The sequence below is a fragment of the Triticum urartu genome, chromosome 1A, assembly GCF_056163025.1.
Source record: "Triticum urartu cultivar PI428250 chromosome 1A, HENAU_Tu73, whole genome shotgun sequence".
NCBI classification, from domain to species: Eukaryota; Viridiplantae; Streptophyta; class Magnoliopsida; order Poales; family Poaceae; genus Triticum; species Triticum urartu.
The window spans coordinates 178146359-178218447 of NC_141873.1; positions in this window are offsets into that span (position 1 = coordinate 178146359).

Below are 72089 nucleotides of genomic sequence, written 5' to 3' on the forward strand. Positions count from 1 at the left end.
TCGATATACCTGCGGGGGCGGGAAGAGCTGACGCCGACTGGATTCGGGAACCCGTTGTCACGCATGCTCGTCGAGTGCTCACTGGAGATTCTCCAGTCGAGTGCGCTCGGCCAAGTTTGCCAAGCGCGCGTCCTCCAAGGCGCGAGCCTCGGGGGTTTCTCCAATGATAGGAGTGTGCAGTGCATCCACGTTCCGGCGGCGAAGTTCTTCTCTCTGCAGCGACATGAGAGGCCCGGGAAGATACTCCTCATGGAGATGCGATGGGTCGCCTCCACCCGCGCCTCCGTCGGTGCGGGGAAAAACGGGAGGACTGGGTGGTCCATCGACCATCAGAACCTCCGCCACCGGATCGCTGTTGTCGCACTCGGATGCGGTATCTGTGGAGCCAATCGACAGGTCGAACAGGCCATAGAGGGATTCGTCGGGCTCGATTGCCGCGACTTGAAGGGTGGCGGACTGATGTGCCACCGCCTGTCTCACCCACCGCCGAAGTCTCGACCGACCGGAGCGCTTGCGCCAGCGGGAAACGGGGAGGGAGGACAACACAGGAGCCGACCGGTAGGGGGTCGACGGTTGCCGAAGGAGAACACCGCGGACATACGTGCTAAAGTGCGTTGCCCCGCGAACAGGGAGTGCGTCCACGTCAAGCGGAGCCTCCTGGAGCCAAGCAGAGTCGTCGACGATGAATGTGAGCGCGTCGAGACGGATCTCGCGGCCCTCCACCGGAACTCCTCCGAAAACCATGATGATTCGGGTCGGAAAAGGTCGCAACTCCTCCAACAAACGCTAAAACACCTGCCCCACGGTGGGCGCCAACTGTCGTGGTTCTAAGTCTGACAGTGAAGTAGGGGGGTAAGTATCGAGAGGCAAGATCTTAGCTATGGAGAAGTTGTAAGAACACAAGGTTTACGAGTTCAGGCCCTTCTCGGAGGAAGTAATAGCCCTACGTCTCGGAGCCCGGAGGCGGTCGACTGGATTATGAGAGTATCAATTACAGGCGTGCGAACCCTTGTCTCATAGGAGGGGGGTGGCTTATATAGAGTGCGCCAGGACCCCGGCCAGCCCACGTTACAAAGGGTTCAATGTACATTAAGGCAGGGCGTTACTGGTAACACTAGTAATAAAGTGCTATGATGACCATACAAGCTACTTAATGATCGGCCGTTAGCATGCGGAGTGACTTTAGGTCTCCTGGTCGTCGAGTGGTTGGATCTTGGTCGAGTGATTGCTTCTTGGTTGAGTGTCTTCGAGTCTGTCGAGTGGAACACCTCCAAGTCGATTGAAAGGTGATTTGTTCTAGAGATGTCCTTGGGTAGGGTAGTTAGGACAGGTCCATGACCCTACCCTAGGTACATAGCTTCATCAGAGATCGTTTTCCCCTAATTACGGGATTCTCATCAATACGGTCGTGGGTAACCCAACCATGTCTAGGACTCCTAGATTATAGGCAAGTCCCAAACGGCCACGGAGAGGACGCTTGATATTCACCCTCTTTATAAAGGGACAAGGCTTTTACTTTTTTCCCTCCCGTGCTCAATCGAATCCTTCCCCCGCCTCGAGTTCTAACACCCAAAGCCCAGGTCAGGTGCTTCGGACCTTCAACTATGTCCGGATCCAACCTTCAAGGTCAGTGGATGCCTTCCTCCGTTACGGAGGAGGACATCAAGAAGTTGAGAGAGGCCAGATATCTGACCGTTGAGATTTCGAATCGCCTGCCTGCCCGAGGGCAAGTCATCCCTACTCCCAAACCCAACGAGAGCGCCGTGTTCATCTCCCACTTCCTCCAAGGTCTAGGCCTCGCTCTGGATCCCTCCGTTAGGGGTTTGATGTTCTATTACGAGCTAGACTTCCACGACCTAGCCGCGGACTCCTTTCTCCACATCTCGGCATTTATTGTCATGTGTGAGGCCTTCCTCCGCATTACCCCTCACTTCGGCCTGTGGCTCAAGACCTTTGACGTGAAGCCGAAGATGGTCGAGGGGCAACATGTAGCGTGCGGAGGCGCATTAATAAGCAAGATCGCTGGAGCTCCATGGCCAAAGGGTTCCTTTCCAGAGGTGTCCAGATTATGGATTAGCAGAGGGCTGAGCTGGGGTCCCGCCAAGGACGCGCATATACTGCAGAGCCGCATTCAAGATCTCTTCGAAGGAGATTTCAGTATGATTATGGTGGTGCAAGTCAAGCTGGTTCGTCGAGTCCAGCCTTGCAAACGCCGGCCCCTCCGCATGTGGGAGTTCAACCCAGAAGGACCGCACACTATTCAGAATTTCCTCGGCCTGACGCACGAGGAGATGTATAAATCATTCTTCTGACCCCAAATAGAGTGTCCGGATACTACTGAGGACGTGGGCCTGAGCAGCAACCGCACCGCCGACCAAGTAAGTAATCCTCTAGCCGAACACACCGTCTTTCATTTATCATGACATCATTATGTGAAATCGCTCTTTGACCAGGACTGGCTAACAAAGGCGAAGATGATTCGGTGTTCGGCCCCCCTTCCTGAGGGTTTGAACAATCCGGTACTGGAAAAGATGCTCAAGCTAGCACCCTTCCCAGAGCCCTCAAAGGAAGATAAAGGGGGGAATAAAGAGGGCGAAAGCGGGCCTCCACCGCTACCTATTCCGATCGAGGGAATGGGCGCCTCCATGAGGGAGGATAACCAAGGGGAGGAATCTGACATTCTCTCACCCGGGGAAGGAAGAGGACTACCTCTGAAGATCTGGAAACCAAGGTTTCCAAACGGGAGAAGGAATCTCCACCAGAGGGTCCTGCCCTGGAGGGTGCTCTTGCCGCACAAAGTCCGCACGGGGATCTGCCCTCTAATGAGCTGTAAGTAATCAAAAAGTACTTTAATAGTGAAGATATAGTACCTTACCTCTGAGGAAAATAACCGAAGCATTTATCTTGTAGTTCGGATCTTAGCCCTTCTTAGCAGAGCTCGTCTTCGGGGGATCTTCTTCCGGAGATGATGGAGAGCAAAATGCCTCCCCCGGACTCCCCCGCTCAAGAAGCGGGCAACCTTGAAGTGTCGTCACGGAGGGCCTCTCCAGATCCGGTGAGGCCAGAAGATAATCCTATAGTCACCCGAAGTCCCCAGCGTCCGGCTCTTGAAGAGAGCAAACAAAAGAGTCCAACACCGTTTGGTATGCGGTCGGACGTACTGAGGGAGGTGTTGGAGCGAGTGGCCATCTCAGAAGAACACCATACGTTGATGGGTAGGGTGATGGAAAGAATTTCGTCCGCCGAAAGCGGATTGCATGAAGCTTTTATGAGTCTACTAACGGGCTTTGAGGTACGTGAAATGATATGATTTTTGATAGTACCGCACATTTTTAGGTGTGCCCTATGTAGATAGTAGCCCCTAAGACTCTGGTTATCATCGAGAATGGCGGCGAACAGAGGATCATAGTCCCAGGTAATAACCAAACCGCCTTTATGTGCAGGTGGTGGAAGCTCTGGTGGCTAGCCGGACTAATGAGTTTGCCGAACTAAAGAGGCAACTGGATGCGGCAGATGCCGACATCAAGCTTGTTAACAAGCGGCTTGACGAGGCACAGGGTAGGTAATGTTTTCTGGTGAATGTCACATAGTAAGAGCCGCATGATGCCAATATCTTTAATATGTTCTGACTGCAGATGGAGCTGCCACCGTGGAGACCCTTCGGGCGGAACTTGCTTGAGCCAAAGAACAAGCAAGGAGTAGTAATGCGGCTGCTTTGAAGGCGGCCGAAGAGTTGAGAGCCGAGAAGGCTACGCATTGTGAGAGCAAAGATAAAATGGCCAAGATGGCTGTAAAGTTAAAAGACACTGCCGACCGTTGCCAGTTCTTTGAAGAAGAAAACCGAGTGAAGGCGACGGACCTTTAAAAGGCCACGATGGTGACCAAAGACATCCGCTCTGCTATGAGAGCGAAGAAGGAGGAGCTGCGTGAAGCTGGGGATATTACGACTGGGAAGCCCTTTATGCTGCGGAGGAAGTTCGGAGATCCGCGGTATGCCCCTCTCGATCGGCTGTGGAGTTCGGCAGACGCATATATGGACTTGGCAGCGAGCGCTATCGATGCGGCCGAATACTTCCGAGATCAAACAGACCGTGAAGTGGACAGGCTGTTTTGGTCGCAATTTAACGTTCCAGAGCGTCCGCTTCCATTGACTGATCAGCTAGCCGAATGAGCCGAACTAAATAGGTTGTCCGGACTCGCCATGAGGTCCGTCGTAGATCATTTGTGGCCGGAAAAACCGAAGCCGAACAGCTATTTCAGCTTAGTGCAGCAGTTCCTTGGAGCGGTGCCGCGCATCAATGCGATGAAAAGGTCGGCGTGTATAGAAGGCTCGGGGATGGCCCTTTCCCGTGTCAAAGCATACTGGGCGGAGATGGATGCTACCACTGTTGTGGCGCAGGGTTCGGCCATAGGCCGATTGGCTGCCGAGCACTATTTCGAAGTAGTTCTCGAGGGTGCTCATTTGATAGAGGCCCAGTGCTCGAAGAATATTATGTTTGAGTGACATGTATTCCCATTGTGAACACAATGTTTTTATGAAATTTATTAAGGCTGTATTTATACTTTTGCCAGGAAGTAATATGATGCCTCATGTGCGGCCGTTTATGTATATATGTATATAACCTGAAAGATTGCAGTCATCGGCTTCAACCCCATGCATATAATGCAGAGGAGTTCGCAGAAGACGCGTGTTCACACTTAACCCAATGTCTTGGTCCTATTAAGGAGGTGATAGCGCAGCGAACGAGGCAACCGGACTATAATGCTTTAACAGTTTCACTTAGCCATAGGAGTTTGACGGTGGGGCTACTATATAGGCCCTGGTGGCTCCGCACTCTCCCGAATTTGGGGTGCGTACATGCCTGGCCGGGAAATGGCCCTTCATTAAGGCGGAGGAATTCTAACATTCTGATAGGTCATCGAGTGGTTGACCAGTCTCACGCTATATCATGACAGTTAGTTTTCGGCTTTCTCTACTGAGGTGCTCGTCTAGATGAACCGTGGCACAATCGCAGTAGTTCTCCTGGTGCCGCATTAGCCGATAGAGCGGAACGTAAGGCAGCAAAACACAGGAGCCGGGAAAACCCAACATTTGACCAAAGACATGATTCCGAGCTGATGCATATAAGGCCAAACTCGCGACGCCGAACACTCCCTATGTTATTCGGTCTTTATGGTATAAACCGGGCCTAAACAGTGCCCTTTGTAAGAAGCCCCTGGTGTCCATGTACGTGCATTATTATGACGTGGCCACATGCCAAGACGCCAGCATCCTTCTCAAAAGTACTGAGAATCCGAGGGATGTGTATCAACAAGAGACAGTAAGAAAGGTTTACGTCGGGTCTTAATCTAAAAAGAATCCTTGGAACGGGTCCCTGCTGCACGTCTGTGCCTATGTCTCCGTTGTGCCGTATCCTGGACAGGTGTAGTATGATGGTCATCTGTAAAAGAGAGGAACTTAGGTGAAAAGTTTTCGTGCAAAAAGGTAGGTTTAAAGAAACCATGTATAATTCAAGATGAGTAAAAATTGCCACTTGTCTACGCGCGTTGAGCCCCTTGTGTTTGTATTAGGGGTGTGGCCATCAAACCTGTATGAATTACATATAGCTACGTCAGAATCGTCTAACCGTGTCCGCAGTCTTGACGACCTATCGAATGCTTTAGTTGGTGAGGCCGTTTTAGTGTGCGGCTGCCAAGGCAACCGCACTCTCTTCGGCGCGCAGGGATCGCTCCGTATTTCCATTTTCTGTAATGATGCCACATGGACCGGGCATCTTAAGCATGAGGGAAGCGTAATGCGGTATTGCGTTAAAGCGAGCGAAAGCTTCGCGTCCAAGTAGTGCTTCATAGCCACTTTGGAACGGAGCAATGTGGAAGGTTAAATTTTCGCTACGGAAGTTATCGGGGAAGCTGAATATAACTTCTAGTAGCAGGGAGCCTGTGCAATGAGCCCCTGGGCCTGGCGTTACTCCTTTAAAGGTAGTATTGCTATGGCAAATTTTCGTTGGGTCTATCCCCATTTTGCGGGCTGTGTCCTGATATATCAGGTTTAGACTGCTGCCACCGTCCATCAGGACTCGTGTGAAGACGTATCCATCAATTATTGGGTCTAATACCAAGGCAGCCCATCCTGCACACCGGATACTTGCTGAGTAATCCTGATGGTCGAAAGTGATCGGTTGAGACAACCAGTGGCAGGACTCCGTGGTGATAGGCCCTTGTGCATGTTTCTTTGGGAGTGCCGCTTTGTTTCTCCCGTTGATCACGTGTAACACATTTACTGTTTTGACTTCTGTTGGAAATTTCTTTTGTTCCCCAGTGTCTTGCTTGAGAGGCTCATCCTCGTCTTCGCTTGGTGTATCCTCCCCCTTGTGTACGGCGTTGAGCTTGCCGGACTGCTTGAAGACCCAACATTCTCTGTGGGTATGATTAGCGGGTTTACCAGGGGTGCTATGGATCTGACATATTTGGTCCAAAATTTTGTTTAAGTTGGACAGTTCGTCACTGCTTCTTTTAGAGGGCGGCTTTTGCTGACCTGGCCAAGAGCTTCTGAATCCGGCGTTTACTGCCGTGCTCTTCGGGCTGTCTTCTTTATTCTGGCGCTTATTATTTTTGCTTCGTCGTGATTTCCCATTTCCATCTCTAACTTCGGATGTATTTGGGTCGCTGGTGCTGCATCTGGCTAGCCAGCTGTCCTCACCCGCGCAAAAGCGGGTCATGAGGCTTGTTAATGCTGCCATTGTTCTCGGCTTTTCTTGGCCGAGGTGTCTGGCAAGCCATTCGTCGCGGACGCTATGCTTAAAAGATGCCAAGGCTTCGGCGTCCGGACAGTCGACTATTTGGTTCTTTTTAGTAAGAAACCTGTTCCAAAGCTTTCGGGTTGACTCTCCAGGCTGTTGAGTTATATGACTCAAATCGTCTGCGTCTAGAGGTCGGACATAAGTCCCTTGAAAATTTGCCGGAAAAGCGTCTTCGAGCTCTTCCCAGCTTCCAATGGAGTTTTCAGGGAGGCTTTTAAGCCAGTGCCGAGCTGGCCCTTTGAGTCTGAGGGGTAAATACTTAATGGCGTGGAGATCATCTCCTTGAGCCATTTGGATATGGAGCATATAGTCCTCAATCCCGACCCAGTGTCTATTGTTCCGTCGTATGCCTCTATGTTTACGGGTTTGAATCCCTTTGGAAATTCATGGTCCAGCACCTCGTCGGTGAAACATAGGGGGTGTGCGGCACCCCTTTATCTGGGTGTACCGTGGTGTTCAGATGTTTGTTGTGTTGCATCGTATGCTGGAGCGCGCTTGCATGGTCCATAGATGGATCTGGCTGCGCCATCCTTTTGATGCGAGCCCTCGCGTGGATCACGTATTGGCTTATGTGCGGCGTTGTTTGCCGCTCTATGTTGGCCGTGAGGTCGTCTATCCAGCCAGATGGCCGTTTTAATTTTTGGTTGCGTGGGATCTAAAGCCTCCTCATCAAATTCAGGTAGCAACTTCTGCTTCGGGTAGCTCTTGGTGGGGCGATTACCGCCGTACTTTGCTGCTGTGTTAAGTACTTTACTCCATCTGATTCTGAGTGTGTCTTGCGCAGCCTTGAGCCTTTGCTTCTGCTTTTTTAGACTCCTCGCGGTGGCAACGAGCCTTTGATGGGCATTCTGTTGCTCTGGGTGTCTGTCTGGTGTGATGTCGTCCGGACTATTATCTTTGACAGAGTCGGGTTGTTCGGTTTGATTCTCCGTGTTGCCGTGGTCCGGCAATGGTTCACCCTGCTCTAACGCTGGGTCTATATGATTGTTGTTTCTACTGAGGCGGGATTTGGGGCGGCACTTACGCCGCTGCTTTGACTGCTTCTCGAGGGGACAACCCTCATTGAGTCCTTCCGTTCCTCGTCGTCGTTTTCTTTTGGTGTGTCCACCATGTATACGTCATGTGATGAAGTGGACGTGCAGTGCCATGTGGGCAGTGGTTCCTGTTTGTCTCCTGCATCTTTGTCCATACCGTGGATGTCTTCGGAGTCGGAGTCGAGCATGTCGGTTAATTCATCGACAGTGGCTACTAAGTGGGTGGTGGGTGGATGGCGAATTTCTTCGTCATCCGCATCCCAATCCTGCCGGACATAGTTCGGCCAGGACTCTCCTGACAAGGAGAGAGACTTTAATGAATTCAGTATGTCGCCGAAGGGCGAATGCTGAAAGATATCCGCGGAGGTAAACTCCATGATCGGCGCCCAACCGGATTCGCTAGGAATGGGCGCAGGCGGTTCGGAGTCCGTGGCCGGAGAAGTATCTGGCAGTTTAACAACATGGCTCTCATGAAGGGTAAGGTTGATATTCGGCTCGATCGCCGTTGGGGATACGGCCTCTGTGGCGGGGTCTATCCACCCGTCCATGGGAGGCTCAACTGGCTCGGAATTAAGGGTCAGAGTGGCTGCCGGTGCGATCTCCTGAGCACTGTCCGATGGTAGAGCTAAATCGTACTCATCGTGACTGTGTGGCGCACAAGGCAGGGGCCCGAATCCGTCGAAGATCAAGTCTTCGCGGATATCGGCAGTGTAGTTTAAGCTTCCAATCTTGATCTGATGACCAGGGGCGTAACTTTTGATCTGCTCCAGATGGCCAAGCGAGTTGGCACGCAGTGCGAAGCCACCGAACACAAAGATTTGTCCGGGAAGAAAAGTCTCACCCTGGACTGCATCGCTATCGATGATCGTAGGAGCCATCAAGCCTAACGGCGATGACACAGAGGAACTCTCAATGAAAGCACCAATGTCGGTGTCAAAACCGGCGGATCTTGGGTAGGGGATCCCGAACTATGCATCTAAGGTAGATGGTAACAGGAGGCAGGGGACACGATGTTTTACCCAGGTTCGGGCCCTCTTGATGGAGGTAAAACCCTACGTCCTGCTTGATTTATTCTTGATGATATGAGTATTACAAGAGTTGACCTACCATGAGATCGGAGAGGCTAAACCCTGGAAGCTAGCCTATGGTATGATTGTATGTTGTCCTATGAACTAAAACCCTCTGGTTTATATAGACACCGGAAAGGGCTAGGGTTACACAAGGTCGGTTACAAAGGAGGAGATATACATATCCGTATTGCCTAGCTTGCCTTCCACGCCAAGTAGAGTCCCATCCGGACACGAGACGAAGTCTTCAATCTCGTATTTTCATAGTCCAATAGTCCGGCCAAAGGATATAGTCTGGCTGTTCGGAGACCCCCTAATCCAGGACTCCCTCATCTACCAATTTGTAGAAAAACCCATAATTAGGATCTTAAAACCAACCACATCCCTCCCTGACCTCACCAAAACAGTCCAAGGAATATATTCTAATTGAAACATAATATATCTCTAGTGACATATGTATATCAAAATTAGAGTGTTTTGTACCAAGTTTGTGAATAAGTATTATTCTAATTATGATTCGTTGCAACGGACATGAACATTGCTAGTATTTCCAACCATGCATTTCTTTTCCTAGTATTCCATAGTTTCGAGTTTTCCATCAAGATATTAGTCACTCATTGTTGATATTTACTTTCAATCATGTACACATATGCACTATGTAACTAGCCTTGCTTATTGGCTTCCAAAGCTTAACTTTCACTCCTACTTACAATATGTAGAGTATTTAACAAAAAACTACCACTTTCAACCAGCCCTAGGAGTAATATATTTTACAAAAAATAGCAAAAACATACCCAAAATTTCTTAATCCACGCCAAAAACTACCTAGTACTCCTACCGATTAGGTTCGTTTAAACCCATTTATGACAGGGTTGGCCCACATGTCCGTACTGACGAGGCAGCTTAAACCAACACATTTTGTTTGACCGTTGACACGAGGGACCCACATCTGACATTCTATCCTGTTATTCCCCCTCAAATCATTATTTTTCCTGAACATTACTTCAAACAGTACTGATGCGTGTTCGTCGGTGGCGCTGGTGATGAGCGAGTTGGCCGCCGTTCCGCCGGACGGGCCGGACGCTGCGCTGGCCTCCGCACGGGTTGGCAGGCTGGCCCGAGCGTGACTCACGAGCGAGCAAACCGCCGCGCTGGCCTTCGCTCGAGCCAGATGGCTAGCCTTAGCGCAGCGCGCACAAGCAAGCCGCCGCGCTGCCTTGCCAATCTAGCTAGCAAACCTTGCAGACAAGCAGTCGGATGGAGCTATCTTGGCTAGCTAGCGGCCGTGAGCGCCGGACAGAGCTAGCATCTGGGCTGCCACAACACGGGCTCCGCACCGCCGACGGTTTTGACCTCTCCTTCTGCCGGTGGCGGTAGCTGCGTCCCATGGCCGAGGATGACTAGGCGGACGAGCCGAAGGTAGGAGGTCACTCGAGGATTTTTGTTGGTAAGAGCATGTACAATGGTTGATAAGGTAGTCTTATCTTAAGTCTGCCACGTATGCAAGTGGTAGTAGTTTCTTGGCATTTTAGTGGTTTATTGCATTATTAGAGCAAGTACAATAGAGATGAGTCAGCGGGCTATACGAAATAAACTACTACTACATGTTGGCTATAAGATGGGCTGTAGATGACATGGCACTGGCTTATAGCCAGCAGCTGGCTATACTATTAACCATGCTCTTAGGGGTTTCTTGTAAGGTACAATGTACGTACTACTAGCGACAAAAGGCGATTCTAGGTTGCGTTGTACTCCAACGAGTACTACTAGTGGTTGCAGGAGTGTATACCTCGTTTTGTGGGTTCGATCCCGGCCGAACGCACGGCGGCCTTTTTTTTTAAATAGTACTACTACACTTCGCTGCAAGCCAATATTTTACACGGGTAGTTTGAGTTTTGAAGTCAAACGGACGTGCGGCCCCACAATCTGGGTGCACTGGACAGCCTAGTCACGTGAACGGGTTTTCCTTCCAATCATCCCGTGGCTCGCGTGCTCGCCCTAGCCGCACCTCGCTTGCAGCTTCCAGCTAGTAGCATATTTAAACTAGCGCCTCCCAATTAAGCCCGAGGAGCCGAAAAAGCCTGGCGGGGCATTGGGAACTGTGCAATATGGCTTTGTACGTAAAGTGCTCTACTACTACTCTGTAGCTTGTGGCGTTGCTTGCATGGACTTCACTCCATTATCGGCTCTACTATAAAAGAAATTCCTATTGCCGTGTTTTTTTTAAACGGAGGCAAAAGCTTTGCTTCATCTCATTCATAAAGAAGGAACTACTAACAAAGTTCGACGAGATCCATTACACCTCCACAAATGGAAGCGAAAAGCCTAGTGTCGCTGTATCAAATAACTCAAATGTTCTGCCCCCGCAGTAACCGTCGCTGATAAACAGGCTGCTAGTGTGTGCGTGAGAGGAGCGGCTGAGTAGGCCAGCTACGTGAGAGGAGCGGCTGAATAGAGCACCGAGAGTACCCACTAGGCCACTACGCAGGTGTACTTCCCCTGCATTGATAGTACAACGATGGTTCTAGAGAACAGTAGTACCCTCCACTTCCAACTGTAGCTCCTTGGCCCTGAGATTCATGAGTTCAAAACTGGTGCACTATACTAGACTAGACTAGAAGTACAGTACATCGCACTAATAGTTGAGAAAAGTAGTACTAGTGCTGCTACAGTACGAGTACTTACTCCTTTGTCACATAATGTAAGACGTTTTTTGACACTAGTTGGCGTGTACAAAAAATGGCAAAAACATACCAAAAATTTCTTAATCCACGCCAAAAACTACTACCTAGTGCCAAAAACTTCTTACTAGTGCTATTATTTACAGTATAATGCAATCCCATAACGTTCCATAATCCCTTTCTTTCAAAAAAATCACTTCTGGAGAGAAGATTGCTATCTCCACACGAGCTTCTCATAGGCCAGCGCCACCGCATGCAGTCATGTGAGAGAGAGGGAGACATCCATGCAGCATGCAGAGAGAGGAGAACGCGGGCGGACGACCAATGGGCTGCATGGGGCATTTATAGCTGCTAACTCCTCCCATCCATGCGCCAGGGGTATTTCCGTCCAGAAAGCATGCAGCGAGCCCCTGCCTTGGTATCCGGGTCCGCTCTTATGCGCAGAGTAAAAAGAATTGGAGGGAGTACTAGTAGTAAATAATAGCCTCACCCCTTCGCTGAGGAACGATCTACAGTTGGAAGGGACGAGGCCCTGCGGTTACTACGCTCTTATATCCTCCTCGCCAGTTCCCCTCCCCCCGAAGAGAAGGCAGTTCGTCGCTGCTCCCATGGATTCGCCAGGCAGTTCTCCTCCTCGTCGGGGCTGGGAGACCTTGGACGACGATCCTGTGGGAGAAATCGCACGCCGCTCTGACGTCCTCACCGCCGCAAGACTCGGTGCTTCCTGCACCAACTTTTTCAAGACGCTGCTTAAACATGCCATGCTTGTTGGTCTTCCATGCATCCTCGAGGAGAAGGTTCTTTTATGGGACAATCCTTAGAACAGTCCACCGCTCCCTGGCCATGGTTGCACGTTGACTCCGCTAGAGTTGCCGACGTTGAGAGGTAGTCGGATTTTGTCTGATGAGAAGGTCAGTAATGGAGTTTGATCATGTAGTACATAGTTATTCCATTTCCATCCCGTAATTTGTCCGCTGCCCACCGTCTTATATATAGGTCTGGGTCGGTGCCAACGAAGATTGGCTTGCATACCTCTGGCCAGATACCACCATCATTTTGCACAACATCCACAGCAGTGCGGCCGTTCCGGTAGACCTCTTCTCCACCATTGAGATCGGCCTTCCGGACTGGCTGGGCAAGAATACGTATGATGATGCCTACATGAGATTGAAGAAGATAGCAATTGCGGACCCGCCGACAAAGCGACGCAGCTACGATGATTACTATCTCATCGCGGTGTTCGACATAAGGATTGCCATCAATGCAGGAGGCAGTAACGGCAGAGGCTGGCGCATGTTGGCGGCGGTAGATTTGTACCCCTACACGTTCGAAGACGTCATGCGCCATCTAGGCTGCATCTTCGCGGTGACAAGCTAGGGGACTTGTTTCATCTGGTTGACATCCTACGGTACGGGAGATTACAAACGGAATGCACAAACCATCATTTGCATCCCTAACGGTACTCCACTATTTTGCAGGGACCAGTCATCCCCCGATCGAAATAAGATCGCCGATCCTGGATGTGCATTTGCATCCGCGATTCGGTCTAACCTGGAATCTTATAGCTGACTTTGGCATATTGGGATCAACTATCTTAGAAAGATCATTACCCCTTACCTTTTATTGATCAAATGCTAGAAAGATTATGCAAACACACACACTATTGCTTTCTAGATGGTTATTCTGGTTTCTCTCAAATACCTGTGTTGGCTAGAGATCAATCAAAGACTACTTTTACATGCCCTTTTGGTACTTTTGCTTATAGACGTATGCCTTTTGGTTTATGTAACGCACCTGCTACCTTTCAAAGATGCATGATGGCTATATTCTTTGACTTTTGTGAAAAGATTTGTGAGGTTTTCATGGACGACTTTTCCGTCTATGGTTCCTCTTTTGATGATTGCTTGAGCAATCTTGATCGAGTTTTACAGAGTTGTGAAGAAACTAATCTTGTCTTGAATTGGGAAAAGTGCTACTTTATGGTTAATGAAGGTATTGTCTTGGGGCACAAAGTTTCTGAAAGAGGTATTGAAGTTGATAAAACCAAGGTTGATGCTATGTCCCAAGGACATCAAAGGTATAAGAAGTTTCCTTGGTCATGCCGGTTTTTATAGGAGGTTCATTAAGGACTTCTCAAAAATTTCTCGGCCTCTGACTAATTTATTGCAAAAAGACATACCATTTATCCTTGATGATGATTGTGTAGAAGCATTTGAAATACTTAAGAAAGCATTAGTCTCTGCACCTATTGTTCAGCCAATTGATTGGAATTTACCCTTTGATATTATGTGTGATGCTAGTGATTATGCTATAGGTGCTGTTCTAGGGCAAAGAGTTGATAAGAAATTAAATGTTATTCATTATGCTAGTAAGACTCTAGACAATGCTCAAAGAAATTATGCTACTACTGAAAAAGAGCTTTTAGCAAATGTATTTGCTTGTGATAAGTTTAGACCTTATATTGTTGATTCTAAAGTAACTATTCACACTAATCATGCTGCTATTAAATACCTTATGGAAATTAAAGATGCTAAACCTAGACTTATTAGATGGGTTGTCTTGCTACAAGAATTTGATTTGCATATTGTTGATAGGAAGGGAGCTGAGAACCCCGTTGCAGACAACTTTTCTAGGTTAGAAAATATTCTTGATGACCCACTACCTATTAATGATGACTTTCCTAATGAACAATTAAATGTTATAAGTACTTCTCGTAGTACTCCATGCTATGCTGATTATGCTAATTATATTGTTGCCAAGTTTATACCACCTAGCTTCACATACCAGCAAAAGAAAAAGTTCTTCTATGATTTGAGACATTACTTTTGGGATGACCCGCATCTTTATAAAGAAGGAGTAGATGGTGTTATTAGACGTTGTGTACCTGAGCATGAACAGGAACATATCCTACGCAAGTGTCATTCCGAGTCTTATGGATGACACCACGCTAGAGATAGAACTGCACATAAGGTACTACAATCTGATTTTATTGGCCTACTCTCTTCAAGGATGCCCGTAAGTTTGTCTTGTCTTGTGATGAATGTCAAAGAATTGGTAATATTAGTAGATGTCAAGAAATGCCTATGAATTATTCACTTGTTATTGAACCATTTTATGTTTGGGGCTTTGATTATATGGGACCTTTTCCTGACTCTAATGAATACACACATATTCTAGTTGATGTTGATTACGTTACTAAGTGGGTAGAAGCTATTCCAACTAGAAGTGCTGATCATAACACTTCTATTAAAATGCTTAAAGAAGATATTTTTCTGAGGTTTGGAGTCCCTAGATATTTAATGACTGATGGTGGTTCACACTTTATTCATGGTGCCTTCCGTAAAATGCTTGCTAAATATGATGTTAATCATAGAATTGCATCTCCTTATCACCCACAATCTAGTGGTCAAGTAGAGTTGAGCAATAGAGAGCTCAAATTAATTTTGCAAAAGACTGTTAATAGGTCTAGAAAGAGTTGGTCTAAGAAACTTGATGATGCATTATGGGCACATAGAAGTGCATATAAAAATCCTATGGGAATGTTCCGTATAAAATGGTTTATGGAAAAGCATGTCACTTACCACTCGAACTAGAACATAAGGCATATTGGGATATTAAAGAGCTCAACTATGATTTTAAACTTGCCGGTGAGAAGAGGTTATTTGATATTAGCTCACTTGACGAATGGAGAACCCAAGCTTATGAAAATTCCAAGTTGTTTAAAGAAAAAGTTAAAAGATGGCATGACAAAAGGATACAAAAGCGTGAGTTTAATGTAGGTGATTATGTATTGCTATACAACTCTCATTTAAGATTTTTTGCAGGAAAACTTCTCTCTAAATGGGAAGGCCCCTACGTTATCGAGGAGGTCTACCGTTCTGGTGCCATAAAAATCAACAACTTCGAAGGCACAAATCCGAAGGTGGTAAACGGTCAAAGAATTAAACATTATATCTCAGGTAATCCCATAAATGTTGAAACCAATATTATTGAAATCGTAACCCTGGAGGAATACATAAGGGAAACTTTCCGGAATGTTTCAGACTCGAAAAGGAATAGGTATGTGGTACGGTAAGTAAAACGACTCCAAAACAATTTTTCAGGCAATATTTCTCCATTTTGGAATATTTAGAAAAATAGAAAAATAAGTAGCAGCCCGGGAAGGACACAAGGGCCCCACGAGGGTGGTGGGCGCGCCCTACCCCCCTAGGCGCGCCCCCTACCTCGTGAGCACCTCGTGTGCCTTCTGGACTCCGTTTTCTTGCACGTTACGTATTTTGGTCGGTAAAAATTCATTATATAACCTCCCGAAGGTTTTGACTCCCGTATCACGCAATTATCCTCAGTTTTTGTTTCGAGTTGTCCCGTTGCAGATTAAATCAACATGTCTTCCCAGGATTCGGAAGGAGAAAGCTATGTGGATGATTACTTAGCAAATCCCAAGGTCTATGGAGATGTGGAATATGATGGATGGACCACGGAGGAAGAAGAGGACTATAAACCCAAGGGGAAGGAGGAGACGAGCTCATATGAAGATGGAACACCATTACCTCAACCTGGGGACATGAACGTGGAGTTCAAAAAGTCAAGTCTCCCTGATAGGGTAAAGAAACCCAAGTTTGAGTTTATCCCTTTTCGTCTCTTGCATGAAAATAAGCAGGACCTATGCAAAAGATATTAACCCTAGAATGGGAGATTGATAATCTGAGGGATCAAAATGCCGTCCTCAAGCGCAAATTAAGGGAGAAGCCTAAGCCATTAACTAAGCCCGCATCATCAACAACACATCCACCGTCTCCTCCAACAAAGAAGAATTGAGTATCAGGGTATGGGCACTCCCCTTGGCAACTGCCAAGCTTGGGGGAGGTGCCCCGGTATCGTATCACAATCACAACTCCTATCTTTATTGTTTTTCTTAGTTCGATCCTATTAGTAGTATCTTGATCTAGTAGAATAAAGTTTATGGCATGATCTAGTTTTGAGTTTTGCTTTATGATCTCTATATGTAATCGAGTCCGTGAGCTATATATAATAAAGATTAGTGTTGAGTCAAGGGCTTGATTGTTTTGCCATAATCTTGGGTGAATAAAAGAAAGAAGAAAAGAATAAAAAGAAACAAAAAGTTCATATTGATCTTATTGAGAGTAATGACTTCACATAGAAAGAGTATGATGATTAAAAGTTGTTGGGAGTTGGCAGACATAGCTTTGGTCATTGTTGCAATTAATAGGAAGTAATAAGGAAAGAGAGATTTCACATATAGATATATTATCATTGACATCTTTTATGATTGGGAGCACTCATTAAAATATGACATGCTAAAGAGTTGATGTTGGACAAGGAAGACAACGTAATGAGTTATGTATTTCTTATATCTGAGATAAAGTATGTTGGCATGGTTCCTCTAACTTGTTGAGCTTACCTTTCCCCTCATGCTAGCCAAATTCTCAGCACCAAGTAGAAATACTACTTGTGTTTCCAAAACCCCTAAACCAGTTTTGCCATGAGAGTCCACTATATCTACCTATCAATTGAGTAAGATCCTTCAAGTAAGTTGTCATTAGTGCAAAGCAATAAAAATTGCTCTAAATATGTATGATTGATTGGTGTGGGAGAAATAATCTTTATACGATCTTGTGATGTGGAAGTAATAAAAGCGACGGACTGCATAATGAAGGTTCATATCACAAGGGGCAATATAAAGTGACATTCTTTCGCGTTGAGATTTTGTGCATCCAACCATAAAAGCGCATGGCAACCTCTGCTTCCCTCTGCGAAGGGCCTATCCTTTATTATTATCTTCTACCTTATGCAAGAGTCACGGTGATCTTCACCTTTCCTTTTTCATTTTATCCTTTGGCAAGCTCAACATGTTGGAAAGAACATGATATATATATATATATATATATATATATATATATATCTAATTGGATGTAAGGGAGCATGAACCATTATTGTTGACATTACCCTTGAGGTAAAAGGTTGTGGGGCAAAACTATAAGCCCCTATCTTTCTCTGTGTCCGATTAAAACTCTGTAACCACAAGTATTGCGTGAGTGTTAGAAATTATGGAGGACTAAATGATAGTTGAGTATGTGGACTTGCTTTTTAGCTCTGACATAGACTCTTTCCAATGTTATGATAAATTGCAATTGCTTCAATGACTGAGATTATAGTTTGTTGGAGCACAATAAGGTTTATGATTTATACTTTTGCATTGTGAATAGATAATCACTTGAAAATAAGTAATCATATGACAAAATCTATATAAGTTGCTGTTATGAGAATAATTATGATGCCTTCATGTCCGTATTTTATTTTTATCGACACCTCTACCTCTAAACATGAGGACATATTTATTGTTATCGGCTTTTTGCTTGAGGACAAGCGAGGTCTAAGCTTGGGGGAGTTGATACGTCCATTTTGCATCATGCTTTTATATCGATATTTATTGCATTATGGACTGTTATTTCACTTTATGTCACAATACTTATGGCTATTTTCTCTTATTTTACAAGGTTTACATAAAGAGGGAGAATGCCGCAGCTGGAATTCTGGACTGGAAAAGGAGCAAATATTAGAGACCTATTCTGCGCAACTCCAAAAGTCCTGAAACTCCACGGAACGTCTTAAAAAATATAAAGAAAAATCCTCGCAAAAGATGAAGGCCAGGGGGCCCACACCCTTCTCACGAGGGTGGGGGCGCGCCCCCCTAGGGCGCGCCCCCTACCTCGTGGCCCCCCTGGTGGCTCTCCAACGTCCATCTTCTCCTATATGAAGTCTTTCGATGAGAAAAAAATAGGAAGGAACTTTTCGGGATGAGACTCCGCCGCCACGAGGCGCAACCTTGGCGGATCCAATCTAGAGCTCCGGCAGGGCTGTTCTGCCGGGGATACTTCCCTCCCGAAGGGGGAAATCATCACCATCGTCATCACCAACGCTCCTCTCAGCAGGAGAGGGAAATCTCCATCAACACCATCTCATCTCCAAACCCTAGTTCATCTCTTGTATCCAATTCTTGTCTCAAAGTCCGGGATTGGTGCTAGTAGGTTGCTAGTAGTGTTGATTACTCCTTGTAGTTGATGCTAGTTGGTTTAATTGGTGGAAGATCATATGTTCAGATCCTATATGCATATTATTACCCCTCTGATTTTTAACATGAATATGCTTTGTGAGTAATTACGTTCGTTCCTGAGGACAAGGGAGAAGTCTTGCTATGAGTAGTCATGTGAATTTGGTATTTGTTTGATATTTTGATAAGATGTGTGTTGTCTAGCCTCTAGTGGTGTTATGTGAACATCGACTACATAACACTTCACCATTATTTGGTCCTAGATGAAGGCATTGGGAAGTAATAAGTAGATGATGGGTTGCTACAGTGACAGAAGCTTAAACCATAGTTTATGCGTTGCTTCGTAAGGGGCTGATTTGGATCCACATGTTTCATGCTATGGTTAGGTTTACCTTAATACTTTTGTTGTAGTTGCAGATGCTTGCAATAGAGGTTAATCATAAGTGGGATGCTTGTTCAAGTAAGAACAGCACCCAAGCACCGGTACACCCACATATCAAATTATCAAAGTATCGGACGCGAATCATATGAACGTGATGAAAACTAGCTTGACGATATTCTCATGTGTCCTCGGGAGCGCTTTTCCTATTATAAGAGTTTGTTCCGGCTTGTCCTTTGCTACAAAAGGATTGGGCCACCTTGCTGCACTTTATTTACTTTTGTTACTTGTTGCTCGTTATAATTTATCCTATCACAAAACTATCTGTTACCACTTATTTTAGTACTTGCAGAGAATACCTTGCTAAAAACCGCTTATCATTTCCTTCTGCTCCTCGTTGGGTTCGACACTCTTACTTATCGAAAGGACTACGATACATCCCCTATACTTGTGGGTTATCAACGCCCTCGATGCCTACGACATGCTTCTTCGTCGCAAGAGTGTACAAGTTCCTCATGCCAGCATGCCCTAGCCTCCGATGCCAGAGCCAGCACTCTGAAGCTTTTGCTAGAAGATATACTGCCAACTATGGTCCTGCTGAGAAATCTACCATGTACAGATGACCTTTTCGGTACCCTTCAAAGACTAGAGACTTGTCAGATTCCATTACACAAGGCAACAATATTTTCCAAATATCACAATCATGTTCAAGTCACAAAGCATTGAGACAGACATTAAGTTGAAACCAAGGGATTCAACAAGCATCACTTTATCCATGTGCTAATCCTTTGAGATTGCAACTCTACCTAGACCCAATACCTTGCTTTTACCAGTGTGAGCAAATGTGATATGACTCTTGTCAGATGGACGTAAGGTTGAGTCCATGAGAAGACTTCGATTGCCAGTCATGTGGTTACTGCATCCACTATCAATAATCCATTCTGAAGCAGCTGGTGTCATACCCTACAGTGCAGTTAGGGGGATAGGCTTCACGAAGAGTATTGTGAAGAATAAACTTTTGACGAGCAGGTGGATTATGAAAGCTCAGATCCAGGTTAGGACTTATAGGATGCATGGCAAGCGAATCAGGAACGAAATACATAATAAGACCATTTGGGCACTTTATCTTGCGCCTTACAAGATGTTTTAGGTCCCCAGCAATAGTATCTGACGCCTTTGATTTCCGGTTGGAGACCTTTCCCTACAAAAGAGAGTTAAGTTTTCTTAACAAACCACATCTTGAGGGGTGGCTTCGAAGCATTGAGTCTATGTGCAGCATCTGAGAACTTTGGCTTTGGAGCCCTAGCAAATAGTCTTGCAGGAGGTGAATAATACTCATAAGAATAAGCAGAGTAGTTCTTGGTCTTATGAACATGGCGGTTTGATGAAAAACGCTCATATTCATAGGTCTGAGTATGGTTTCCCCGCAAAACATGTAACACCCATGATGCAGCTATATCTCCCATGTGTCGGAGCATGACTTAGAGGCATAACCGCATTGTAGGAAATGTCGCAAGAGGGGTAATCTTTACACATCCCATGTACTGAATAAGAAAAGAGGTACATAGTTGGCTTACAATCGCCACTTCACACAATACATAAATATAGCATTACAATCATCCAGATACAATCAAGGTCCGACTACGGAACCAAAATAAAGACAACCCCAAATGCATAATGTCCGCCATCGCCCCAACTGGGCTCCACTACTGATCGTCTGGAAAAGAAATGTAGTATCGTCCTGAGTCCTCATCGAACTCCCACTTGAGCTCAGTCGTATCCCCTAGAACGGTATCATCGGCACCTGCATCTGGTTTTTGAAGTAATCTGTGAGTCACGGGGATTCAGCAATCTCACACCCTCGCGATCAAGACTATTTAAGCTTATGGGTAGGTAAAAGGTATGAGGTGGAGCTGCAACAAGCACTAGCATATATGGTGGCTAACTTACGCAAATGAGAGAGAAGAGAAGGCAAAGCACGTTCGAGAATGTATGATCAAGAAGTGATCCTACACTACTTACGTTCAAGCATAACACGAGACCGTGTTCTCTTCCCGGACTCCACCGAAAAGAGACCATCACGGCTACACACGCTGTTGATCCATTTTAATTAAGTTAAGTTTCAGGTTTTCTACAACTAGACATTAAAAAATTCCCATCTGCCCATAACCACGGGCACGACTTTCGAAAGTTCAAACCCTACAGGGGTGTCCCAACTTAGCCCATCACAAGCTCTCACGGTCAACGAAGGATATTCCTTCTCCCAGGACAACCCGATCAGACTCGGAATCCCAGTTACAAGACATCTCGACAATGGTAAAACTAACCAGCAAAGCCGCCCGAATGTGGCGACAAATCCCGATAGGAGCTGCACATATGTCGTTCTCAGGGCACACCCGGATGAGACATCCTACGAGTAAAACCAACCCTCAAGTTTCCCCGAGGTGGCCCCGCAGTCTACTCGTTTCGGACCAACACTTAGAGGAGCACTGGCCCGGGGGGGGATTAAAATAAAGATGATCCTTGAGTCCGCGAAATACAAGGGAAAATGCTAGGTGGCAAATGGTAAAACCAAGGTTGGGCCTGGCTGGAGGAGTTTTATTCAAGGCGAACTATCAAGGGGTTCCCATTATAACCCAACCGCGTAAGGAACGCAAAATCAAGGAACATAACACTGGGCATAAGGCCGAGCCTTCCACCCTTTAACAAGTGTATAGATGCATTAAAGTAAACAAGATATAATAATGATATCCCAACAATAATCATGTTCCAACAAGGAACAAACTCCAATCTTCACCTGCAACTAGCAACGCTATAAGAGGGGCTGAGCAAAGCGGTAACATAGCCAAACAACGGTTTGCTAGGACAAGGTGGATTAGAGGTTTGACATGGCAATATGGGAGGCATGATAAAGCATGTGGTAGATATCGCGACATAGGCATAGCAAAAGAGCGAGCAACTAGCAAGCAAAGATAGAAGTGATTTCAAGGGTATGGTCATCTTGCCTGTAAAGCTTTCCGAGTTGACGTAAGCTTGATCCTCGTAAGCGTACTCAACGGGTTCCTCGATCACGTACTCGTCTCTCGGCTCTACCCAAAGCAAGAACACAAACAAAGGGAACCACGATCAACCACGGTGCAATGCGCAAGCAACATGATGCAAAACATGGCATGATATGCGGGATGTAATATGCAATGCATATGCATACTCCAGAAAGAAAAGATTGAACCAGGCCACAACTTGGCAAATCAAGAGTGCCGCTGGAAAGATGAGTTTATTTCGGTCGAAATCGATATAAAGATCACCGGAAATGGGTGCACGGTTTGCAAATGGCAAGCAAAACAATAATGGCACTATTCTGCGATTAACAACATGATGCCATCTAAATGCATCAAGAAAAATAATCTACTGCACTCTAACGTAACAACAAAGCACATGGAAGTGATCCACTCAATATGCTTGACAAAATATGAAAATTGAGCTACGGCCAAATCACACAATAGCAGGTTCAAACAAGCATGGCAAAAGTGCAAAAGATATCAGGTTCACAGACTTGGTGAAAATAACATGTCAGGATTTAACATCAGGAAGCAATGTTTAGAGCAAGACAACAACATGCTACAGGAACATATCATGGCAAAGAAAGGCATGGCATGAAAGTACTCACAACATATAACAAAAGTCCCTTACTGACCATAAGCCAAAAAGGACCAGAAGATACAATGGCAACCATGTAAACATAGCAAGTTTCGTTAACATATTTAGAGTTAGCAGAAAACTGGACATGTCATAAAACAAAGTTACGTAGGCATGTTTGCGAGCTCGATGCACTCACCAAAAGGCATTGCATGACAAACTAAGCATATAACTAGCAAGAAGACATGATCAATAAGCTAAACATGGCAAGAACACTCTCATAGCATGCATGGATCAACTACAACAACCTTGGCAAAATTGATTAACACGTAAACAATCTGCCAGGAACATTTTATAGCAAAAGTAGAGCAAGATTGAGTCATGCTAGGGTGCTCCATAATTGCAAACAAAGACATGGATGGATAGAACATAACAATATCTCAAAATCATCCTTACTGAACATGCTCAAAAGAGGCATGGATCACTCTATAGCAACAAGAATACATGGCATAAAAATATCATCAGGCAAATGACTTAGAAGAATTCTAAGTCCCTGAAATCAACAACATCACGAGAGCTACTCTGCATGCTTGTGCTAGTCACCACAATGATCACAAAAATACATGGCATACACCCCTGTAAAGATGGCATGGCATAGCCCAAAACACATGTAGGGCTCAAGTTCATAGGAGGCACACATTAAACATGGCAAAAATGAAAAATGTCCATAATCTGTAAAGCAACAGAAACTAATATTACATAGCATGCTTGGAACAACATTTAGGGCATCAAGATGAATTCAAATGAACATGGTGCAATGAAATGAAATTAAGTGCACATCTAGACGAACAATTTGGTATGCTACACGCCCAAAATGGAGCTACGGATGACGAGATATGATGCGATGAACAATGCTAAAAATATAAGAGACTTGGGGGGAAACGGGTCAACCCCTAGGGTTTACTGTAGCAGATCTGGATGGGGGCACGGATTATGAGATTCGACGGGGCTGGTGGTGACCGAGTCGGATCCGACCAGGAGGCGGCGAGGCGGGGGCGGTGGAGGCGCGACACGACGGAGCTGGCGGCGGCGACGAAGGGCGACGAGGCAGCGGCGCGCGGCGGTCGGCGGTGTCCCAGTCGCCGGAGATGGATGCGGTGGTGGGAGGAGGGAGCTGCGGCGGCGGCGCTCTTCGTCCTCGGGCTCGGGGACGCGCGAGGAAGCGGCCTGGCGGCGCGGCAGCGCTCCGGGCCGGGAGGGCCCCGCCTGGGCCCGGCGGGCCGGCTCGTGGGTGGCGGCACGGGGATGTGGGTGCGTGGCCCCGACGAATCCAGCGATGACACGTGGCGGCAGACGGCGGGAGTTTTGTTCGGTGGCGCCCGGACACGTCCGACAGCGCGGAGGGGAGAGGGAGCTAGGGTTTTGACCCTAAATTTCGGAGGGGAGGCCTATTTATACATAGAAGGAGCTAGGAGGCTCCAAATGGAGCACGGTTTTTGGCCACGCGATCATGATTGAACGACCGAGATGATGGAGCGGGTTTAGGTGGGTTTTGGGCCACTTTGGAGAGGTGTTGGTCTGCAACACACACGAGGCCTTTACGGTTCCTCGGTTAACCGTTGGAGTATCAAACGAAGTTCAAATGGCATGAAACTTGACAGGCGGTCTACCGGTAGTATACCAAGGCCGCTTGGCAAGTCTCGGTCCAGTCCGAGATCATTTAACACCCGCACATGAAAAGAGGCAAAAGGGGAGACCGGAGGTCATAGGAGTGCCGGAATGCAAAACGGACAACGGGGAAAATGCTCGGATGCATGAGACGAACACATATGAAAATGCGATGCACATGAAGACATGATATGAGATGCATGACAAGGACAAAAGCAAAAACGAAGACAAAACCCAACAACGTGGAATATCATAACTTAGTGCCGAAAATGGCAAGAGTTGGAATACAAATATGGCGAGTTACATACGGGGCATTACAACACTCCACCACTACGAAAGGATCTCGTCCCGAGATCTAGGACTGGAAAAACTCCGGATATTCGGAACGGAGGTGGTCCTCGCATTCCCAGGTGGCTTCACGGTCGGAATGATGTGACCACTTCACTTTTAGGAATTTGATAGACTTGTTGCGAGTCTTGCACTCAGTTTCTTCAAGAATAGACATGGGATGCTCATGATAAGACAGGTCTTCTTGGAGATCAATCTCTTCAAAGTTGATGGTGCGGTCAGGAGTCTTGAAACACTTGCGAAGCTGAGACACATGAAACACGTCATGCACATTTGCAAAGTTGGATGGAAGCTCAAGTTGATAGGCGTGATCGCCTCTTTTGCCAATGATCTTGAAAGGACCCACGTATCTAGGGGCAAGCTTCCCTTTGATATCGAAGCAACGAGTACCTTTCATTGGAGAGACGCGGAGGTAGACATGATCTCCGATCTCGAAATCCAAGTCACGATGCGTACTATCATAGTAACTCTTCTGGCGTGATTGTGCGGCTTTGAGATTTTCACGAATGACTTTGCACATTTCTTCAGCTTGTGTGATCAAGTCATTGCCAAGAAGTTGGCGTTCACCCGTCTCTGACCAGTTAAGAGGAGTACGACACTTTCTGTCATAGAGAATATCGAACGGGGCCTTGCCCAAACTCGCTTGGAAGCTGTTGCTGTAGGAGAACTCGGCATATGGAAGACAATCTTCCCACTTCATACCGAAAGAAATGACACATGCCCTGAACATATCTTCAAGAATTTGATTTACTCACTCGACTTGGCCAATAGTTTGAGGATGAAAGGCTGTGATGAAGCGAATGATGGTGCCCATGGTCTTTTGAAAGGAGTCCCAGAACTTAGAAGTAAAGATGCTTCCATGATCTGAAGATATCAACTATGGAATGCCGTTCAAAGAGACAATCCTGGAGGTATATAGCTCTGCCAACTGAGCTGCTGTAATAGATTCTTTGATAGGAAGAAAATGAGCCACTTTAGTGAGCTTGTCGATGACAACGAAGATAGCATCATTGCCACGCTTGGACTTGGGAAATCCAGTCACGAAGTCCATCTCAATATGGTCAAACTTCCATTCTGGAATGGCAAGAGGTTGGAGGAGACCAGCTGGCCATTGGTGTTCTGCTTTCACTCTTCTGCAGACATCACATTCATTCACGAACTGAGCAATCTCGCGCTTCATTCGAGTCCACCAATACGACTGCTTGAGGTCATGGTACATCTTTGTGCTTCGAGGATGTATAGATAGGAGTGAATTGTGAGCTTCATTCATAATGACTATACGAAGGTCACCCTTAGGAACAACAATGCGATCCTCGAAGAATAGAGTATCTTTGTCATCAAGGCGATAGCACTTGTACCTGGGTTGACTCTTGGCAATCGCAATCTTCACCTTCTTCACCATGGCATCAAGAAGTTGAGCCTCACGAATCTGATCTTCCAAAGTCGGAGATACTTGGAGGTTGGCAAGGAATCCTTGAGGAACAACTTGGAGATTAAGTTTGCAGAAAGCTTCGCAAAGCTCTGGTTGGTAGGGCTTGAGAATCAAACTGTTGCAGTAAGCCTTCCTGCTCAATGTGTCAGTAATGACATTGGCCTTGCCTGGAGTATATTCAATACTCGGATTATACTCTTGAATCATTTCGACCCAACGAGTCTGCCTGAGGTTGAGGTTGGGCTGAGTGAAGATGTACTTGAGACTCTTATGATCAGCAAAGATGTCCACTTTTCTTCCCAACAAGAGATGTCTCCATGTTAAAAGAGCATGGACAACTGCCGCCAACTCGAGGTCATGAGTGGGGTAGTTCTTTTTGTTGGGCTTCAACTGGCGAGAGGTATAGGCGACAACTTTCTTCTCTTGCATTAACACAACACCGAGACCTTGAAGGGAAGCATCACAGAAGACCTTGAATGGTTTGGATTCATCAGGAGTCAGAACTGGAGCTATGACTAACTTCTCTTTGAGGGTGTTGAAAGCGATGTCACATTCAGGCGTCCAGACATACTTCACATGCTTCTAGAGAAGGTTGGAAAGAGGCTTCGTGATCTTAGAGAAATTCTCAACGAACCTTCGACAATAGCTTGCGAGCCCAAGGAAGCTGTGGAGTTGCTTCACATTCTGAGGCGGTTCCCAATTCACAATTGCAGACACCTTCTCAGGATTAACAGCTATGCCCTTGGCGGAGATGATATGCCCAAGGTAGAGAACCTCATCGAGCCAAAACTCGCACTTTGAAAACTTCGCATAGAACTGATGTTCTCTGAGTTGTCCAGCACCAATCTCAAGTGCTTGGCATGATCCTCCTTGTTCTTGGAAAAGACCAAAATGTCATCGAGATAGACCAAGACGAAGTCATTTGTGTAGGGGTTGAAGATGGAGTTCATCATGCGAGAGAATGTTGGAGGAGCGTTGATAAGGACGAAAGACATGACATTGTATTGATATGAACCATAGCTTGTCCTGAATGCTGTCTTGGGGATGTCTTGTTCATGAATGCGAATCTGATGATAACCAATACGGAGGTCAAGCTTGGAGTATACTTGAGAACCTTTGAGTTGTTCGAAAAGCTCGTTGATGTTGGGAAGTGGGTACTTGTTCTTTATGGTCTTCTTGTTCAATGGACGGTAGTCGACACAAAGTCGGTCCGTTCCATCCTTCTTCTTGACAAAAAGAACACCACAACCCCATGGATAAGAACTTGGTCGGATGAGACCCATACGCTCTCGAATATAGAGTTGTTTCTTCTACTCCTTCAACTCTTCTGGTCCAAGCTTGTAAGGACGTTTGTAAACAGGTTCCGTGCCAGGCTCAAGATCGATGACGAATTCAACTGGCCCGTGAGGAGGAATTCCTGGAAGCTCTTCTGGAAAGACGTCTTGATATTCACAAACGACTGGAATCTGAGAGATGGCATCCAACTCGCCCTTCTCATTTAGAGAAAATAGTCGAATGGTATCATCACGAGCGGCAAAGATGATCACATCTTCAGACGAGTGTGTCAATTGAATCTGCCTGGCAGCACAATCAAGCTGAGCCTTGTGCTTAGAAAGCCAGTCCATTCTGAGAATTAAATCAATATCTGAGTTACCAAGAACCACTGAAGAGGACATAAATTTATAGTCTCCGAACTGAACAGAGACATCAGGAGCAACCAAAGTAGAAGTCATAAGCTTTCCGGGAGAAACAACTTGCATGACTTTGGGCAAAACCTCTGTGTCGACATTGTGCTTCGATGCAAAAGGGAATGACATGAAAGAATGCAATGCACCAGTATCAAAAAGAACTCTTGCAGGAATATCGTTAACAGGAAGGTTACCCATGATCACTTCTGACGAGTCCTCTGCCTGAGCTGTGTTCATCATGTTGACCTTTGCAAACTTGGGATTATGCTTGACCACTGCATTGCTAGCAAATCTCACAGGAGGAGGAGGAGGAAGACGCCTCTGGTTGAAACATTTGTTTGCATAGTGACCCTTATGCTGACAGTTGTTGCACGTGACCTCAGAAAGCGGCCGGTGATATGGAGCAGTTGATCTTGGAGCATGAGACGAAGTCTTGTTCTGAAAGCCTGGGTTGGGTGGGTGGGAAGATCCATTGCCACCTTTGCTCTTCTGCTGATAAGGCTGGCGGAACAGAGGAGGAGGAGGCAACCAATACTTTTGCTACTTAGCTTCCAGTTGAGTTGAAGAAGAAGGAGTTGCATCCCTGACTCTCTTCTTGCAAGCATCACACTTGAGCTGAGTAGCCTCTTGCTTTAGTGCCATATTGTAGAACTCATCATACTTTTTCGGCTCAAAAAGCACAAGAGCTAGTTACAGATCTTCTCTAAGGCCACCTCTGAACTGATAAATCATGCTCTTCTCGTCAGGGACGTCTTGCTTAGCGAAATGAGCGAGCTTCTGGAACATGATGTTGTATTGGTAAACAGACAAGCTACCTTGCTTCAGATTGCGGAACTCCTCACGCTTGCTCTCAACAACACTCTGAGGGATGTGGTGAGCTCTGAAGTCTTGGTGGAATTCATCCCAGGTAATCACACGACCTCCTCTGGAATCTTTGTATTGTTGATACCACTTTGCAGCTTGGTCATTGAGTTGGAACAAGGCAAACTTGTCGGGGATATACCCTGCGGTATGACCCGGCCGGAATCATGACCCGGTCGAACTTGGCGATTCACCAGAGACCAGGCTGTAGCTTGGCGACTCACTGGCGGTCCGCCTGGACATGACGGTTTACATGTAACCCGCCTGGACATTGTGACTCACTGGAACCCGGCGGGCGGATCAGACGGATGACAAGGCCCAAGGCCCAGCAAGCCGGCTTATACTCTGGTGGGCCGGCTTAAGACAGAAGGCATGAGGAATATTTCCTTTACGAGGAAGAAAGACCCGTACTTGTATCCGACTTGTAAGAGAGAATAAGTTAGTTCTAATCCTAATAGGACTCTACATGTAAGCCGGCCCTTCAACTTATATAAGGAGGGGCAGGGCTCCCCAAAGAGGGACAAGCACAAGAAAATAATCTTTAGGGCTAGACACAAAGAGCCGGCCTACCGGCGACTCCCTCATGATCATAATGAGACCTAGCCACAAACAGCATGTAGGGTTATTACCAGATGATGTTTCCTGGGGCCTGAAGCTTTCTAAACCCTATCTTGTGTTGCGTCTCTCGATTCTGCTCAACCCCTCTCAAGCTACCACATAGATGCGTTGGCCCCGCGACTAAGTCCTGACACTAAGGACATCTGCCGTGACAATTCCATGACAGTTGGCGCCCACCGTGGGGCCTACGCACGGTGGTGATGAGTTCTTGGAGGGATCTCTCCTAGAGATCGAGAAGTTCGCGATTTGCCGGGTAGAGAAGAACCGGTGCAAAAGGATCTAAATCAATTCTGAGTTTATTAGTGAAGATTGAAAAAGTTTTGGCAGCTGTATAAACTAGACGAGAGTCAAAAGGTAAATTCAATGTTGACCGGCCAAACACGTCTGCCCAACGAGATTTGTTGAAACCCTAGAAAGAGGGTCACGTCTGGGAGTGCAGCCGCCGTTCTGTGATCTGTCACAAATATCGCCGAGACCGACAGAAGTTTAAGGAGATCGAAACCGTTTCCTTCACGGGTGCTCACCTAATTACGTGGTCGGATCAACCCCTTGAAAGTAGCAGCCGATCGTCCACACGAAGGCCGACGAGCCGCTGTAGTCCTTGTTTTCCTCCCATCGACCAAGTTAGGCACCCGTGCATCCAAGGGGTCATACCAGCTTCCATATCCTCACGTGAAACCTGCAATAATGGGAAGAGCCAACAAGTAGCAATGGTGCTATTCCAATTAGTGCTCTGCCAGGTGATGGCCAAGTTGATCTACAACTCTAAATTTTTTATTGGGCCAAAACTGCTATGTGAGGAAGCAAACCATTGTCTGTAGATGTCTGAAGAAAGAAAAAACAGCAAGAATTTCATTAGGCACACGGATTGAGGAAGTAACCAAGCGGCTGGAGTAATTCTTCCATAGATGTCTGTGCAAGCCGCTGGTAAAAAGTGATCTATCGTTATCGACGTTTTAATGCTATGCGGACATAGGTTCTACAAATCAACTGCGACCCCGAGAAGGAGAACTCACCAAGCCTGATGCTGTTTCACCAGGGTCTTTTCAACTGCCTGACACGACCCGACCCTCCGCGGCTGCATCACGAGTCGTCACCAAGTCTGAGATATTGGAAAACCGCCGCGCATCCGTTGCAAACCGTCGCGCGCTTAAACCGCTACCTTCGCTGTGGCCGCTATGACATTACGCGGAGCCACCCCGACTGGCGTTTATTCATGGTCACCGCACGTCCGTTGCGAGCCGCCGCCACTATCTCAAACGCGTTGTCGCTGTAGTTTTTGAGCATCCTCCATGGTGATGCCTCTGTTTCATTACCATGTTAAACCACCGGGGCCATGTTGAGCCGCCTCTGCCATATTGAGTCGCCTCTGTTGCGTTGAACGGATTAACCGTCATCCGAACAATCAGGTGATATTTATACGTTTAAATTTATTAGCATATATTGTTTTTGTCGAAGAACAATTACTCTGGTTTGCGTTGTTTCCAAATCATTTGCGGCCTCGACCCTGCCGTTCGCCTCCCGGCCGTTTTCGTTGCCTCTGCGAGTCACAGTCGCCATCCCTGATAGTCGCCGCGAGCCACCTTTGCCTAGGCCTGGAACATATAGTTAATATGGGAGAAGGTCACTTCAACAATGGCTATGAGAAAAGTTGGCTGTTGCACACAGCCTACTATGAATACATATCGGAGAAAACATCAAGTATTTACATGGAAGATCAAATTGAAAAGTCAACCATGTTATTTGGACATGTCTGTTGGCAGTACTTGATGGTATGGTCACGTGTATAGCTGTTATCAGGGAAGGGTAGCTGCTGGAGATTTTCAGATGAGCTGCTATCAACATACGAAAAATACCAGATGTTGTTTTCCCTATTTTTTATGCACATATTAATTCATCCAAGCAAAGCTACATTGCCCTGTTGTATTTTATATGCAGGAAAATTATCCATCACAAAGTGGTATTATACCGCGGAGATGGAAACACACCAAACATTATTTGGCACAGGTGGTTGTCCTTACTCAACGGATTCCCGCACCGGATTACAACGTCGTGGCCATCTCTCGCGACCGCGCCGGCTTACAACGCCGTGGCCGTCTCTCGTGTCCGCGCCGGCTTACAATGAGGAGGACATCTTGCTCGTCTGCACCGGCTTACGATGTCGCAGCCGGCTAGTCTGCCTGCTCCCGTGGCCGACTCACTCATGGTTAAATTAAACTTCACCATAGAGATCATCAACTCCATGGCAGATAATTTCCGGCCTAACATATCAGGTGAAAATCATCCAGTATATTTTTATATTACATATTGCTTTCTTTAAAAGCGATCACTCTGTCTTGTGAGCTTCTCCAATGCAGGACAAGTTATATCACTGAGCTGTTGAAGGACTCATACCGGTTTATATAGTGGTCAAATATGGAGAGTCTCAAGCCAACACCTCAAGTAGTCTTAAGACTCGGGGGCTACAATGACATGACTCGGGAACTCCGGGTCACTGGAGGGAATGATAACCCGGTTCCGGAGGACACTGCCATATTAATGGAAATTTAAAGGCCGTCAGAAAATTAACGGTTCAAAATAAAGATTCCGGATTAAAATCCGGTTCAAGAGTCATCTCTCTCCTACACGCTTTGAAGCTCTCAAATCCGGTTCAAACATCCGGCTCAAGGTAAATTTGTCTCTTAAAAATCTTTTAAGCTCTCAAATCTGGATCAAACATCTGGCTCAAGGTAAACCCGTTTCCCACAAAGCTTGAAGCTCCCAAATCCGGTTTATAGTTCCTGTTTAAAAAGAATTCATCTCTCGCAAGTTCGAGTTTTCAGGAAAAATTACAGGGACCAAAGAGAGTTTTGTTGCACAGCAAAACTCAAACATAGGCACTCGACGATCACAACTCAGAAATATATCACTTGGGGGCTTCTGACTTATTGAGCTAAGCTATGATTACCCTTTGATCCGGATCATAGCCACATTTACAGGTCACTTGGGGGCTTCCTATTCAAACATAGGTCGTATTCGAACCAAAGAGAACATAGCTGTCGTAACCCTTTTGATCGGCGCAAAGCCAAACTCACTTGGGGGCTTCTTGATCGTATTCGAATCATAGCTTAACCCCTTTTGGGTCTGACTTGGATTGTATTCAAATTAGGATCGTTAAAAACCTCTCAAGGTCATTTGGGGGCTTCCTGTTCAAACATAGGTCGTATTCGAACCAAAGAGAACATAGCTGTCGGTACCCTCTTGATCGGCGCAACGCCAAAGCCACTGGGGGCTACATGATCATATTCGAATCCTAGCTTTACCCCTTTGGAACGGTTTACTGATCGTATTCGAATCAAAAACCTCAATTTTTATTTGGTTTAAGTTTTTGCAAACAATTTTTTCTGTTTTGAGACTTTTTGCTCATACCTGAAGCATATATATGTCATTTCTATTAACCCGCCCTGGATTTCGACGAACAAGTCGCCAGCATATGACAATATTAATACTCGGAAAGTTTAAACTTCTAAGTTTTGGGTTATCACCCTTACTGCATAGGTATCATAAGCCGGTAGTACGATTCGATATCACAGGTATAATATTGTTTATACATGATTATGTTTAAACCATCCCTGACTATGGACTTTAAGCTGCCGGTATAGTTTGAATTACGCCATTGGAATCATGCGCGTATCAAAGATTGGGTTATCACCCTTACTGTGTAGGTCGCATAGACCGACAGTGCAAATTCAATATCACATGATAAGACTACATTTGGGTGGTTACCCGCCCTGGCTTTTGACATTAAGTCGCCAGGGCGTATGACGTTTAAACTTTGTGCAGGATTTGCAGAACTATGGCTTATATAAATGCTTAAGTCCAAGCTCATCATTAAAACTGATGCTTCAGAATGAACATCCGTGCTGGATCCTCTCAAAAGCTATAAATAGCCGGGTTATAAAAATTCCGGCTTACAATGGAGGCGTATTAAATCGCCATCTGCCAAGAGCCGCCGGGTATTTAAAACTCTGGATTTACTTGTCAACAGATAAGGTACTTGAATCTTTAAATAGCTAAACTTGGCTAGATTTTTCATTATGATATTGAATGATTGAGGTTTTCAAACCGGGTTATTCAAATCTTTAATAGCCAACATGGCTGGATTTTTATTATGGTTATCAGTAACTAATATTATGATGAGGTATTCAAAGTCGCTTTGGCGCAATGGCTATTATTTTATCAATGGATAGGATTTATTCTACAATGAAAGGAATAGTCCCGAGTAGCTGCAAGCTTACAACCCGGCACTTGGGGGCTACATTATTCAGTTTGAGATGATATCAAATATGCAAATCCCATGTCACTGCCAGCATGCACCATGGCACTTGGGGGCTAATGCAAAGACAATTTTACTGGCTTTATTGAAGACCCGACTCATCAAATCATAATGAGCCGGCCCTTGGGGGCTACCCATTGCTCCTGTCAACAATTCAAGGTACACAAGTTTTATTCCATTATATTGAAGGGTCCACTGCTCAGTTGGTAAAGCACAAAGCCCTTAACCTTGTGGACGTGGGTTCAAGCCCCATGACGGGGGTTACATCATATGATGTTTCTTTTCAAAAGAAGGATATATAAAGTCCCAGCTCAATATTATCTTACTGAGCCGGCCCTTGGGGTCTACACGTTGTTGTTCAAGTCTATATGATCATATTTATAAAGTCCCTGCTCATTATTGCATAATGACCCGGCCGTTGGGGGATACACTGGTTGAAGCTTTTATGAGTATAAGGCAATTACAAGTCCCAGGTTGCTGCAAGCATGATAACCCGACACTTGGGGGTTACATATATGGAGTATTCAGTCTTTACTAGTGACTAAGATGAACAACATGGATTTCTTCAAAGTGGCGGTATTTATATTGAAGCAAGTATTAAGTCATCACTTTGTTTCTGCTCAAGACTTGGGGGCTACAGGTAATATGGATATAAGGGAGAAAAATCTTCAAATTCTCAGTTTTGAGTAAACCAGATTGACCCGGCGTCACCAATAACTATGACCTGGCATCGGCAACAATTATGACCCGGTGCTATCAATATTTACAAACCGGATATTTTGGCAATGATAAATCGGCAAGTTCTACAAGCCAGCTGAAAGTCAAATGAGTTTTTCAAGACCAATATTTTTTAAGCCGGTGCTTTGGAAGCTGATTCAAGTGGATTATTTATTACAATATTTCTCTATAAGATACCAATGTCTGCAAATTGGCTCTGAAGCTGGCCTATTGACCCAGATTTTTCAAAATAAGTATTTGGATTTTTGCATTGGCAAGGTTTGGACATATCTGTTAAAAGAGATTTGCTATAAGATCTTTGAGTATGCATCCAGGAGGAAATGACAAGGACTTAAAGATGATCAGTTGCCGGTTCAGGAAAATATTTAACCCAGAGCACAATCTATCAAGTTTGTTTTTGTGTTTATTTTACATGATCAGTTTAACATGGATACATCCAAATTAAACTGGGGGCTAATGTTGGGGATATACCCCACGGTATGACCCGGCCGGAATCATGACCCGGTCGAACTTGGCGATTCACCAGAGACCTGGCTGTAGATTGGCGACTCACTAGCGGTCCGCCCGGACATGGCGGTTTACATGTAACCCGCCTGGACATTGTGACTCACTGGAACTCGGCGGGAGGATCAGGAGGACGACAAGGCCCAAGGCCCAGCAAGCCGGCATATACTCTGGTGGGCCGGCTTAAGACAGAGGGCATGAGGAATATTTCCTATACGAGGAAGCAAGACCCGTACTTGTATCCGACTTGTAATAGAGAATAAGTTAGTTCTAATCCTCATCTGACTCTACATGTAAGCCGCCCCTTCAACTTATATAAGGAGGGTCAGGGCTCCCCAAAGAGGGACAAGCACAAGAAAATAATCTTTAGGGCTAGACACAAAGAGTCGACCTACCGACGACTCCCTCATGATCATAATGAGACCTAGCCACAAACAACATGTAGGGTTATTACCGGATGATGTTTCCCGGGGCCGGAAGCTGTCTAAACCCATGTCTTGTGTTGCGTCTATCGATTCCGCTCAACCCCTCTCAAGCTACCACATAGATGCGTTGGCCCCGCGACTAAGTCCTGACACTAAGGACATCTGCCGTGACAATTCCACGACAAAACTTGACAAAGTCCTCCGGCCTGACGTTGCTGCACTCGAAATGTTTGCAGATATCCACGAGCCAATCATCAGCGTCTGTGGCCTCGACACAGTTACTGAAGGTCTTTGGCTGGTTTGCGAGGAACTGGTTGAGTGTAGCAAACTGATTTTGATTGTTGCCATTGCCTTGATTTCCTTGGTTGCGCTCTTGCAGGAGTTGCATAATTAGCTGCGTGTTGGCGTTGGTAGCGGCCATCATAGCTTGCCATGCCTCCGGAGGTGGAGGTGGTGGCGATGGTTCCGGATTCAGACGCGTTGGAGGAGCCATCCTGAAGAGGGTGACATCCGTTAGCATCTTGACAGACATATATTCAAGCTGAATCAAATGGATCGAAACTGCAACATATAGTCTTAACATTCGAACAAGAATGAAAGAATGAATTCCAAATTAAATGGTCACACTTCCATAAATTGAGAAGCCACTTAGATAGAGGTAGATGAATAAAAACAACAAGATACGGACAAGAAATAATACTTGGTAAGGATTACCCAATCACAAACCAAATATCTGCGGAAGAAATACTAGAGCTACATGAATTCCCACCTATGAAACTCCCGAAATTTTCCCGGTTATGCAATCAGGTGTTGGGGATACAGGGGAAGCATAATATCTCACCCAAAACTAGCAAATCCTACATCCAGCTGTATCCATCCTTCAACACATAACCAAGAAACCTTCGGAAATCATTTACCTCAACCTTCGAAAAGCATCCGTTATACGAGTTATGGCAATACCCCCGAATTCCCGCCCCGGTACTGGGTGGCGTCGAGGTTATCTCACCAACAACTGCATAAAAGAGATTTTCGATGTCGGCGAAACTCAGGTATTCCAGAACTACAACGATAAAATTGTGACGACAACACCTCGAAGCTCAACTCCCCGGGACACTGCCACAACCCCTAAATGTGAGGAGGCACCAAGAACAATGTTCTTGTCACATAACCATCAGAATGATTCCAAGATACCCGCATGATCCTAATTTTTTTTTGAAATTTGAGAAGAGAAGAGTTAAAACTCTATGTCAGGATGCCTCACCGGAGCGACGAAGGGACTGAGGAGTAAAAAGAATCCTACTCTCCAATATATATAAATCATAAAAGACTCAAAACATTTTTCTAGACTCAACAACGCTAGCGATTCGATCAAGCAGGGGGCTCCTAAGTCGGGGAAGGCTCTGATTACCAACTTGTAACACCCACGATGCGGTTATATCTCCCACGTGTCGGAGCACGACTTAGAGGCATAACCGCATTGTAGGCAATGTCGCAAGAGGGGTAATCTTTACACATCCCATGTACTGAATAAGAAAAGAGGTACATAGTTGGCTTACAATCGCCACTTCACACAATCCATAAATATAGCATTACAATCATCCAGATACAATCAAGGTCCGACTAGGGAACCAAAATAAAGACAACCCCAAATGCATAATGTCCCCGATCGCCCCAACTGGGCTCCACTACTGATCGTCTGGAAAAGAAACATAGTATCGTCCTGAGTCCTCATCAAACTCCCACTTGAGCTCAGTTGTATCCCCTAGAACGGTATCATCAGCACCTGCATCTGGTTTTGGAAGTAATCTGTGAGTCACGGGGACTCAACAATCTCACACCCTCGCGATCAAGACTATTTAAGCTTATGGGTAGGTAAAAGGTATGAGGTGGAGCTGCAGCAAGCACTAGCATATATGGTGGGAACTTACGCAAATGAGAGCGAGAAGAGAAAGCAAAGCACGTTCGAGAATGTATGATCAAGAAGTGATCCTAGACTACTTACGTTCAAGCATAACACGAGACCGTGTTCTCTTCCCGGACTCTGCCGAAAAGAGACCATCACGGCTACACACACTGTTGATCCATTTTAATTAAGTTAAGTTTCAGCTTTTCTACAACCGGACATTAAAAAATTCCCATCTGCCCATAACCGCGGGCACGGCTTTCGAAAGTTCAAATCCCTGCAGGGGTGTCCCAACTTAGCCCATCACAAGCTCTCACGGTCAACGAAGGATATTCCTTCTCCCATGACGACCCGATCAGACTCGGAATCCCGGTTACAAGACATCTCGACAATTGTAAAACTAAACCAGCAAAGCCGCCCGAATGTGCCGACAAATCCCGATAGGAGCTGCACATATCTCGGTCTCAGGGCACACCCGGATGAGACATCCTACGAGTAAAACCAACCCAAATGTTTCCCCAAGGTGGCCCCGCAGTCTACTCGTTTCAGACCAACACTCAGAGGAGCACTGGCCCGGGGGGGGGGGTTAAAATAAAGATGACCCGTGAGTCCGCGGAACCGAAGGGAAAAGGCTAGGTGGCAAATGGTAAAACCAAGGTTGGGCCTCGCTGGAGGAGTTTTATTCAAGGCGAACTATCAAGGGGTTCCCATTGTAACCCAACCACGTAAGGAACGCAAAATCAAGGAACATAACACCAGTATGACGGAAACTAGGGCGGCAAGAGTGGAATAAAACACCAGGCGTAAGGCCGAGCCTTCCACCCTTTACCAAGTGTATAGATGCATTAAAGTAAACAAGATATAATAATGATATCCCAACAATAATCATGTTCCAACAAGGAACAAACTCCAATTTTCACCTGCAACTAGCAAAGCTATAAGAGGGGCTGAGCAAAGCGGTAACATAGCCAAACAACGGTTTGCTAGGACAAGGTGGGTTAGAGGTTTGACATGGCAATATGGGAGGCATGATAAAGCATGTGGTAGGTATCGCGGCATAGGCATAGCAAAAGAGCGAGCAACATCAAGCAAAGATAGAAGTGATTTTGAGGGTATGGTCATCTTGCCTATAAAGTTCTCCAAGTTGAGGTAAGCTTGATCCTCGTAAGCGTACTCAACGGGTTCCTTGATCACGTACTCGTCTCCCGGCTCTACCCAAAGCAAGAACACAAACAAAGGGAACCACGATCAACCACGGTGCAATGCACAAGCAACATGATGCAAAACATGGCATGATATGCGGGATGTAATATGCAATGCATATGCATACTCCGGAAGGAAAAGATTGAACCAGGCCTCAACTTGGCAAACCAAGAGTGCTGTTGGAAATGAGTTGATTTCGGTCGAAATCGATATAAAGATCACCGGAAACGGATGCACGGTTTGCAAAATGGCAAGCAAAACAATAATGGCACTATTCTACGATTAACAGCACGATGCCATCCAAATGCATCAAGAAAAATAATCTACTGCACTCTAACATAACAACAAAGCACATGGCAGTGATCCACTCAAGATGCTTGACAAAAGATGAACACTGAGCTACGACCAAATCACACAATAGCAGGTTCAAGCAAGCATGGCAAAAGTGCAAAAGATATCAGGTTCACAGACTTGGTGAGAATAACATGTTAGGATTTAACATCAGGAAGCAATGTTTAGAGCAAGACAACAACATGCTACAGGAACATATCATGGCAAAGCAAGGCATGGCATGAAACTACTCAAAGCATATAACACAAGTCCCTTACTGACCATAAGCCAAAAAGGACCAGAAGATACAATGGCAACCATGTAAACATAGCAAGTTTCGTTAACAGAGTCAGACTTAGCAGAAAACTGGACATGGCATAAAACAGAGTTACGTAGGCATGTTTGCGAGCTCGATGCACTCACCACAAGGCATTGCCTGACAAACTAAGCATACACCCAGCAAGAAGACATGATCAATAAGCTAAAAATGGCAAGAACACTCTCATAGCATGCATGGATCAACTACAACAACCTTGGCAAAATTGATTAACACGTAAACAATCTGCCAGGAACATTTTATAGCAAAAGTAGAGCAAGATTGAGTCATGCTAGGGTGCTCCATAATTTCAAACAAAGACATGGATGGATTGAACATAACGATATCTCAAAATCATCCTTACTGAACATGCACAAAAGAGGCATGGATCACTCTGTAGCAACAAGAATACATGGCATAATAATATCATCAGGGAAATGACTTAGAAGAATTCTAAGTCCCTGAAATCAGCAACATCACGAGAGCTATTTGCATGCTTGTGCTAGTCACCACAATGATAACAAAAATACATGGCATACACCCCTGTAAAGATAGCATGGCATAGCCCAAAACACATGTAGGGCTCAAGTTCATAGGAGGCACACATTAAACATGGCAAAAATGACAAATGTCCATAATCTGTAAAGCAACAGAAACTAACATTACATAGCACCCTTGCAACAACATTTAGGGCATCAAGATGAACTCAAATAAACATGGTGTAATGGAATGAAATGAAGTGCACATCCAGGCAAACAATTTGGTATGCTACACACCCAAAACGGAGCTACGGATGACGAGATATGATGCGATGAACCATGCTAAAAATATAAGAGACTTGGGGGAAAATGGGTCAACCCCTAGGGTTTACTGTAGCAGATCTGGATCGGGGCATGGATTACGAGGTTCGACGGGGCTTCTCGCCGGAGTTGCTTGATGCGGTGGCCGGAGCTGGTGGTGACTGGGCCAGATCTGGCTGGATCCGACCGGGAGGCGGCGAGGCGGCGGAGGTGGAGGCGCGACTCGGTGGAGCTGGCGACGGTGACCAAGGGCGATGAGGTAGCGGTGCGTGGCAGTCGACGGTGTCCTGGTCACTGGAGACGGACGCGGCGGAGGGAGGAGGGAGCTGCGGCGGCGGCGCTCTTCGTCCTCGGGCTCGGGGACGCGCGAGGAAGCGGCCGGGCGGCGCGGCTGCGCTCCGGGTCGGGAGGGCCCCGCCTGGGCCCGGGTGGCGGCGCGGGGATGTGGGCGCGAGGCCCCGACGAATCCGGCAATGACACGTGGCGGCGGACGGTGGGAGTTTTTTCCGGTGGCGCCTGGACACGTCCTGCAGCGCGGAGGGGAGAGGGAGATAGGGTTTTGACCCTAAATTTTGGAGGGGGGGGCCTATTTATACATAGAAGGAGCTAGGAGGCTCCAAATGGAGCACGGTTTTCGGCCACGCAATCATGATCAAATGACCGAGATGATGGAGGGGGTTTAGGTGGGTTTTGGGCCATTTTGGAGAGGTGTTGGGCTGCAACACACACGAGGCCTTTACGGTTCCTCGGTTAACCATTGGAGTATCAAACGAAGTCCAAATGGCACGAAACTTGACAGGCGGTCTACCGGTAGTATACCAAGGCCACTTGGCAAGTCTCGGTCCAATCCGAGATCGTTTAGCACCCGCACACGAAAAGAGGCAAAAGGGGACACCGGAGGTCATAGGAGTGCCGGAATGCAAAACGGACAACGGGGAAAATGCTCGGATGCATGAGACGAACATGTATGCAAATGCGATGCACATGAAGACATGATATGAGATGCATGACAAGGACAAAAGCAAAAACAAAGACAAAACCCAACAATGCGGAATATCATAACTTAGTGCCGAAAATGGAAAGAGTTGGAATACTAATATGGCGAGTTACATACGGGGCATTACAAAACATTTGTGTTAGGACGACTCTGATGAGTCCTCTGTTTGTATGAAGCCTTTGGACCATGTGAAGCCTTTGGTCTGGGGTTTGTCTTTTCCCAGGTGGTGTCATGATGACATTCACCTGAAGATTTTCAAGACAACTCTTGGGCACCCAGATCTTCTTCAAAAGTGGTCCATTCCTGCAGTTAGTACCAATATACCTAGCAAACACTTCACCATTCTGATTCTTAAACAGTTTATAGTTTGCATCAAAGGATTCATCAATAATAATCGGGTTAGCACAAGTGAAGCCAGATAAGGTAGATGGATCCACTGAAGGTCCCTTTGCAGCAACCCATGTGGCTTTGGGGTACTGCCCAGGCTTCCAGTAAGAACCATCAACATTCATTTTCCTCTCAACCCGACACCCTCTTTCCTAGGGTTTCGGTTCAGAATCTGTTTCTTGAGGATGTCACATAGTGTCTGATGCCCTTCGAGACTCTTGTACACTCATGTCTCAAGAAATGTCTTCAACATGGCATTCTCATCAACAATAGTAGCGGTATCCTCGGCAGAGGGGTTAGTTACCACATTAGTAGTTGAAGATATTGCAATCGCAGTAGAAGTAGAACATCCAGCAACAGAAGTAGTGTTATCACGCTCAAGGCATTTTAGACATGGTGGTTCAAATCCTTCCTGGGTGGGACTGATCTGTTGAGCGCGAAGTGACTCATTCTCTTTTTGAAGATCTTCATGAGCCGCTCTCAAGTTCTCAAGTTCTTGCTTCCTTTGAAGATAATCATAGGAGAGCTTTTCATGAGTAGTTGAGAGCATTTCATGACGACTTTCAAGTTCTTCGTACTTAACATGAAGATTTTTAAAGTCTTCAATTAAGGACTGAGTTCGAGTCATTTCCGCGTCCAGAAGGTCATCGCTTTTGTATAACAGTTTTTGAATATGTTCCATAGCAGTCTGTTGCTGTGTTGCAATTTTAGCAAGAGTTTTGTAGCTAGGTTTTGATTTACATTCAGAGTCATCTTCACTGGATGTTGGATAGTGAGCATGGCGTGAGTTTACCTTGCCACCACGTGCCATGAAGCAGTAGGTGGGTGCAGAGTCATCTTCGTTAGCATCAGTGTTGGTGAAGAGGCCATCGTCTTCAGTGTTGAAGATGGACTTGGCGACATACGATGAAGCTAAAGCCAGGCTTGCCATGCCTGAATCAGATTCCTCTTCATATTCCATCTCCACCTCCTCATATGCAGACTCCTCCTCAGAATCCATTTCCTTGCCAACAAATGCACGAACCTTGCTATATGAGCTCTTCTTGTGTGATGAAGACTTAGAAGAATACTTTGAGGATTTCTTCTTCTTCTTCTTCTTGTCATCAGAATATTATTCCTTGCTCTTCTTCTTCTTCTTATTCTTCTTGTTCTCATTGTCCCATTGAGGACATTCAGAGATGTAGTGACTAGGTTTCTTGCACTTGTGACACGTTCTCTTCTTGTAGTCACGGGAGGAAGCTTCATCATTTCTTGAGCTGGATCTTGAAGACTGTCTGGAGCCTTTCTTCCTAGTGAACCTTTGGAACTTCTTTACGAGCATGGAAAGCTCCTTTCCAATATCTTCAGGATCCTCAGAACTGCAGTTAGATTCTTCTTCAGATGAGGAAACAACCTTTGCCTTCAAGGTGCGAGCTCGGCCATAGTTGGGAACATAGATATCTCTTTTCTCAGATAGCTGGAACTCATGTGTGTTGAGCCTCTCAAGTATGTCAGATGGATCAAGAGTCTTGAAGTCAGAGCGTTCTTGAATCATCAGTGCCAGGGTGTCAAATGAGTTGTCAAGTGATCTCAAGAGTGTCTTGACGATTTCATGCTTGGTGATTTCAGTGGCACCGAGTGCATGAAGCTCATTTGTGATATCAGTGAGGTGATCAAACTTCAGCTGAACATTCTCATTGTCATTTCTCTTGAAGCGATTGAAGAGATTGTGAAAAACACTGATCCTAGAGTCTCTCTGGGTTGAGGTGCCTTCATTGACCTTGGAGAGCCAGTCCCAGACTAGCTTTGCAGTTTCCAGAGCACTCACACGACCATACTGTCCTTGGGTCAGATGACCACAGATGATGTTCTTGGTAGTAGAATCCAGTTGAATGAACTTCTTAACATCAGCTGCGGTGACGCCTTCACCGGCCTTGGGAATGCCATTCTTGACGACATACCAGAGATCGACATCAATGGCTTCAAGATGCCTGCGCATCTTATTCTTCTAGTAAGGGTAATCAGTGCCATCGAAGACAGGGCACGCAGCGGAGACTTTGATTATCCCTGCAGTCGACATAGCTAAAACTCCAGGTGGTTAAATCGAATCATAGAGAACAAGGGAGCACCTTGCTCTGATACCAATTGAAAGTGCTAGTTATCGACTAGAGGGGGGTGAATAGGCGATTTTTATGAAATTCTTCAAAACATGAGGGCTTTCAAGACAAACAGTAGAAATGAACCTATCGATATGCAGCAGAAGGTAGACTACACTAGAAAAGCCATAGTCAAGTAAGCAATGACATGAAAGCACGAAGACTATTAGCAGCTATGTTGTATGGATCAAGATGGAAGAAAGTATGAAGCCAAACAACAACAGTATTCACACAGTGAAGTCAATCATATCATGCAAGCATGCAATGACTTCACAAGAAAAACTGTAAGTAAGAGAGAGATAAGGATAGAAGCAGTTGCTTGGTGAGGACAGGTATTTGTTGGACCAGTTCCAGTTGCCGTGACAACTGTACGTCTGGTTAGGGAGGCTGAGATTCAACTCAGAAGACCGCGTCTTCACCTTATTCCCCTTGAGCTAAGGACACACAGTCCTCGTGCAATCACTCTGGTAACTCTTCAAGGTAGACTTCCAAACCTTCACAGACTTCATTCACCGACGATCCACAATGACTCTTGGATGCTCAGAATGCGACGCCTAACCGACTGGAGGATTCACAGTCCTCAAGTGTAACAAGTCTTCAGATAACGCAGATGGAAAGACTTCAGCGATGCCTAACACTCTTTGGCTCTGGGTGTTTAGGGCTTTGTCCTCGCAAGGATTTCTCTCTCAAAAGCTTCGAGGTGGGTTGCTCTCAAACGACAAAAGCCATGCACTAACTCTGAGAAGCCACCAATTTATGGTATAGGGGGTGGGCTATTTATAGCCACTAGGCAACCCGACATGATTTGTCCGAAATGACCCTGGGTCACCAGGGAACTGACACGTGTCTAACGGTTAGATTTCAAACACATGTGACAGCTTGACTTGGGCTACAAGTCAAGCTGACTTATCCAGCTCTGGATAAGATTTGCTCCCATTGTCTTCGCTCGAAGACATAGGATTTGGTTGAGCATCACTTCAGTCACTCTGACTTTGTTCACTTAGACCCCACTTAACAGTATGGTGGTTCCTATGACTCAACAAAGAAGAAAAGGAAACTATGAAACAACTATGTCTTCATAATCCATAGTCTTCATATGATGTCTTCTCATGTCATAGCCTTCAATGTGAAACACTTCACAGACCACCGTTGTCTTCAATGTCTTCACACATTTTTAGGGGTCATCTCCAGTAGGTAAACTGAATCAATGAGGGACTACTACCTGTGTTATCCTGCAATTCTCACAAACACGTTAGTCCCTCAACCAGATTTGTCGTCAATACTCCAAAACCAACTAGGGGTGGCACTAGATGCACTTACAACATGTTCCTTATTACTTGGTAGACCAGGGCAATTTGATAAAAATTCTGTACACCATGGTAGAAACAATCAGTATACTCTTGTTCATAAGGACAAAACTATTACTTTGCTTCCTATGACTCTTGAATCCATTTTGAAAGATGATATTAATAGAGCTAATAAAGCAAAATAGGAGCAAACTAAGAGTGAAAATCAGATTGTGGCAAAAGAATTTGAGAAACAAATGAAGCCTAATAATAAACCATCTAGTGTTGCTTCTGAAATTAAATTGAAAATTGCATGTTTACTTGCTACCAAATCTGATATTGATGATCTAGATTTTAGCAAATCTGTTTGCTATGCTTTTGTGTGCAAAGAGGCATTATTTTCATTCGAGGACGTGTCTTCCTCTTTGCCTCCTGCTGTCACTAACATTTTGCAGGAGTTCGCTGACGTCTTTCCACAAGACGTACCACCAGGATTACCACCTATTTGAGGGACTGAGCATCAAATTGACTTAATTCCCGGTGCATCATTACCCAACCGTGCACCATACCATACCAATCCAAAGGAGACGAAGGAGATTATGCGTCAAGTACAAGAGCTGCTCGACAAAGGTTATATACATGAATCCCTTAGTCCTTGCGCTGTTCCGATCATTTTAGTGCCGAAAAAGGATGGTACGTCGCATATGTGCGTTGATTGTAGAGGAATTAATAATATTACTATTCGTTATCGTCATCCTATTCCTAGGCTAGATGATATGCTTGATGAATTGAGTGGCTCTACAATATTCTCCAAAGTTGACTTCCGTAGTGGATACCATCAAATTCATATGAAATTGGGAGATAAATGGAAAACAACATATTAAACTAAGTTTGTATTATATGAGTGGTTAGTCATGCCTTTTGGGTTAACTAATGCACCTAGTACTTTCATGAGATTAATGAACGAAGTTTTACGTGCTTTCATTGGACGATTTGTGGTAGTTTACTTTGATGACATATTGATTTATAGCAAATTTTTTGAGGAACATTTGGAACATTTACGTGATATTTTTATTGCTTTACGTGATGCATGTTTGTTTGGTAACCTTGGGAAGTGCACCTTTTGCACCGACTGAGTATCTTTTCTTGGCTATGTTGTTACTCCACAGGGAATTGAAGTTGATAAAGCGAAGATTGAAGCTATTGAGAGTTGGCCGCCGCCCAAAACGGTCACACAAGTGAGGAGTTTCCTTGGCCTCGCTAGTTTCTATAGGCGTTTTGTGAGAGATTTCAACACCATTGCTACACCTCTCAACGAGCTTACAAAGAAGGATGTGCCTTTTGTTTGGGGTACCGCACAGGAAGAAGCCTTCACGGTATTGAAAGATAAGTTGGTACATGCTCCTTTACTCCAACTTCGTGATTTTAATAAGACTTTTGAGCTTGAATGCGATGCTAGTGGAATTGGATTAGGAGGTGTGTTATTACAAGATGGAAAACCTGTTGCATACTTTTCTAAAAAATTGAGTGGGCCTAGTCTGAATTATTCTACTTATGCTCTTGTTCGGACTTTAGAGACATGGCAACATTATTTATGGCCCAAAGAATTATACATTCTGATCATGAATCTTTGAAACATATTAAAAGTCAAGATAAACTGAATCATAGACATGCTAAATGGGTTGAATTCATTGAGACTTTCCCTTATGTTATTAAACACAAGAAGGGTAAAGAAAATGTTATTGCTGATGCATTGTATCGTCGCTATACTATGCTTTCACAACTTGACTTCAAAATATTTGGTTATTTTAAAAATGCATGATGCTTTCACAACTAGTTAACTCAAAGATCAATATGTGCATGATGCTTATTTTAAAAATGCATGAGTTAACTAAGGAAAACATTGAGCGTATGAATGCTAAATATAAACTTGCTGGAGATAAGGGTAGAAAACATGTTGTGTTTGCACCTGGAGATCTTGTTTGGTTACATTTGCGTAAGGATAGATTTCCTAATTTGCGCAAATCAAAGCTAATGCCACGTGTTGATTGTCCTTTTAAGGTGTTAGAGAAAATAAATGATAATGCATATAAACTTGAGCTGCCTGCAGATTTTGGGGTGAGTCCCACTTTTAACATTGCAGATTTGAAGCCTTATTTGGGTGAGGAAGATAAGCTTCCGTCAAGGACAAATTCATTTCAAGAAGGGGAGGATGATGAGGACATCAATACCATTGTTACACCCGTAGCCCCTGCTGCTATACATACTGGACCAATTATTAGAGCTCGTGCACGCAAATTAAATTACCAGGTACTTTTGTTTCTTGGTAACGATTATAATGTTCATGAGAATATGATGCTGCCTAAATTGGATACATTTGTTTTGCTTAGAAATGAAGGGCCTAGCTTGGACAAGAAATATGAACCTTGGAGGAAGTTCAAGCATGGAGATGATTGCGTGCGCAAGGGGAACAAGAACGGCATTACAAGTGATGATTCCAGGACTTTGAAGCCACCATAATGAGTGCATGAAGCCTTGGACGAAATATACACGATGCCACTTCATAAATTTCGTCCAGAGGCTATCCTAGGTGCTGCGTCACCTTATTTTTGGGCTAGGCCCATGTAATTTTGAAGTACTTGATTATAGGTTGTTTTTAGAGTCCGTATGTGTGGGGAGCTACACGTCAATCGAAGATCCTGACAGCGCGGGTGCGCAGTACCCTCCTGAGGCCAACCCCAAGAAGAAGAAGCAGCTACTCCGCACTGGACCTCAAGGGAGCGGCACCTCCAGCAGCGCCACCTCAGGATCTGCGCCCGTGCCTGGGGCTCCTCCCTCCCTCGCATAGGGAGGCGTGCCCGGCGCCGTCCTCGGGCAGGGCTCGGGGGCTCTCTTCAGGAGGGCCTCGGACCTGGCCAACGTCACGAGGGAGGCGCTCGGGCACCGCGTGGAGGCGTGCTTCGCGGCACGTTTCCCTCAGGAGGGCACCGGGCGAGGAGCGTCCGGCGCTCAGGAGTTCATCGTTAAGACTAGTCAGGAGCTTCAGGAAGCAAGAGCCATACGCGGTGACCGCCGCCCACCTGGCACTGCTCCCCACCCAGCGAGGGTGGTGAGCTGCGCATCTACATTGACATCCCAGGAGCGTTTCTGGCCTTCGTGTGCTGGCCGGTGCGAGGGTCCACCTCACAGCTACGTTCGCATGCCGTTCGGCCTGCCGAGCGTGGCTGCCGCCTTCCAACGCAACCTGTGGAGCATCCTGGCACGTCAGGAGGCTAGGCATCACGCAGTCCTGGCGGAGATGGAGACGGTCCTCAGGAGGCCACCAGAGCCTCCAGAGCCTCCTGAGGCTTTGGGCCTCGACGGCTCGTGAGGAGCGACTTCTTCGCTACGTGTCTTCAGCTACCCCAACACTCCTTCGACAACCAAACCAGGTGACATTTTTCCAAGTTAATTCAGCTGGGAGTGCCCCCTGGGCTACATCATTCCCAGGCCGCATGGGTTAGTCCCTGTGGCATGTATCCGACAGCATCTTTAGTTCACCCTGCTGGGGGCACCCCTCGGGCTGCATCATCCCCAGGCCGCTCGGGTCCGACCCAGTGGCATGTATCGTTCTTGCGTTTACCTAAGCTAGTTTTCTTCTCATGCATAATCCATCTATAGTTATCACCTGCTTGATTGTCACCCACCATGGGAGCCGCGCGCCGATCATCTTTCTTCAGGATACTTCGCATAAGAAGGCTAGGAACGGTGTCTGTGCTCGGGCCCGTCCCTGCAGCGTCGATAAATCCAACGGCTGAGCTCTGTCTGGCGGGCCGGCCCCGTTCACGTCACCTCCTGGGGTCAATGGTGCTTGGCCTTATCGTGTGATAACCTCGGGAAAGTCATTCGGTGCAGGTTGTCTAACCATCTCGCTGGAGCGCCATAGCCTTCAAGAACCAAGACCAGGCGCAACCCGCCTTGAGGTAGGGCCTCGTGAGTCCCGCGCTGGCTCACGAGTGCCCAGACACACCTCGTCTAGCCCTTTCATGCAAGCCACGTGTCAGGGCGGGGCTGTACATGCCCCGGGGGCTCTCTGTAGTAGGGAGTCCCCTCCCACATGCCAGTGGAAGCACCATGCTCCGCGCTGGCAGTCGACACTGCTGAGGAGCGGCTATGCCCATGCATGTGCGGAAGCGCTATGCTCCACGCTGGTGATAAACAACTGAGGGCGGCCTCACGACCGTATCAACCTCAGGGAGCCTCCGAGCTTGGTGTCTGGCCCCATCACAACACCTCCCCTCAGGAGAGTCACGCGAGGGGGCTGGGGCGCTGGGGTCACACCCAAGCGTACGCCACCCTGCCAGGTCCCTCGGACCTGGTGGTCGCGTGCCCTCCCAAGCAGAGCCAAGGTACGAAGGTTGTTTGAACGTCAAGGGGGACTCATGAGCATCACGACTCAGGAGCCTAACTGACCACGTAGCCCCTCACTCCTTGGTCCGTCTTGGTGATCCGGTCGGCCCAATGGTGGCTGAGGTATGCGCGGGGTCGGGCCCTACCGACGTACAACACTAGGCCTACTCCCAGATCTCTTTTCTATAGGCTATTTGCACGTCAAGGGGGATTCCTGAGCATCGCGACTCAAGAGCCTAACTTATCACGTAGCCCCTCACTCCTTGGTCCGTCCTGGTGATCCGGATGGCCCAATGGCGGCTGAGGTATGCGCGGGGTCGGGCCCTGCCGACATAGAACTTAGAGAAAATGGAAAGGAAATCGTAGAATTTCAAAGCAAATATTACAATACATATTGCTCTCCTGAAACCAAACACGACTTTAAAGCCTCCACAAGGCATGGTGCATATTGCAGAAACTGAAACAGGAAAGGAGCTGCCAGCAAGTCATCCCTGGACATCGCTGCCACCTGCAGGGGATGCTCCTCCTCCAATGGTGCCGCCTTTGCCTATGCCACTGTCCAGAGTTGCAAGATCAGCAACACCGTCGCTCGAGGGTGAGGGAGCAAAGGCACGGAACCTCTTCAGTAGGGCCTCGACCTGACCGTTCATAGCCGCAGCAGCGGCCTCATAATGCTTGTCGTCCATGGGCTCTAGCAACTCGTCAAGGCGGGCGGCAGGATCGCGGAGATGGAGGTGGCTAAAGACGCGCGTCAGTGCAGCCGTAGAAAGAACACGGGCTTCTTCCTCTGCCATGGGTTGGGCCCTCGTCGCTGCCGGCCAGCGGCTCATCCAAGCCCTTCTCGTAGAGCGACCGCAGCGCCGTCCGAGACCTCTCCTCAAGGAGCTTGAAGGCCAGGCGGTCCTCAGCCAGGACATTAGCCTTGGCGTCAAGCTCGGCCTTCTCCGCCCGCAGCTTCTGCTCCAGCTCCTCCAGCTTGCTGCGCTCCGTGGCCTGTGCCTTACCCAACTGCTCCAGTTCAGCGTTGCGATCCTTGACGACGTCCTCTCGGGCCTTCATCTTCTCATCCTCCGCCTTGTAGCCTCGGGCTTCCTTTGCGTGCTCCCTCTGCATGGTCTCCAGCTTGGCCGCCAGCGACCGGTAGCGGTCTTGGGCAGCATCGGCATCCTACACCGCCACCTCACGGGCAGCCACAACCTGGGCGATGGCCTCCCTGTCGTTCTTGGAGTCTGCAGTAGCCTAGCTCAGCGTCGCCCGGATGGACACATCGGAGTGAACTCAGCCAGAGACCAGCTCCAGGCGCCCGACCACTAGGCAATGGTCGGTGCCTTGAAGATCATCTCGTAGCAGGGCCATCACAGAAAGAGCGCACTCCAGGACATCAGGAGAGGCAGAGGAACCCGGAGATAGCAATGTGACAGGAGGAGGTGGAGGCGTTGTCGTCACCATGGCCTGGGAGGGCAGAGGCTCCTGAGCCTCGGGGACCCCAGCGCCCAAACCGGATGTTGGCACCTCCGGAGCCAGCGGGGCTGACTCCTCCCAAGGATGCTCCACCTAGCCTCGCAAGGATGATCGGGCTGGAGAAGCACGAGCGTCATCGCCGCCCTTACCCATGGAGAGGGGTGTGACCGCAGGAGGCGGTCTGGGCTTGAGCAGTACCACCTCATCCTCCCTTCTCCTCTTTGCCGCGGGCATCGGCCTGGTTGCACAGTGTAGAAGCGTTAAGGACGAGCAGCAAAAGCCAGAACAAGGCAAGACAAGAACACTTACTAGTCCACCGCGGCATAGTCCCTCCGCTTTGTAAGCTTGAAGCCGGAGAGCCTTGCAGCCTGAGGCACAGGCGCGCGGGCTCCAGGAGCAGAAGCAGGGGCAATAGATGGACCAGAAGTAGCTCCAGGCGGTGTTGAGGTGGGAGCGTCGTCCTGGGAGAGCAGCGCAGACCTGCCCTTCGTCGGAACCACGGGCGTCTACCCCCTCTCCAGGAGGACGTCGGCCTCGTCATCATCGTGAAGCAGGAGGCAGAGGATGCCAGCCTTGCATAAGGGGGAGGTCTCCCCCATTCCCTCGGCGGTCGCTTTCGGGTCGCGCCCCTCACCCTCCTCCTCTTCCCCATCCTCGCGGGAATCGCCAGAAGACACGTCCACCGTCGCTGTCACCACCGGGACCACAGGGGGCGCCCGCCGCACCAGGCCACGCCCGTCAAAGGTGGGCATGGCGGCCACGACCTGCGCCCTGTCCTTCCGAAGGAACAGGGGAACATGGGCATTCGGCAGATACTCCTGGTCGTCCCCGACCTAGAGGCGGAAAGCCATAGCCAGCTCCTCTTCAGACAAGGCTGCCGGGCACAAGCGAAGATTGTCTCCTCCGTCCCGGAGCATCTACAAGGGGCGCGAGTGCACCTGGAAAGGAGCCACCCGCAGCACCAGGAAATCCCTCAGGAGCATGGCCCCGTCAGCTTCACTGCATTCGCATTGCCTGGCCTCAAGTCGGCGGTCATCTTCTCCAGCACCAGCTTCGCCCGGTCGTCAATAAGCTTCACGCGGGCCCACCCCTCGTCAGACTAGGGGCATCTTCATCGGCAGCTTCAACCGTGGGTGGACACACTTGGCATCCATCATGACCCACTTGCTCCTAAAGCCATCGGCCTTCTTTCCGGCCTTCGAGATCACGTTGTCCTTGCCGGCTGCAACGAAGTTGGTGCACCCCGTGGTGTGGCCGTTGTTGATTCGGAGGAACAAGAAGTGGCACAGTAATGCCACGGACGGCATCACCCCGACAAACGCCTCACAGTAGATGGCAAAGATCGACAAGAGAAGAACAGAGTTGGGATGGAAATGGAGGTCATGTAACCAGTAATGTTGGAGGACGGAGAAGAAGAAGTCAAAGAAGGGTGGAACCAAGCCAGCGACGACGCTGCTCACGAAGAAGGGGTAGAAGGAGCTCTTTGAAGTCTCCGGCACGGCGGAGCCAGCCCGGAGCTCGGTCTTCCCCTTCTTGTTGTTTTCCCCCGCTGTCAGCAGGCGCGTGGTGGCGAGGTTCTTCTCCGAGACAATGGGCGCGTCCAGAGCCGGCTCGTACCAGGCAGGCGGTGAAACGGCCTTGGGCTTTCGGGGCACCATTGGTCAGAAACTCGGAAGGGGATTGAAGCAGATCTGGGGATTTCAGAATCAAGGAGCAAGAGAGGGGATCTAGAGCAAGACGAAGGAAGCAATGAAGGCAAGCGTTGCCCGCACCGGCCTTTTTGTTAGACGGGTAGTTGTTGAGGCAGCGTGGGGAACCGAAGGCGCCCACGTCCAATCAGTCGCCACACACCAACCGTGGCCGCAGGCTATTGGGGACCGCGACGCTTCGCGCTTGCCCTTTGGCTTCGCCTTGAAGCCAATCCCGAGTGCGCCTTGGGCCCAGGGGCCACCGTCAGCGTTATGGGAACGGGGTTCCCCAGACTTGCTTGCCTGCGGCCCATGGCGTGGCTCTAGCAATGGCCCTGTACGACCCATCTTCACCAGCAAACACTCAAGACCCTCACGAGGGGCCAAGCCTCGCGAGGTGGATGACGCAAGACCTCCTCAGGGGCGGTCTCACCAGGCTGGCTCACGAGGGGTGGAGAGATCAAGGTAAGGGACACCTCGCGAGGTTCCTGTGACGTAAGCCATGACAACTGGAGCCAGGCGGGCGCCTGCGCGCAGTGTCCTCGTTTCCTCTTTGGTTCTAAAGAGCCAAGTGCAGGCGAGGAGTCACGAGGCATCAGGCAAAGGTTTCCATATCGGTGCAACAAGACCAAGACCAGCAGGACAGCAGGATGGAGGTCACTGTGGAGCCCGAGACGGCGTCACCACCAGAGCCTTTGGCAGGCGAAGACTACTTTTGTCAAGATAACTTGTACTAGTTGTCTCCCTTTGAATTTGGCCGTTGTGGGATCCCTTCCTGCTCAATATTTGGGAAGAGGACCATGGCCTCTATAAATAGGATTAGCCACCACCATAGCGCGGAGAGCTGATCAGACCCGGATCATCCCGAACCACACATGCTCACCAAACACAAGAACACCTCTCCTCAGGAGGCTATTCTTCCCTTGTAACTGTTCATCCTCAGCCCAAGAGGCAATCCACCACACCACACTGGAGTAGGGTCTTACACCACAATGGTTGCCCGAACTAGTATAAATTTTGTGTCTCTCATTCTTTGGGTTCGTCGAGCTAGGCCGTGAGATCGTGGAGTGTGCGAGATAGAGAGGGGGAGAGATCTTTGTGCGCACCCCAGTGTTCGAACCTCAAGGGTTTTGCCGGAACTCGAAATCCGACACACATAACGGTAAGCCTTGCAAGCAATGCGACTAATTAGTTAGTTGCGGGATGATGCATTACGGAACGAGTAAAGAGACTTGCCGGTAACGAGATTGAACTAGGCATGAAGATAACGATGATCGAATCTCGGGCAAGTAACATACCGATGACAAAGGGAATGACGTATGTTGTCATTGCGGTTTGACCGACAAAGATCTTTGTAGAATATGTAGGAACCAATATGAGCATATAGGTTCCACTATTGGTTATTGATCGGAGATGTGTCTCGGTCATGTCTACATAGTTCTCGAACTCGTAGGGTCCGCACGCTTAACGTTCGATGACGATTTGTATTATGAGTTATGTGTTTTGGTGACCAAAGATTGTCCAGAGTCCTAGATGAGATCACGGACATGATGAGGAGTCTCAAAATGGTTGAGAGGTAAAGATTGATATATTGGACAATAGTATTCGGACACAGGAATTGTTCCAGAGTGTTTCAGGTATTTTTGGAGCACCAGGAGGTTACCAGAACCCCTCGGGGAAGTAATGGGCCAACATGGGCCATATGGGAGAGAGAGGGGATACCACAAGGGGTGGCGCGCCCCCCATGGGAAGTCCGAATTGGACAAGGGGAGGGGGCGTGACCCCCCATTCCTCCCCCCTTTCCCCTTCGAAAGAAGGAAGGGGGGCCGACTTGGACTAGGAGTCCTAGTCGGTTTCCCCCCCCCCCCATGGCGCGCCCCCTTAGGCCGGCCTCCTTCCCTCCTCCATTATATACGGGGGCAGGGGGCACCCCATAGCACATCAATTGTTCTCTTAGCCATGTGCGGTACCCCCCTCCATAGGATACTCCTCCGGTCATATTGTCGTAGTGCTTAAGCGAAGCCCTGCGTGAATCACATCACCATCACCACGCTGTCGTGCGGACGAATCTCTCCCTCGACACTTTGCTGGATCAAGAGTTTGAGGGACGTCATCGAGTTGAACGCGTGCTGAACTCGGAGGTGTCGTACGTTCGGTGCTTGATCGGCTGGATTGCGAAGACGTTCGACTACATCAACCGTGTTAACCTAACGCTTCTGCTTTCAGTCCACGACGGTATGCGGACAAACTCTCCCCCTCTCGTTGCTATGCATCTCCTAGATAGATCTTGTGTGATCGTATGATTTTTTTTTTAAATTGCATGGTACGTTTCCGAACAGTGGCATCCGAGCTAGGTCTATGCGTGGATGATATGCATGAGTAGAACACAAAGAGTTGTGGCGATCATAGTCATACTGCTTACCACCATTGTCTTATTTTGATTCGGTGGTATTGTTTGATGAAGCGGCCCGAACCAACCTTACATGACCACGTTCATGAAACCGGTTCCATCGACAGACGTGCAACTTGTTTTGCATAAAGGTGGCTGGTGGGTGTCTATTTCTCCAACTTTAGTTGAATCGAATTTGACTACGGGCGGTCCTTGTTGAAGGTTAAAACATCACACTTGACGAAAAATCATTGTGGTTTTAATGCATACGTAAGAACGGTTCTTACTAGAAGCCCGTAGCAGCCACGTAAAACTTGTAACAACAAAGTAGAGGACGTCTAACTTGTTTTTGCAGGGCATGTTGTGATGTGATATGGTCAAGACATGATGTGATATACGTTATTGTATGAGATGATCTTGTTTTGTAAAAGTTATCGGCAACTGGCAGGAGCCTTATGGTTGTCTCTTTATTATATGAAATGCAATCGCCATGTAATTGCTTTACTTTATCACTATGCGGTACCGATACTTGTAGAAGCAATAGTTGGCGAGACGACAACGACGCTATGATGGAGATCAAGGTGTCAGGCCGATGACGATGGAGATCATGACAGTGCTTTGGAGATGGTGATCAAAGGCACAAGATCATGATGGCCATATCATGTCACATATTTTTTTGATTGCATGTGATGTTTATCTTTTATGCATCTTATTTTTCTTAGTACGGCAGTAGCATTATAAGATGATCCCTCACTAAATTTCGAGGTATAAGTGTTCTCCCCGAGTATGCACTGTTGTGACATTTCGTCGTGCCGAGACACCATGTGATGAACGGGTGTGATAAGCTCCATGTTCACATACAACGGGTGTAAGATAGTTTTGCACGTGCGAAATCCTCGGGTTAAACTTGACAAGCGTAGCATGTACAAACATGGCCTCGAAACAGTGAGACCGAAAGGTTGAACGTAATCATATAGTAGATATGATCAACATAGAGATGTTCACCATTGAAAACTACTCCATCTCATGTGATGATCGGACATGGTTTAGTTGATACGGATCATGTGATCATTTAGATGACGCGAGGGATGTCTATCTAAGTGGGAGTTATTTAGTAATATGATTAATTGAACTTAAATTTATCATGAACTTAGTCCTGATAGTTTTTGCATATTATGTTGTAGATGAATGGCCCGTGCTACCGTTCCCTTGAATTTTAATGCGTTCCTAGAGAAAGCTAAGTTGAAATATGATGGTAGCAACTACACGGACTAGGTCCGTAACTTGAGGATTACCATCATTGCTACACAGAATAATTACGTCCTTGATGCACCGCTAGGTGCAAGGCCTGCTGCAGGAGCAACTCCGGACATTATGAATGTCTGGCAAGCTAAATCTGATGACTACTCGATAGTTCAGTGTGCCATGCTTTATGGCTTAGAATCGGGACTTCAAAGACGTTTTGAACGTCATGGATCATATGAGATGTTCCAGGAGTTGAAGTTAATATTTCAAGCAAATGCCCGAGTTGACAGATATGAAGTCTCCAGCAAGTTCTATAGTTGCAAGATGGAGGAGAACTGTTTTGTCAGTGAACACATACTCAGAATGTCTGGGTACCATAACCACTTGACTCAGCTGGGAGTTAATCTTCTAGATGATAGTGTCATTGACAGAGTTCTTCAATCACTGCCACCAAGCTATAAAGGCTTCATGATGAACTATAATAGGAAACGGATGAACAAGACGATTCCTGAGCTCTTCGCAATGCTTAAGGTTGCGGAGGTAGAAATCAAAAAGGAGCATCAAGTGTTGATGGTTAACAAGACCACTAGTTTCAAGAAAAAGGGCAAAGGAAAGAAGGGGAACTTCAAGACGAATAGCAAGCAAGTTGCTCCTCCCGGGAAGAAGCCCAAATCTGGACCTAAGGATGAAACTGGGTGCTTCTACTGCAAAGGGACTGGTCACTAGAAGCGGAACAGCCCCAAGTATTTGGCGGATAAGAAGGATGGCAAAGTGAAAGGTATATTTGATATACATGTTATTGATGTGTACCTTACTAATGCTCGTAGTAGTGCCTGAGTATTTGATACTGGTTCTGTTGCTCATATTTGCAACTCGAAACAGGGGGCTACAGATTAAACGAAGATTGGCTAAGGACGAGGTGACGATGCGCATCGGAAATGGTTCCAAAGTCGATGTGATCGCCGTCGGCAGGCTACCTCTACATCTACCTTCGCAATTAGTTTTAGACCTGAATAATTGTTATTTGGTGCCAGCGTTGAGCATGAAAATTATATCTAGATCTTGTTTGATGCGAGACGGTTATTCATTTAAATCAGAGAATAATGGTTGTTCTATTTATATGAGTAATATCTTTTATGGTCATGCACCCTTGATGAGTGGTCTATTTTTGTTAAATCTCGATCATGGTGATAAACATATTCAGAATATTGATGCCGAAAGATGCAAGGTTAATGATTATAGTGCAACTTATTTGTGGCACTGTCATTTAGGTCATATTGGTGTAAAGTGCATGAAGAAACTCCATGCAGATGTCCTTTTGGAATCACTTGATGCTTGCGAACCATGCCTCATGGGCAAGATGACTAAAACTCTGTTCTTGGGAACAATTGAGCGAGCCACAGACTTATTGGAAATAATACATACTGATGTATGCAGTCTGATTAGTGTTGAAGCTCGCGGTGGGTATTTTTATTTTCTGACCTTCACAGATGATTTAAGCAGATATGGGTATATCTACTTGATGAAACATAAGTCTGAAACATTTGAAAAGTTCAAAGAATTTCAGAGTGAAGTGGAAAATTATCGTAACAAGAAAATAAAGTTTCTATGATCAGATCATGGAGGCGAATATTTGAGTTACGAGTTTGGTCTTCATTTGAAACAATGTGGAATAGTTTTGCAGCTCACGCCACCTGGAACACCACCGCGTAATGGTGTGTCCGAACGTCGTAACTATACTTTATTAGATATGGTGCGATCTGTGATGTCTCTTACCGATTTACCACTATCGTTTTGGGGTTATGCATTAGAGACAGTTGCATTCACGTTAAATAGGGCACCATCTAAATCCGTTGAGACGACATCATATGAACTATGGTTTGGCAAGGAACCTAAGTTGTCATTTCTTAAAGTTTGGGGTTGCGATGGTTAGGTGAAAAAGATTCATCCCGATAAGCTCAAAGCTAAACCGGAGAAGTGCATCTTCATAGGATACCCAAAAGAAACTGTTGGGTACACCTTCTATCACCGATCGAAGGCAAGATATGTGTTTCTAAGAATGGATCCTTTCTATAGAAGGAGTTTCTCTCGAAAGAAGTGAGTGGGAGGAAAGTACAACTTGATGAGGTAGTTGTACCTTGTCTCAAATTGGAAAGTAGCTCATCACAGAAATCAGTTCTAGTGATGCCTACACCAATTAGTGAGGAAGCTAATGATGATGATCATGAAACTTCAGATCAAGTTACTACCGAACCTCGTAGGTCAACCAGAGTACGTTCCGCACTACAGTAGTACGGTAATCCTGTTTTGGAAGTCATGTTACTAGACCATGACGAACCTACGAACTATGAGAAAGCGATGATGAGCCCAGATTCCGCAAAATGGCTTGAGGCCATGAAATCTGAGATGGGATCGATGTATGGGAACAAAGTATGGACTTTGGTTGACTTTCCCGATGATCGACAAGCCATAGAAAATAAATGGATCTTCAAGAAGAAGACTGACGCTGATGGCAATGTTACTATCTACAAAGCTCGACTTGTTGCGAAAGGTTTTCAACAAGTTAAAGGAGTTGACTACGATGAGACCTTCTCACCCGTAGCGATGCTTAAGTCTGTCCGAATCATGTTAGCAATTGCCGCATTTTGTGATTATGAAATTTGGAAAATGGATGTCAAAACTGCATTACTTAATGGATTTCTTAAAGAAGAGTTGTATATGATGCAACCAGAAGGTTTTGTCTGTCCTAAAGGTGCTAACAAAGTATGCAAGCTCCAGCGATCCATTTATGGACTGGTGCAAGCCTCTCGGAGCTGTAATATATGCTTTGATAGTGTGATCAAAGCATATGGTTTTATACAGACTTTTGGAGAAGCCTGTATTTATAAGAAAGTGAGTGAGAGCTCTGTAGCATTTCTAATATTATATGTGAATGGCATATTGTTGATTGGAAATGATATAGAATTTATGGATAGCATAAAAGGATACTTGAATAAGAATTTTTCAATGAAAGACCTCGATGAAGCTGCTTATATATTGGGCATCAAGATCTATAGAGATAGATCAAGATGCTTAATTGGACTTTCACTGTAGCGACCCGATCCCAATGGACCGTAGTCTTTGTGCTTAAGTGTCATCCCTGGATCGGTATTGCTGACACACACAGTACTCGAAGATTTATTGCAGAATTCAATAACACACTTACTACATCGAGTGTCCCAAAAGGAGTACTTATTACAATAATATGACTGAAGGCCATCTAAATAAGATAACTGCGAAAGCTTCGAAGATAAATGAGTCCATCCAACTCCATGGCAAAAATGAGTGCATGACAATGACCTATCGCACCTTACTCTTCATCTAAAAACTCTGCAACATGATACGTTGCAGCCGTGTAGGTCAGCACATGGAATATGCTGGCAAGATAACACTATAGAGCAATGAACAAATAGTAGCTATCACTACATGCATATTTGGCTGGTGGAGGCTCTATGGTTATCATTTGCATAAAGCTAATTTTTTCCTACAACAAAGGAATAGATTTTATTTAACTACAAATTTTGTGTCATTATTGAGAAGGTACCCCAACTCAAACCCAAAATAATATTAATAACCCAATAAATTCATTAAGTAAAGTGATGAGATCAAACAATAATTCAAGTACCAGATACTCAAGATGTCCATAATCGGGGACATGGCTAACCATGAGTAGTTTATACACTCTACAGAGGTTTGCACACTTTTCCCCACAAGATTCGATCTCCTCCATTGGATTTCTCGCACTACATGATGTTTGAGAAACGGATGATCGAAACACAGTCTTTCCGAAGAGGTCCCCTTAACCGATAGATAGGCTGGTACACCTACAATTCGCCTACATCTGCTAGCCCATCATGGAAAGGATTCCCACAACTTACTCAACTATGCCAGAGCCCATAATGGCTTGTGGCTGCACACGAAAGTTTCAAGCATGAATAATCTTATGATCTCTTTGAGCCTGGGTGGCATTCCATAGGATGATCACACGGGTACCCCGGGATCTCCTTGGACAACACTGGATTCCCTAGGTGCCAACAACCAATGCACCCAGATGTGTACTAAAGTAGCCACCTTAAGTTTCCCTTAGTTAAATATAACTCTCACATCTTTCATGAATCTCACATACCAATCCATGTCTACGAGCATAGCAAAGTAGTATAAGCACAACGTATAATACCCGAGGTTTGCTAAAAGACAATAAGTTCCTACCTCATCAACTACTTCCCACACCCACATGTTATGAAATCCTACTCATGCAACATTTGAAGGTTGAAACTAATGCATAAAAACTGGGTAATAAAGGGATATGATCAAAGTATTACTTGCCTTGCTGATGATCGGAAATCCCTAGAGATTCATAGTAGCAAGCCTCGCACTGTGGAAACTCTATCGTGAACAAACAATAACATACATAAGCACTCAAGCATAAGGTGCAAATGTAAAACTAAAAGAAAAGATCTAAGCAGAAAGATCAAGTGAAGAGCTTCGATTTGCAAAAAGAATCAATTGAATCGGAGTTACGAAACACAAACTATGATAAAAAAAGTTCAAATTCAAATCTTCTTGAAACCAAATTTTAAAATTTCAAAATCATGCTCAAGTTATTTATCTAAACAGAGGGAAAGAAGACGAAGATTTTGGCATTGGTTTCATTGGATTTGGATAAACGAGCAAAAAGTAGTGATGGTTTAAAGATCAGGGACTAATCTATAAGAAAACTAATTGCGAATAGGTCCCTGGCCGAAAAATAAAACTAAAAGGAAAATTCTAATGAACGAATGTTCGCTAACAGAAACTAACGAACGAATTCGTTCGTTAACAACACCAATCGGGTGAACGTTCATTAATTAACTTAACCTAATAAATAAACCGATCTAAACGAAAAACCAAAACCTAGAAGAAAAAATATATAAACCGGGGCCGGTTTTCGACGGTTTATACCGGTTCACGAAATAAAGCGGCGACAGCGGCGACGAACTCCGACGAGGGCGGCGCGGCTCCGGTGGCTGCGGGACGGGGTGGTGCGGCTCGGGCGGCGGCGAGCGGCAACGACGAGCGGCGCGGCGCGGCCCGAGCGGCGGCAGCGGGGCTGTGGGGAGAGGCCGGGGGCGGCTTATAAAGGGGGGCCGGGGCGGTCCGACTTGGAGGAGGGGCCGGGCGGCGAGGACTCCGATGGAGTCCGGCTCGGCCACTCGCTAGGAGGCGGCGGCGCTGTCGGGCCGGCTGGTCCTTCGGCCGAGTTCGGTCCGGAACTTTTTTTAAACAAATTTCGCCGCGAAGAAAAATACTAAATAAAATAAAAATCCTAAAATTCCAGAAATAATTTTCACTGTCCTCTCCTAATATTTAGGACAAAATGAACATTTTTCTAGGCTAAATCCAATTTTTAAAAATGCATATTTTCCCTAATTTAACCGAATAAAAATCTCAAATAAAATTCCAATAAAATATATTTTTATTCAAAATTAAATTTCCATTATTTCCTCACTCTTTTGAAGAAGTCATATTATATTCTCTCATTATTTATTTTATTTTGAAATAATTGGAAAAATAATTTTGAATAAAATCATTTTGATCCAAATTACCAATTTTGAAAAATTCAAAAATGGAATTTTATGAAAACCTCCAACTCTCTCAAATGGTCCTTGGGTTGCATAAGGTCTCTAGGATCAAAATGTCCAAATAAATAAAATCAAAAAATGAAAAAATCGTGGATGCATATGATGACCTAATGATTAACATCCAAACTGAAAATTGGGATGTTACATTGACAAAGCACATACCTTGATAAAGTTTTGAAGAAATTCAAAATGGATCAGTCAAAGAAAGGGTTCTTGCCTGTGTTACAAGGTGTGAAGTTGAGTCAGACTCAATGCCCGACCACTACAGAAGATAGAGAGAAAATGAAAGTCATTCCCTATGCCTCAGCCATAGGTTCTATCATGTATGCAATGTTGTGTACCAGACCTGATGTGTGCCTTGCTAAAAGTTTAGTAGGGAGGTACCAAAGTACATCGGGAGTCCCTGTTGAAGAACATCGTATAGTAACATACTTAGCAATGAAGTTTAGCTTAAAAATAATGTATGCAAAAGACGAACTGAGGACAAATAGTAAAAATCTTACCATCTTTCTTAAATAGATGTGACCGTAGTTCAGTACGAACACTATTGGTCGCACGTTTTCAGTACTAACATTTCTAAGTGCAGGAAGAAAATTTGTCTTGACAGTATCAAGGTCCTGAAGCCATGAAACATAATGACTTAGCTCCTCGCAGTTTAGTTCAGCCCTGGGACAGTAGTAGGTCCTATCTACCAAGCGCTGGTCATGTTTGCTTGAACGGAAATAAGCTGACAATAGAAATTAGCTGTCAACTATTTTTGAATAAACAATATCAAAGACATAAATATGGTTAAGAAACTCACATAATGGTATAACTAGAGGCGTCTGCACATCGACCCAGATGTCGGTATTACCTTCAATATCATCTTCCGGACAAATATCAAAGGTGATAACCATATCAGGCTCAAATGCATAAGTCTTGCATAGTGCTCGCCAAGTTTTGCATCCAAAATAGGTGTAGTCATCTTCATTGTATAATTTTGCATGGAAAATATAACCATGCTCGGTCTTCAAGGAAACTTTCTTTACCTCCATAGTACGACTGAAACCTATCTTATCCAAAACAAAAACTCTTGCATGGCAGGGGATACGCTAATAGAATAGTAAAAAATTAAATTATAAGTTGAAGCAAATGAAGGAGATGTCATGCTTAATTATGAAAAAAGACTTGCCATTGTGACTTACTGTATCCACTTCGAAGTTCTCGTCCAGCTTGATGCTGAAGCGCCTAGCATCATCTAGGAAGATTCCGTCGCACATGCCACGCTCGTCTTCGCAGTACATGCAAATACCGAAATCCTTTTCGTCGTCAGACATTTCCTATGTTCATAGTTGAAACACTAATTGAAAATCGATCGAAGACAACTACCAGGATACTCAACACGCAAATCCGGGACACTCGATATTTCCTACATATTCTGGCACAAGTCTTGCCAAAATTCACGGAAAAATCTGGCATGACCGTTGCTAAAATAGGACATATCGAGCGCCTGAAATTTTCCGGAACGGAAATGAATCAACACTCCAGCAAAGCATAGGCCACTCGAAGGTGTAACCTGCAAACATGACCAGCCACTTGGGCAAGCACATGTCCTATTTGAGCAACACAAGATATACACTTTAAAATATCTTATAGGACTCATATTGACATGAGCATTCAATAAGCAAAACCAAATCGTAAAATAAGTAAGTATTCAAATTAGCATGCACTGAATAGGCAAAAGTAAATCATCTCATGCGTCCGTAAATCATCGAATATTATCACTAATACATCCCGAATAGTATCATACATATAACATCACTAATACAACTAAAACCCTAGCGCAAGACGGGTATCGGCGCGCGCGGTGGACACCCACAGAGAAGAAACCATCACAGGATCATAGCTCAAGTGAGATCCCTGGAGAACCGGCCAGGTATTGGAGAACCTGTGCTCTAACGCAAACAAGTAGCGACGGACGTGCGCGTCCTCCTCACTGACATGGTAACGCACCACCTCCGCGGGGTCCTCAAGCCTCTGGACCATCACTGGCCCATGCAACCGCCACCAAAGAAGGTTCGGGTCAACGACGGGCTGACTCCTCACCAACCTGCGCCCCCCGGTAGGTAGTGCCTCCCAGTACCACCCCGGCGGAACCCAGTCCCGGACATGACCCATCTGGTGACGCAGGTGTCCTCCGCCGACTCGACGACGAGGATGCGGGATTGGCATCGTCGACGTCAATGCGGGAATAATTGCTTTAACTAAAAAAGTAAACTAGTTCTATTAATTTTCGTACTAAAAATAAAATAGTTGTATTAACTCAACTAGTTCAATTAAGCACTTACTATGAATAAAAATAAACTAGTTTTTACTAAAAATAAACTAGTTCAACTAGTTATATTAATTTTCTTACTAATTCTATTAAACACTTACTAAAAACAGTAAAAAAAACTTGTTAGATGAACTCTAAAATTTAACCCTGACTGATGAACTCTAAAATTTAATGAACCCTAACTAATTTGATGAACTCTAAAATTTAACCCTAACTAATTTGATGAACTCTAAAATTTAATGAACCCTAACTAATTTGATGAACTCTAGAATTTAACCCTAACTAATTTGATGAACTCTAAAATTTAACCCTAACTAATTCGATGAACTCTAAAACTAATTCTACTTAACAACTACTGCCATAATTAGCATTTAATTTGATAAACCCTAACTAATTAGATGAACTCTGAAATTTAACCCTAAGAACCCTAGCTAAGCAGAGGTAGGGGAGGAGGAGGAGGAGGGCGTGCTCACCTCTGGCGCCGGTGGAGTTAGGGAGAGGGGCACACGGCGTCGAGGTCGAGGACGGGGTCGGGGCGACGGGCACACTGCGGAGGGCGGCGATGTAGGGGGGGGCGTCGAGGTCGGGGTCGGGAGCGGCGCCGAGGTCATGGTCGGGGGCGGGGGCGGCTTCGAGGGTGTGCGGAGAGCAACGGGTCGCGCATGGCGGCCGACGGCGATGCAGGGCGGCGACAGCGGAGGAGTAGGGATTTGGGGGAAGTGGCTGTGGGGGAAGAACGAACCGCGCGGTTAAGTTAAAAGTAGCAGTAGTGCGTTCCAGGAAGTGCGCTGCTGCTATGATAGCTATAGCGTGTTTCTTAACAAGCGCTACTTCTATTCCTTCTCTTTTTTATTTGCTTTCCATTTAATTTTATTTTCGTTAGCAGTAGCGCCTTTGTTCGTAAACGCGCTGCTACAAAACAAGTAGCGGTAGCGCCGTTCTACGTAGATCTCTACTACTATGTGTAGCCTATCGGCTAAGCCGTGGGAATTTTAGTAGTAGCGCTTTTGTACTCGGGTGCGCTACTACTATAACTGTATCTGTAGCACGGTTTAAAACACCGCGCTACTGCTAATTAGCACCCGCATGTGTTTTTAGCCCACGCTACTGCTAATGTTCTGTGTATAAGGTTTTCCCTAGTAGTGATAGGTTCTATCATGTATGCAATGCTGTGTACCAGACCTGGATGTGTGCCTTGCTATAAGTTTAGCAGGGAGGTACCAATGTAATCCAAGAGTGGATCACTGGACAGCGGTCAAGAACATCCTGAAATACCTGAAAAGGACTAAGGATATGTTTCTCGTTTATGGAGGTGACAAAGAGCTTGTCGAAAATGTTTACGTTGATGCTAGCTTTGACCTGATAGATGACCTTAAGTCGCAAACTGGATACATATTTATATTGAATGGTGGAGTTTTCAGTTGGTGCAGTTCCATGCAGAGCATCGTGGCAGGATCTACGTGTGAATCGGAGTACATAGCTGCTTTGGAAGCAGCAAATGAAGGAGCTTGGATGAAGGAGTTCATATCTGATCTAGGTGTAATACCTAGTGCATCGGGTCCAACTAAAATCTTTTGTGACAATACTGGAGCAATTGCCTTAGCAAAGGAATCCAGATTTCACAAGAGAACCAAACACATCAAGAGACGCTTCAACTCCATCCGCGATCAAGTCAAAGAGGGAGACATAGAGATTCGCAAAATACATACGGATCTGAATGTTGCAGACCCATTAACTAATCCTCTTCCACGAGAAAAACATGATCAACACAAAAAGACTCCATGGGTGTTAGAATCATTACAGTGTAATCTAGATTATTGAATCTAGTGCAAGTGGGAGATTGAAGGAAATATGCACTAGAGGCAATAATAAAGTTGCTATTTATATTTCCTTATATCATGATAAATGTTTATTATTCATGCTAGAATTGTATTAACTGTAAACTTGATACATGTGTGAATACATAGACAAAACGAAGTGTCCCTGGTATGCCTCTACTTGACTAGCTCGTTAATCAAAGATGGTTAAGTTTCCTGACGACAGACATGTGTTGTCATTTGATGAATTGGATCCCATCATTAGGAGAATGATGTGATGGACAAGACCCATCCGTTAGCTTAACATAATGATCGTTAAGTTTTATTGCTATTGCTTTCTTCATGACTTATACATATTCCTTTGACTATGAGATTACGCAACTCCCGAATAACGGAGGAACACCTTCTGTGCTATCAAACGTCACAACAAAACTGGATGATTATAAAGATGCTCTACAGGTGTCTCCGAAGGTGTTTGTTGGGTTGGCATAGATTGAGATTAGGATTTGTCACTTCGAGTATCGGAGAGGTGTCTCTGGGCCCTCTCAGTAATGCACATCACGATAAGCCTTGCGAGCAATGTGAATAATGAGTTAGTTGCGGGATGATGCATTCCGGAACGAGTAAAGAGACTTTCCGGTAACAAGATTGAACTAGGTATGTAGATACCTATGATGGAATCTCGGGCAAGTAACATACCAATGACAAAAGGAATGACGTATGTTGTCATTGCAGTTTTACCGATAAAGATCTTCATACAATATGTAGGAACCAATGTGAGCATCCAGGTTCAGCTGTTAGTTATTGATCAGAGATGTGTCTCGGTCATGTCTACATAGTTCTCGAACCAGTAGGGTCCGCATGCTTAACGTTCGTTGACAATTTGTATTATGAGTTATGTGTTTTGGTGACCGAAGATTGTTCGAAGTACCGGATGAGGTCACAGACATGACGAGGAGTCTTAAAATGTTCGAGTGGTAAAGATTGATATATTGGACGATAGTATTCGGACACCAGAATGGTTTCGGAGTGTTTCGGGTATTTTTGGGAGTACCGGGAGGTTACCGGAACCACCCAGGGAAGTAATGGGCCAACATGGGCCATAGGGGAGGGAGAGGGGAGCCCACAAGGGGTGGCGCCCCCCATGGGCAGTCCGAATTGGACAAGGGGAGGGGGCGCGGCACCCCTTTCCTTCCCCCTGTCCCTCTCCTTCCCCCTTTCCCCTCTGAAAGAAGGAAGGGGGGCGACTTGGACTAGGAGTCCTAGTCGGTTTCCCCCCCATGGAGCGCCCCCTTAGGCCGGCCTCCCTCCCCTCCTTCTTTATATGCGACGGCAGGGGGCACCCCATAGCACATCAATTGTTCTCTTAGCCGTGTGCGGTGCCCCCTTCCATAGTTTACTCCTCCAGCCATATTGTCGTAGTGCTTAGGCGAAGCCCTGCACGGATCACATCACCATCACCGTCACCACGCTGTCGTGCTGAAGAAACTCTCCCTTGACACTTTTCTGGATCAAGAGTTCGAGGGACGTCATCGAGCTGAACGTGTGCTGAACTTGGAGGTGTCATACGTTGAGTGCTTGATCGGTTGGATCGTGAAGACGTTCGACTACATCAACCGCGTTAACCTAATGCTTCCGCTTTCGGTCTACGAGGATACGTGGACTCACTCTCCCCCTCTCGTTGCTATGCATCTCCTAGATAGATCTTGCGTGATCATAGGATTTGTTTTGAAATTGCATTCTACGTTCCCCAACAAGCACATCCCGCCTGGGCGCGCCTAGTGGCCCAGGCGTGCCATGGTGGGTCGTGCCCACCTCGGTGACCTCCCGCACCACCTCTTTGCTCTATGAATACCCCACTATTCCAAAAACCCTAGGGGAGTCGACGAAACACAATGCCAGCCGCCGCAAGTGCAGAAACCACAAATCCAATCACGACACCATCATAGAGGGGTTCATCATCCTCAATGGTGCCTCTCCGATGATGCGTGAGTAGTTCAATGTAGACCTACGGTTCCGTAGGCAGTAGCTAGATGGCTTCCTCTCTATCTTTTGATTCTTAGTAGAATGGTCTCTTGGAGATCTATTTGACGTAACTCTTTTTGTGGTGTGTTCGTTGGGATCCGATGAACTTTGAGTTTATGATCAAATCTATTTCATCCATGAAATTTATTTGAGTTTTGATCTCTTATGATTACTTATAGCCTCATATTTCTTCTTCAATCTTTGGTTTAGTTACGCCGACTAGATCGATTTTTATTGCCATGGGAAGAGGTGCTTTGTGATGGGTTCGATCTTATGGTGCTCAATCCTAGTGACAGAAGGGGAAATGACACGTATGTATCATTTCTATTAAGGATAACAAGATGGGGTCTATTCCTACATGAATAGATCTTGTCTACACCATGTCATCATTCTTATTGCATTACTCCATTTTTCCATGAACTTAATACACAAGATGCATGCTGGATAGCGGTCGATGTGTGGAGTAATAGTAGTAGATGAAGGCAAGAGTCAGTCCACTAATCTTGGACGTGATCCCTATATAATGATGATTACCTAGATATGGTCTTGATTATTCAAAGTTCTATCAATTGCCCAACAGTAATTTGTTTACCCACCGTATGCTATTTTTCCCGAGAGAAGCCACTACTGAAATCTACGGCACCCAGGTCTCTTCTTTATCATATTTTCCTTCGAGATCTATTTTTATTCGCTTTTATTTTCAGATCTATTAATCCAAAAACCCAAAAATACCTTTCTGCAATTTTATTTATTTACTTTATCTCGCGTTCCCTCGAGATCTATTTATCCAATCTACTACAATTTTATCTATCTTTTTACCCGGGAGGGACTGACAACCCCTCTTTTACGACGGGTTCCAAGTATTTGTTCTTTGTGTGTAGGTACCGTTTACATAGTGTTGCATGGTTCTCCTACTAGTTCGATAACCTTGGTATCATCACTGAGGGAAATACCTACCATAGCTGTGCTGCATCATCCCTTCCTCTTTGGGGAAATACCGACATAGTTCAAGCTGCATCAGGGAGCATAGCTATATTTGTTGGGTCACTTGGGATTTATATTTATTGATCACTATGAAGAATCTGGAAGATACTAGAACTAAGATTTTTCCCTCCAAGACGAGGAGGGGGTAAGGTACTGCCATCTGGCTCTGTACTTGATTCACCTTCTGTTTTGAGTAAGCTTGCAACCCCACCACATGCTATTGATCCTGATATGTCACAAGTTATTGATGATGCTACTTCTACTATGAATGATGCTATTGATGATGATGGTACCCTGCTTGATGATAACATGCCACTAGGTGAATTTCTTGATTAACAAATTGCTAGAGCTAAAGATATTGAGAATGCCAAAACTGATGAAATTACTAAAACTGATGAAGTCTTTGAAGCAGAAAGCTATGAAACACATATTAGACCTAGCTCTCCTAGATTTGAATTGCCTAAGATACCTGAGGGTTATGTTATGGATGGAGAGGTAGCTAGAGACTTTCTTGCTTGTAAGGATAGAGTAGATCTTGAGAAATTATTATGCTAGTTGAAAGAAAAATCTGTGAATGCTAGAATGAAATGTGATCCTAAGTTTGCTACTTCACCTATCTTTATTACTAATATGGATTATGACTTCTCTATCGGCCAGAGTTAATTACTTTGGTAGAATCTGATCCTTTCCATGGCTATGAAACTCAAACTGTTGTGGCACATCTTACTAAACTAAATGATATAACCTCCCTATTTTCTCATGATGAGAAAATTCGCTACTACTATATTCTTAAGTTATTTCAGTTCTCATTAAAGGGTGATGCTAAGATATGGTAAAATACTCTTACTCCTGGTTGTGTATGTAATCCCCAGGATATGATTTATTGCTTCTCTAAAAAATATTTTCCTGCTCATAAGAAACAAGATGCCTTACAAGAAATATTTAACATTGTGCAAATTGAAGAAGAGACCATCTTCCACAAGCATGGGGGAGGCTTCCCCAGTTACTTAATGCTTTGCCTGATCATCCTCTCAAGAAAAATGAAATACCTGATATCTTCTATAATGGACTAACCGATGCTTCTAGGGATTTCCTAGATAGTTATGTTAGTTGTGTTTTAAGGGAACGATCGAACTGTTGAACAAGCCGATGAATTATTGAATAACATATTGAAGAATTATGATGATTGAACTCTTCATGAACCACTGCCTAAACACACTCCGAAGAAGAAGCGTATCTTATTTCTCAGTCCTGAAGATATGCAAGAGGTAAAGAAATGTATGAAGGAAAAGGTATTAAAGGTGAAGATGTTAGAATTACCACCTATTGAAGAGATACATGGACTTGACACACCACCACAATAGGTGGTAGAGCTAAATTATTTATTAAAGTTTGATGAAGGTGACACCCCTTATAATAAACATCCTAGTTGATGCATATATGAATTTGATAATTATGTAACGAAGGAAGATAACTTCAATGCAAATGTTACGAAACAATTGAGACAAAATTCTGATATGATTGCTTGTTTGAGTGACTTGTTATTTAGAATCACTAATGATGTTCGAGGTGTAGGAAAACATGCCTTTATGGTTCAAACTCAGTTAGAACAAGTTGCTAAATCTCAAAGAGAATTTCTTAGTGAAATGAACAATAATATGAATGATCATGCTATTAGAGTAATGACTAGAGGAGGTAGAATGACCCAGGAACCTCTTTATCCTAAGGGACACCCTAAAAGGATTGAATAAGACTCTCAAAGAATTAATTCTGATGTACCTAGTCCCTCGAATAGGAAAAACCTCTAGTGAACCTAAAATTGAAAAACTTTCTGAAGATAACAATGATGTCTCTATCTTAGATGCTGAAACTCAATCTGGTATTGAACATTCACCTAGTGATAATGAAAATGAAAATGATGATGTTGATGAATATGCTCATCCAGAAATGAAAAAGAACCAGATAATGATGTTGAGATTGAACCTGTTGTTGATCTTGATAACAGACAACCTAAAAATAAACGATATGATAAAAGAGACTTTGTTGCTAGAAAACATGGTAAAGCAAGAGAACCATGGATTTAGAAACCCATTCCCTTTCCACCTAAACCATCTAAGAAAAAAAGATGATGAATAATTTGAACGCTTTTTTGAAATGCTTAGGCCAGTCTTTTTGCGTATCCGTCCGACTGATATTTTAGAGATGGCCCCTTATGCTAAATATATGAAAGAAATTGTTACTAATAAAAGGAAAATACCTGAAGCTGAAATATCCACCATGCTTGCTAATTATTCTTTTAAGGATGGAGTACCTAAAAAACTTGGAGATCCATGAATACCTACTATACCGTGCTCTAATAAAATAAATTATGTCAAAACTGCTTTATGTGATTTAGGAGCTGGTGTTAGTGTTATGCCTTTATCTTTATAAAAAAGACTTGATCTGAATAAACTCACACCTACTGAGATATCATTGCAATGGCTGACAAATCAACTACCATACCTATCGGTATTTGTGAGGATGTGCCCGTTGTTATTGTTGCTGCAAATGTTACTATCTTAACCAACTTTGTTATACTTGAGATGCCCTAGGATGACAACATGTCGATTATCCTTAGTAGACCCTTTTTGAATACTGCAGGTGTTGTTATTGATTGCAATAAAAGCAAAGTCACTTTTCATATCAATGGTAATGAGCATACGGTGCACTTTTTGAAGAAACTATTTTAAGTGAATCGTATTAATGTTATTGAAAATCTCTGACATTCACTATTGGAAGTTTTCAACTCCCCTTACCTACTACTAAAAATAAATATGAAATACTTATTGTTGGGGATATGCGTATTCCCGTTGAGGTAACTTCGTGTTTTAAGAAAAAAATTGGCTTCATGCTAATCGAAAGTGATTGTTAATAAGACTTGGTCAACCTTATTAATGGATTATTTTCAAGAGGCATGTGGTCGATGAATTTAGTAAGAACAACCTTGTGTCTCAACTTTTCGTTTTCTCTTTTTCATAGTTAAATAAAATAGAATGCCATGTTCATCCTATTTTCTGAGTTTCCCATGCGATAAAAAAGTGGTCAAAAATAAAAGTGCTTGGAATGACCTGAAATTTTAACATGATTTTCCCCCGAATATTTAAGATTTTTTGGTGCAAATAACATCACTAGGGGTGCCCCTGGTACCCACAAGACACCAGGGCACGCCAGCTACCCCAGGCGCGCCCTGGTGGGTAGTGGGCCCATGTGGCCCCCTCACTTATCCCTTTAGACCATGTCATCTTCTACCTCCAGAAAAAATCACTCTAGCTCTCCCTCTCGTGTTCTTGCTCTCAAACCCGCGGATTTCGATCTCTTTGCTCGAAGCTCCGTTTTTGAAACTGTTTTGGGGGATTGCTAGTTGGTATATATGTGACTCTTCCATTGTTCCAATTAGTTTTATTCTAGTGGTTAATATTTTGAGTATTTAGCTACTCTTCGTACTTATGTAGATG